Below are 72,089 nucleotides of genomic sequence, written 5' to 3' on the forward strand. Positions count from 1 at the left end.
AGAAACCATAGACATCCCACCCCTCGCCGAAAAGAAAAAAGAAGCCTTATCTGGTTGACTGCAAGAGCAACATTCTTAGATTAATCTCAAAAAGGCATTTAATGAATAAGAGGAATGCATTACGTCAAAGCAAAAGATCCCATTTATTGACCTATTTTTTCCCAAACCAGTGTCTACATGTGTTGACAATAAACAACAGCAGTCTGTGACCACAGTGTGTTGTTTAGGGCAATTTTCTGTGACATGTGATGTGAAAGGGAAATGTGATTTTCCTCTACTTATATGATACTAATATAGGTTTCGTGGAGCACAAGTGTTGAAGCCAGGTTTGATACACATCTGTGTTGCTTCGTTGATTTTGAGTTCCACTGGGAGATTTTCCTGTGGCTAGGGAATTCCTAATTAATTTTTTCCTTTGAGGAATCTCTGCCATTAAATAGGTGTGAACAGCCTTTCCCTTTGTTAAGATGCTTACATTGGTTAAGGTCTTACCCTGAAACTCTGTAGTTTTGGTTGGAAGGTATCTCTTGAGATTATCCCTACACAAAATATGGCTTTGAAGTCATATCGAGCTGTGAAGTACGGTGAAGTTGCCTGGAATTGTGCTCATCTGAGTTCAGAACACCTCCAAAAGAGATTCCACAGCCTCTCTGGGATCTGGACTGGTTTTTGATCACTTGTTTTGATCACTTGATCACTTGAGGGGATGTTTTAGATTTTTACTTAATATGACATTTATCATTTGCTTCTTGACTTTTCAGTCTGAGAACAGCTTGACTGTCTTCTCTATAACCATGCAACACATTGTGGAAGATAGCAATAATGTCTACCTTTAGCCTTTTCCTCTTAAGACTCAGCAAACCCATTTGTATCCTTCTTGTTTGCACTTTGTGTGCTCCAGCCCCCTGGCTAGTTTTCTGGCCACTGCTGAGCTCACTCTGGTATGTCCATGGGTCTCTTTCACTGTGGATCCCCATAACAGGCACAGTAATTCAGATGTGGGTTTACAAGTGCCAAACTGGGAAGAAGGATCTTCCCTGAACTGCTAGCTACAAATTCCCTGTTAGCCATTGTCCCTCTTGGACAAAAGACCATACTGCTGACTTGTGTTCAACTTCTTGTCCACAAGGAGGATACAGGTAGGTAGACATAGCTGGTAAATACATGTATTAAACATTCCATATTCCATATTATATCTTTGTGTCTATATATCCTAAACTTTATCCTCCCCACTGGAAAAAGTGTGCTTTAAAATGTTCTGTTGCAACCCTATCTACAGCAGAAAAAATGGGCTATCTGCTAACTACATTATGGTGGACATCAGAAGTCACTATGGGAGTTCTTGACTTCAGAAACAGAGACTGGCTGCACACCAGACACAGAGCAGAAGTGGAGGCAGGGTGAAGAAGCAGCTGAGCTTAGCATCAGACTTTCCAGCATGTGCTGGCTTTTCAGTATCAATCTTTGCAGGCTACACTTTTCTACTTTAAATTCTTTTTGTTGCAGTTATTTGGTTTTTTAATGGAAAAAAAAAGTAATTTAATTTTTTAAATAAATCATCTTCTCCCTGTAATATCGACTAGTTTGCATGCCTTGCTAAACATTAAACCAGATGAAATGGGGCTTGGTTACATGCAGTTAAGTGGCATGCTTTTTGTGAACAGTAAGTGAGATAACTATTTGTTATTTTTTAAAAAATGTTCACCCGTAGAAAGAAACATCTCTGTTAGACAGAAAAAATGACTTCACAAAGGTGCATTATGTGGCAGCCAAAAATTGAAACGGGTGGCAGATTATTTCCAAAGTTAAAAGTTTATGGCAAAACCACGATATAAATTAACTGCTAGCAGCCACTGAGTCTATTCCTCGGATCATTTATCTGTATGAGTGTTATATGTTTGATGCCTGGTATGTATGATAGTTTTGGGGTGGACTAGAGTGTTTCTGAGTGATTTAGCACACGAAATCAACTCCAGGTTTCTAACAAAATAATCATGATGATGGGAGAGAGAAGTCAATACATGTACTTTGATTTCTTGTTGCCATTAAAGTGTGTCTATCTACTTCATGGCCTTCAGCACCATTAGAGTTATTGTATTATTTCCAGGTCTTGAATTAATTTTATTAGACAAATCTGGGAAGTTAATTAATGAGGAAATGAGGTGACCGAATCATGCAGCGGATCCAAAGCTGGCCTAGGAACTGAACCTAAATCCAGAACGTGAGCTGTTGAAGTAGATCCTGTCTCTGAAATGGGTAATATGTTGTAAGGGTAATAGACATGGGTTATATGTTAAAAAAGCAGAAAGATAGTCATGTTCAGTGGAAAACTTAAGAAGGAAGATGTAGAAGTTGAGATCACACATGTATACACATGGCCACAAAGAAATTGCTCAGCTACTGGAAAAGAGATTGCATGGAGGTGAGGGTTGGTCTCTTCTCCCTAGTAACAAGCAGCAGGTCAAGAAGAAATGACATCAAGTTGTGCTAAGAGAGGTTTAGATTAGGTGTTAGAAGAAAATTCTCACTGAAAGGGTACTTAAACACTGGAATAGGCTTCGCAGGGAGGTGATTGAAACACCATCCTTGAAGGTGTTTAAAAGACAAATAAATGTGGTGCTTAGGAACATGGTCTAAACACAGGGCTAGGCAGAGAGAGGCTTGGTTTGTAGAGTAAGGTTATGAATTGGACTTGATGATGTTAAATGTCTTTTCCAATCAGAACAATATTGTTACTCTGTGAAATCACAAGGCTGTTATCCCAGTAGTAAAACACTTTTTTAAAAAAGTGTTAAAAGTAAAACTTACTTTTAAAAACAAAAGTGTGCTTCTAAAAGGACTGGAAATTTTCAGTTCAAATCTTTTGGAGGAGGAACTGGCCCATGGTGAATGAGATGAACCATACCATTTCACAAAATTACTCATCAAATTCATCAGATTGTTTCAGCTAAAAGGAGAACAAAATTAAGTTAAACGGCCTCACACCTAAAAAAAATATCACTTTTTAATTTTTTTCTTAAACACAAATTGAAGCTTTAGACGATGAGCTTGGTGGAACAGCATTGGTGAAGCTGCTGAATTAATGGGACCTGAGTGGTAAGAGTTACATCAGCTGAATGCTGACAGGCATTGGGAGGACTTGGCTGGCTTAATGTGCTGAAACGAAGGGGATGACCTAAGGATTACGTATTAGCTTAAGGCTTTAAACTTTACAGTGGTGTACATTGTATATGTGTGTGTGTTTGCATGGATGTGTGCACATATAGACAGATGTGTCTGAGAGAGAGAGAGGAGGTGGGGTTTATATTGTTGTAATGCATTTGACTTCATAACTTAGAGTCTAAGGGCTATGCGTGAGGGATGTGTATTCCTTCAAATTTGTCTGGTTTTCTGTTCTGCAATGTGAAAATTGAATACTTTTGCATAACTTTCTGTAGTGCTTGTAAGTAGCTGTAAGCCTGTCATTACCACAGATTAAAAAAAAGGCTTTTTAAAGAAACATGTATAATAACAAGCAAGAAAGAGCATTATGGAGAGACTATGTGCCAACAATGTGAAATGTCTGAAGTGTCACTCAACAAAAAGGTAGTGGGTGTTTCTGACACCATTTTTATTATTGTTTCTTTGAGAACATTCAAAAGTAGTAATCCTGAAATAAGCTATCACAAATGATAAACTTCAGAGACAGTGATATCACCTCTTCACTTTTCTCTCTTTCTTGCAGCATCATATGAATGTGTGTGTAAAGTGTGAGGCAGTGAGAATGTACCTGTGAAATGGGGATTTTTTTTGTGAAATGCAGCAGCTTGATTTGGTTGCCTCAGCAATCTAAGAGCATCTTCTTACTGGCTTTGTATCTTAATGGACTTTCAGCCTAGCCACTGATTAAAAACTTATAAGTGTTAAAGGTTTTAGTAGGAAAAGAAATAAATGGCATTTCAGAGTCACTGGTGAGTGTTGTGTGGGGATGTTTAAGAGACTGGTGACAAAACAGGGTATGTGTATATATACTGAACCTTCCACACGAAACCTCCCAGTGGAGCTATTTGCCAGTGCTTTTAGAGCAATAGTAGAGTTGAATACAAGGGCATCCATAAAACACATCCTCCCAAAAATAGTTCTGAATAAAAAAAAACTATCAAGATTTTTCAAAATAAAGTCCCGTAATCATGGTAAATACTCCTGCAAGATAATGAGTAGATGTATGTTCACTTTTTTCCTCTACTTGACAACAGCATTGGAATATATCTTAACTGTGCCAGAGGTAGTGCTAGCAGGAGAAATGTGTGGGGTTAGAACTGTATATTATAGACGAGCTATTTTCTTTCCACCCTTAGCTAAAGCTGTACACAAACCAAAGCAGAATCATCTTTTGATACTTTAACTCTGTAAGTATAACCAGGTTTTCCAGAAGCCCAGCAGTCCCCAGTCTCTTTCAGTGTAACTTGCATAAAGTAATTACAGAAGTGACAGTCAGCACCCAGTTGCAGGTCTGTTACTTTTCCTCATACATCTCCTTGACTGAGACCATCTTTACTCACCAGTCTGGTTTCTTCTAAGTACCTAGCCATGCTATTGTAGGGCAGATGCAGTGAGTATTTTCATTCTGTATGCTCTCTTGGCTGCCCATTTGGTTCACTCTTTGCTTCATATCAAGTCTCAGGTCTTCCAGGCATCTACACTATGTATGGTTTTTGGCTACGGTCAGAAACAACCAAAATTTCCCTCTTTGAGGAAACTTGGATGCTGAATAGAGAGATATTCCAAGTTCTGTTTCCTATGGACAATATAATGTTTGAGCTAGTTCATATCACTTCTTCAGAAATAGGAACTTGCCCCTCAAGTCCCAAAGGCAGTATAGATTTTTCCATAAATTCAAGATTGTTTCTAGCATGTCCTCTTGAAATAATTTCCTAAGAAATGAAAACAAGGTTATAACTTGTGGTTGGTCTGCTTAGAGTAAACACCTGGCAAAGTCTTCACAACAGAATCATGGTGTAAGCATCACACATATCCTTTTTTGCTTCTTTACGTTGGTGGTTATACTTCTGCTAAATGTGCTTGATTCTCTCCACAGATGTCCAGATTAGCAGATGACCATTCTTTGGAGATATAATGTTGCTGTTTATTCCTCTAACAGCTACCAAAATCACTGTGTCAGAATATAAGAATAAGAAAGTAAGAACCATAGCATGCTTTTGTGGTCAGTTCCCTCATACTGGGAAAGCATCCAAAGGGGTACTTCTGCCTAAACTGCCATGAATAACACAGGAAAGATGCATAACTGAATGAGATTTAAATTGTTGGAATATTTCAGGGGAAGTTAGGATGCTTGCAAAGTGACTATGGACCAGATGAAGAGTACAGGATATGGTTGTGGGGAATGATAGCATTAGGCACAAAGCATTTGTCCTACATTATTACTTACACATTCTACCTGGTTCTGCAAACTTACACTCATGTAGGTACATACCCATTATTATAGGAGTTATTGGGTGTCAGCACTGGTGAGGCCACACCTCCAGTCCTGTGTCCAGTTCTGGGCCCCTCAGTTTAGGAAGGATATCGAGGTCCTGGAGCAGGTCCAAAGGAGGGCAACCAGGCTGGTGAAGGGACTCGAGCACAGATCCTATGAGGAGAGGCTGAGGGAGCTGGGGCTGTTCAGCCTGGAGAAGAGGAGGCTCAGACGAGACATCATCACTGTCTACAACTACCTGAAAGGAGGTTGGAGTCAAGTGGGGATTGGTCTCTTTTCCCAGGCAACTCTCAGCAAGACAAGAGGGCATGGTCTTAAGTTGTGCCGGGGGAGGTTTAGGTTGGACATTAGAAAGAATTTCTTTACGGACAGGGTGATCAGGTATTGGAATGGGCTGCCCCAGGAAGTAGTGGATTCTTCATCCCTGGAGATATTTAAAAAGAGACTGGATGTGGCACTTAGTGCCATGGTCTGGTAACTGCAGCGGTAGTGGATCAAGGGTTGGACTTGATGATCTCTGAGGTCCCTTCCAACCCAGCCAATTCTATGATTCTATGATTCTATGTTTACATACCCAAATGCATGTTAAGTTCTCAGAAAAAAAGTACTTTAAGGTAGTTAAAGGCAAGTGCAGGCTTCTTTTGCCCATCCCCACTGCAGAGACATTCTCATCACTAAGAGAAGCAGTGAGGTGTTGCTTGTCCAAGAAAAGGTGAAAGAAAAGGTTTCCAACACTAAATGTTAAAGCATGTTTGAAATCCCCTGGACTCATAAATTCTGATGAGCCTGGAACCCCAAAGTATTAAATAGAAATTAAGGAAGATTTCCACTGAAGATGGTTCAGGTTGATACAAGTGAGCATCACAGGCACTACTCCAAAGAATATCAGATAGGTGGCTGGTAATATCCTGGAAACTGTGCAGTTTGCTAGGGGTTTCACATGTATTATGTCTGGTTAAGGATGAAGCTATTTCCTGGAGAAGAACTGTTGTGCTATCTTACTTTTATTAACAGGAGGATTTTTAAAATGTTATTGTTTTAAATGCCTCAAGACATTTTGTGAAGTGTTGTAAAACAAGAAAACTGTTTTTAACCCTGTATTATACATGTTGTTTATGTAAGGGGAAGGAAGAAATCTGGTCTTCAGCACACTTTTTTTTTTTTTTTTAAGATCAATCTAAAGATAGAAGTTGAAGGTAACTAGCAAACTTGCCTTGACACCTTTTTGCCCACAGTTCAGACAGGATTGCTTATCAGGCTATTTGAAATGGAGATAAAAGCTGGATAGACTTAGCCTAGTTTGCTTTGACCACACTATTTCAGTTTCTTGCTATTCAAATGTGCCTTTATCACACCAGTTCAACACTTCTGCCAGTTCTATAACTGAACTAGTGAATAATGGATAAAAGGTTTTATCAGAAATACAGTGATATGTGCCAGTGTAGTGTTCAATGCTGCCAGAACTGTGGTAGCCTGGTGGCAGGAGTTATTCAGATGGGTGGTTGCATTTGAGTTTGGTATCCAGGTCTATGCCTCATGGCTTCAATCAGAATGGTAATACATTTACATGCAGGGAAACCAAAAAAGTTCTCTGTATTTATATGCTATATTAGAATTATGAAGCCAATTGTTCATAAACCATTCACCAAAGAGATCTGTAGAGTGTTAAGTATGTGAACCTCAAGCCATACCACCTCACACAGAGAACCAGAGAGTAACTCAGTTTGGAAGGGAACTCAGGAGATGTCCAGTGCAACCTCCTGCTCAAAGCAGGGGAAACCTTCAACCCAGTCCAGATTGCTGAAGGCTTTGCCATCAGATTTTGCAAACCTCCAACGTGTCCTTTTGTTCTTCAAGGGCTCAGCTCCCCTCTCTGTCCTGGATAGGTAATGAAATGAGGGAAAGGGTGATGAGAAGCATAAGAATATTTACACGTTTTAGTATGGTACCAGAATCAAGGGATTCTTGGCTTTGGCAGACTTCTTCTGTGATACTAGGTAAAATTGGGTAAAAATATATGAAGCAGCTCTGGTTAGTTGTGCACAGGCAACCTTTATTCCAGCATGTCTTGAATTTGTTAGTGATTAATTTTCCTGTCCTAATGTTTTTTCAAAGATATATTTTGTGTAGATTTTTGATAGATAATAACATAGTGCTTGTCCTACAGGATCCCAAAGTACTTCTCAAGTTATACACATAACTGGCCAAAGCCCACTCCTTGCTGACGCCAACAGACATTTTGCCATTGATTTCATTTGGACCAGGGTTTGGCTGTGTAGAAATGGAATAAAAGCAATTCCGTATGTCCACGTGGCCTTTAATAAATTCCCACCTGAGCTATAAATCTGCCAGCAGAAGAGCAGTACAGAATTCAGTGTCACTCACTGAACAACTACATGTTTCAATATAAAATTTGTAAGGTCATGATAGTTGCTATAAAGTGGCAGAGCTGGAGAGGGACGATACCCTGTATGGTGTGTGTGGATGTGGGTATGTGTGGAGAACCTGTGTATATGCAGCAAGTTATACATGTATTTTTAAATCACTTAATAAAAGATCAGCTCTAGTTAGTTGCATAATCTAAAATCCTGGAACATTTTTGCTGTCCTGCATCTGCAAAAGTTTTTCATTTAAGAACACACACATTTCTTGTCAATGTTATTTCTACAATCACTTAGTTGGAGCAGGGCATATTGTTCTCTGAATTTCTTGTAAAAATGTTTCACTTAATTAAACTTTTACAACCAGTTCTGCTCTATGTCTAATACTTGCTGTAAATTATAAAGAAAAAGCCCCTCTGGCATTTATGAGAATTCAGATGATGAAGACTATAGAAAAAAAAAGCCACGACTCAACCCACAAGACCCAGTGTCACTGAGCCCCAGATAAATACTTATTCCCTGTTATCTCACACACAATTCAATCTAATGAAACAGAATATTTCTTATTACATAAACTAGACTGAAAAGGCAAAATAGAACTAGTGGTATTTAAAAATTATATATTGGAAATACTTTTTAAGTGGAGTGAATTGTAGCATATTTTGAATAATTGTGGTTTTGTCTACACTTCCGTAACATATTATATGGAAAAAAAGGGTAAAATTTGCTAGAACCTGAAGGAAAAAAACCAACCAAAACCAATACACAAAGCACAATGAAAAACCTCAGGAAAAGCCATGGAAACTGAATTTGCACCTGGCTGTAAGTGCCTGTGGGATGTACCTCTGCACACATACAAGCATACACAACCCCTTCTTGTGTCAAAACATTGCCAGGGCTTAAAAGGGGTGCTTGAGATGACCTCTCTGGCACGGGAATAAAACAACAGTTAAGTTCCAGCAAGATTTCATTTTTGAGAGCAAAGTTCTGCTTCCAGGCTGTCCCAAAACCAACTGTGAGATGACTGCAGGATGGCTGTCACATCGATTACAGGACTGGGAGCTTTAATCCAATTGGCGGCAATGCTGCTCTGAGACTTGGAAATCTCTTCTAACCTCTAACCGCAGTGTAGTGTGCAAACTATTGTATTTGCTCTAGGGAAGCCTCACTCTTGCCAAAGAGAGCCAGTATTTATTCTATTTGTCATATTTATTATTCAGTTAACCCATTCCTTTTAAGTAAATCCTTTTTTAGAACTTATAACCCTCACAAGAACCACAGATGATGGACAGAAATAAATAGCCATGAGGGAGAAATCAAAAGAAAAACTTTAAATCTCTCCCCTCTCATAACTTTTATAATTTCTTCTATTGTCCTTTGTTTCATAGGACTATTTGTCATGATGAAGGGAAACAAGAATCAGTGTCTGAGAAATCTGGTTGTGCTTAAACATTTGTGAAATTCAGGGAAACGGGTTGTGCAATCCGACATCAAATAAAGATCAGATGGACCATAGGCTTCAGTTTCCTTGTGAATGAAGGTGAAAGAGCTCTGCAGCCAACATCTTTATTTACTGGGATACTCAGTAGGACATACAAAGAGGGATTGTTATGCCTCTGGTTCCCCCTAGCAGGGTGATATATGCAGATTGGTTCTATTCAGAATGAAAACTCATTTACAGTTCACAGGGGACTCTCCATCTCTTTATCTGAGAATTATTACTGCATTTGTGGTGGCTGAAAGCTCTAAAGAGGAAATGGATTTGCCTTACTTTCTAAGAGATACCCATCCTCTGATGACTGGTAGAGAGGTGTGTGCTTATCAGATTCTGATTTTGGAGTTCAGGTAGCTCATCTGAGAAAAGTCATTACTGGTAAACTTTCTTTGGTAGTATTTTTCTCTACTTGCTCTGAGATCTTACTAGGTTGGTGCGGACCAGCTGTGGAGGTGGGAGCGTTATTGCTGCATAAACTCAACATGGGCAGTGAACTCTCCCATCTCCAAGATCTGAGCTAGAATCTTTGTGTGGTGCTGCTCTGTAGCTGTTAAATATGCATCTGCTTCCTCAAAACTTATTCATGTATTTGTAAACTGGTGCTCCATATATGTAATCAATCACACCATGGATGAAACCAGGCTCTAAAAGGTCACGGCTGCAAACAAACAGAGGAAGAGAATCTCTGCCTTGCTATTAATGAATAAACAACAACCATACTACAGAGTGAACTGATTGTATCAAAACAGACGTCTACACAAAATTTCTAGTGTCATTAATCTTAAAGAGTTTATTCTCAAAGAGGTAACAATATTTCATCCTGAGCATTCCTTACTCAAGGACTATCTATATAGTATTCCAACAGCTGAAAATAAACCGTAACAGGTCCACATATTTTCCACTCAGAAGTAATCCTATTTTGTGAGTGAATTCTTCAACATTCTTTAGATTCACCTTTAAATTGAGAATTCATATAAATGAGGTCTAGGCTTCAGCCAAGGGGACTGAGGGGAATACTTTTTGACTCCCATTATACTCAGTGATGTTAGCAAAATTTTGACAGTTAACTAAATTCATGCTAATAAAAATTAGATAACTTGATGTGAAACCAGAAATCTCAGGGGAAAACAGGTAAGAAAACCCTGTTTTTCTGAATCACAAATTAGCCAGTGGAAAGAAAACCCATCTAAAATTCTTGGCATAGTTTTCTGAAAACTGATACTAAGAATATTGGTATCTGCATTTTTACAGAAGTTACATATGTATATTTTTATATTTCTATATTATTTTTCACCTTTTTATATTTTTTCAAGCTTTTTTGTTGTGGGTTTTTTGGGGGTTTTTTTTTTGGTTTTTTTTTTTCCGTTTTTTTTTTTTCTACATGCTCTTTTCCTCTTCTTTTCCTCCCAAACTTATCTATAAAGTTATCCTTATGCCAGGAAATAGATGTATTTCTAAGTCATTCTTCAACTGGCTTGTGAATGTGACCTTTATCTAAAAACCTCTTTATATATTCCATAGCTTTTGTGACTGTTTAAAATATGCAATGCACATTATTGCCTTGATCCAACATACAGCGAAATCAAAACAAAAACTTGCCATTGACCTAGATAATTGTTGAATTAAGTCCTATGATCCAAGCAGAAGTAGCTGTAATGAATGACACAAAAACATAGTAAAGAACTCATTTATTGGCTTATTAAGCTTATTAAAATAACCTAGTGTAGATTATTCAGTTTTCATTTATGAATTCAGAGTCAAACAGTATCTATCTGATGCTCCAGTGTGTTGATTGCTGTTATGTTTAAATACACTGTGGTACAAACTTGATTCTTCTCCTTTTCTGGTGTCTGTTCAACTCTTCATGCGCTGCTGTATATTTTCCATAATCTGCTGAAGACTCAGTTGCTCAGTGGCAAGCTGTTCATCAATGAATCTTTGCATTTCTTCCCATTTCCTGGAGCCTTGCTCAATTCCTTGCTGGACCAATGTGCGTGTTAGTTCCACTTTTTTTCTGAGTGCCTCTCTGCCTCTCCCAGGCATTTCATAAATGGTCTGCAAGTCAAATGGCTTGGGCACATCTATCCTAAGCTCTCCCTGACGAACAGCTATATAGGGCTTTATGGTCTCAGCTGTTACTTGCTCAAACCAACGAAGAAGCTCTGAGATATATTGCAGGAATGCAGAGTAATTTTCTACAGTTATATCAATTAACCTTTTGGCCTCACTGATTAGTTTTTCTTGGGAATGACTGAGCTGCCCATACATCTCCTGGAGTTTTTCCTTGAGTTGCTTATTATGCTCATCGATTTTCCTCTTAGCAGCTGCAGCCCAGTATCGGATTTTTTCCTGAGCAGCAGATGAGAGCTCCATGATCTTCTGTTTTCCTTTTCCTTCAATATCAGTTATAAGGTCATAATATTCCTGGCTGTATTTTTCCACCAGTTCCCTTACTTGGTCTGTCAGGCGTGTGACTGAGGCAGCAATGTACTCGTTGTGCCAGTTCACCAGAGTTTCTATGAGACTCTTCAGGTATTGTACTACCTTGTCTTCCACCTCATAGTATTTCACTGACCACCCAAGCATAGTTGGATCAAAATACTCCTCCTTCAGTGTCTTTACATAGAGGAGCAGCTCCTCTAGTTTTTCTGAAAGGTACCGGAATGTCTTCTGGCTAAAATATTTAAACTGAGAAATGTATTTTTTAATGTTTTCTGCCAAAGATCTCAGTTTCTGTGTGTATTCTGAGGCCATTGCATCTTTGTACAGCTGTCGCATTTGGATCTTAATGTCTTCAAAATTTTTGGATTGCAAGCTTCTAATCAGTTCTTCTACCTTCTGAAAAACTTGTTGGACTACTTGTTTCAGTTCCTTAAGCTTTCCTGCAAAGTCAGCTGCCCGGAGGGTAGCAAATGTCTGTCTAATTTTTTCCTGTAACTGTTTCAGCATTTCTTTAATTTGATCAAGTACCTGGCGACCTCTAAGAATTGTTTCAGAAGCAGGAACTCTGACTTCCAGTTCATTGATAGCTGCAATCAAGGCATCAAAGTACTCCTGGAATTTTGAAAGGCAGAAATCAGCAGCTTTTGCTACCTTCTCTGTAGTTGTAAGGTATATGTATTCACCAGTGTACTTTTCAGAGAGCCCAGGGACATGGAATTTCGTGGTCTTCAGGAATTCAATGGCTGAGTCAATTAGGTGCTTTATTCTCTTGTGATACTCTTCTATTAAGTCAATTGTAGCATCCAAAAGCTCTGATTTTATTCTTTGATAGTCAAACTGTTCAGCTTGATCTGCTGCCATTTCATATACCTGTTTAGCTTTGACCTTCATCTCCTGATACTTGCCAGAGGCATCATTGGCAGCTGTGCGAAGCTTACCATCTATTTGATCTAATTGTTTTACAGCAAATGTGTATGCTTTGTCAGCTTTATTCTGCATTATATTCTTCATCTTTAAGGTGGCTGCACTAATTTCCAGTCCCATATGCTCCTTATGATACCGATTAACATACCTATAGATTGCATTTGTCATTTTAGGTACTTTTTCTTTCAGCCCAAACAGCAAGTCTTTGGCAGCATCCTCTTTCCAGTTGAATTTCATTTGAATTAGGTCAGATTTCTTGAAGGATATCTCCCCTCTTACTATGTCAATGTCCTTCTGAGGAGCAGACTGAAAATATAGAACAGGATATGAAAAAGGTAGGTTGCATATAAAACAAATCCAGTATTATTTATAAGTGTATTTTAACATTCTCATTTTGCATCTTTAATTTTATTACATACTAGGAAAAATATTATTTTTATCCAGTGCATGTTTGCTCTCATCTTAAAAGGTCATCTTGGAAAAAATTATTTTGTATCAAGCTACTTTGTGCCTCTTCAAATAGCCTGGCCTTTTAAAATTTTGACTGGAAACAAGATTTTTCCTTCCTCTGCATAAATGCTTCTAATATCTCACAAAGGATGTGAATTAATCGGGAAAATGAGCATTCAATTAATTTTTGAAATAATGTACAGTGAACTAAAAAAGCACTGTATTCATATTAAAATATTAAAAAAAATATTTTGTAATAATTTAAATCAATGAGACAATTTTAAAAATTACTCAGACTAATTCAAGATCCCTGAATAAAAATCAATTTACATAGAAAAATGTTCTAGTTTTCAGTAGCAAATAGTGAACTGTCAGTTGCCTGTAATTCCTAAATTATTACTCAGTCTAGGAAGGTAAGATTTTACATTTGAAGTTATTGTAGCATATCAACAATAATAGCATGTTTTGCTAGCTAATCTAGTAAGGTTTTTAATTCTCATAATGTATTATGATATGTTAATAAAAACAAAAAAACTCTAAGGATGGTCTGACCAGGGGCCTGATTCTGGTAATGGCCACTCTTGTAGTAATTATAAGCAGGTTGATGAGTATATATTAAACCTATCTAAATCTGTCTTTGTAATTTCTTCACTTTCACAGAATGTGCTTTCTTGATCATAGGAGAGGGGAAAATTAGCTATGTGGAGGAGCTGAAATAGCCTCTTTACACAGATACTACTTTTATTATTGGAAAAGCCAGTAAAGGAAACAAGAACATTAGTTACTGATAATACACCTTTTCTTTGGTCAGAGGGTTGTTACTTTTCACCTTAACATAAACACACACGAACTTTACAAGGGAACTCTTCCTCTGGCCACACCCAACATTTTTGCTCTTTGTTGTTCATATTGAGCTTACCCGAGTTCGGTAGAAAAGTTTGGCTGTGAGGATGTCAGTGTCAATTTCAATGAGATAGCCCAAGGTCCCAGCAGAGGGTGAAGATACTGAACCAGACACACTCCTGTCACTCCCTTGGTAACGTAGATGGATGTCTGTAAAAGCTGGGCTGATGATGTCAAGTGATGCAGTGTCTGTGACTCTACAAGAACAGTGAATACACAGCTATGAAGGAACGCACAAAGCACAAGCCAAATGCAGAAGGTTTAAGCACAATCCCACCTCTAGTTTTATATCTACATATGTAAGAAATGCCTTTGTCATCAAAAGAAAATATAGGGGTTTACTCTACATGTTTCTTAGGATTTAGGGTAACATGTTCAATACTTCATGTCACACTAATTTCCCTGTTTTAGATAAAGCTATATTGAACTCTGTTGAGAAATTTCATTAAATGAGGGATGCAAAATAAAACTTGTAGCTGCCAGCTTTCTACAGACTCCTACAAGCTGCAGCTTTTTCCACTGAACCAAGCAGAGAGAGTACGTTTTTCTGCTTTGTACTTGACTTTAGAAACTTCTGTCCATTAGATATATCAATACAACACTTTCAGATCAAAGCAGGTATTTAGAAATTCAACTATGTAATCCCTGGTACTGGTATTAAAAAAACAACCTACTCTTTAATGGCTTGTCGTGACAGAGGGATCCAATGGATAAAAATCCAAAACAAGCTATTTGGATGGTTAGATATAGAACTGCTTTGATTATAAAATCCTGTGTCTGTATCTCAGAAGTTTTCTGAAATAGGGCAGTTCTAGAAATGCTGAGAGAGCTATTTCCAGCTATTTTGAGAGGAAAAAGGGCACAGCCCAGAATGACAGAGGAGCTGCATAGATTCTTATTAATTGCAGAAAGCAGACTGGGACATTAGAGATCAAAGCAGCAACACATCATTAGCAATCTGGGCTACTATAAATTATATTATTAGTACTAATCTTTACCTAATGCCTGAAACAGTAAGATCTTCCTTGTAGGTTGCACTCATGTCACGATGTGAAAAGCTGCCAGTTGTCTTCATAACAAACATGCCTTCTTCATACTTGTAGTTTGAAACAACTGTGAAAAAGATTTCAAATGTGTTTATTTCCAGAAATAACCAGCAAACAAGAGAAAATACATATCCATTTCTATATTAGACAGCCAGGTTGTGTTTCAGCAGTATGTGAAATTATGCATCAAGAACTGCATGCCTGTAATGCCCCAAATAAATATGAAAACCTTGGTTTAACTGAAACAAATTAAAATTAAATTCTCCTCTATTTAGAACATAGATATAACATTCTGCATTCATGCAAATCATAAATGGGGATTCTAACTCTCTGAGAGTTTAGACTTTCATTTCGAATTATATTGTTAGTATTATAACCAACTCTAGAATGTTATATGGGACTCCAGAGTTTTTTAAATAGAAATAATTTTAAAAATCAAATATACTTAGTTCCTAGAGAAAAAGGTATTTCTTTAGTGGAACTGAGTCAGATAAAAATCCAGCCTCTCTTCTTTCCTTTACAGGTATTATCTTACATAATGAGGGAATGTTGTATTGTTCGCAATTTAAAGTAAGAAACTGCTGCACAGAAATGGGATATTTTGCAGGGTTTTTTTGTTTGGTTGGTTATTTTTTTCTCAGTATGCCATACATATATCTAGTCATTAACCCTCAGTGTGGCTGACTGAGACTCTGACAAAAAGTTATGAAAAAATAAACAGCAACACCTTTGTTTGCAAAGTCCTTGAAAAAACATCTTAAATAAAACCCAGCATCCAGCATTCTCCCCAAAATGAGACAAATAGAATTTAATGTCTTACCATTCAAGTCATATTCCAGGAACTGCAAAGTTGAACTGCAGGTAGAGTCAATGGATTGTTCAAAAGAGTCCTTTTTGTTTGTTAAGTCTGCTCTCCAGGTGGCATTGTACAGAGGGGAAGCAACTTTGAAAGATCCAGTCAAGGCACCAAATGACGGGATGTAAATTCCAGCAGGCATGGATATTTTGAGAGGGGGGATGTCAATTTTCTGTTCAGGAATTGTAATTGTAGGCAGCTCAATATTTGCAATCTTATTAGCTACTCCATTCAGATCTACATGGAAACTGTCAAGAGTGAATGGATACACAGTTATTTGGTATTCAGGTATTGTCAGTTCAAAGTACGGTATTTTATATTCTTCTAGTGTGATATAATTGGCTCCTACATTCACATTGGGGAATCTTATTTTTGGCAGTTTGGGTAAATCGACATCAAATGGCATTAAATTGATTGTCTGTGGAATTTTCATGTTGCGCAAGTCGATGACGTATGATGGGACCTGAAGAGTGGTGAAAGGAACTCTGAACTCTGGAGTGCTGAAAACAGGGCTGGGAGCCTTTAGATTTAACTCAGGAATACTGAAAGTGAAGCCATCACTCAGCTCAATTACAGGTAAGGGGAAAAAGTAACCATCTTCACTCTTTGTGTACACAAGGGATGCTGATCCATTTAAGTACTGTTTCTTGTCATCACTGGTAGTGACATCCAACTTCAAGACATCCCATAAGCTCTTGTCAGCAACAGGAAACTTGATGTTTCTGAGGAAGCCCATGTATCCTTCCAAAGATCCAGCAATATCAAACTTTGCCTTTGATTTTTCATTTGATAACTGCATATCATGACTGAGAGATAACGACTGAATTTGGCCTTCACCTTTCCAGCCAACTTTCTGGCTTGCAGTACTGAATTTCACTACAACAACTTGATTAACTGATGCTGTGTCCAGGAAGGAGTTTGGCTGAGAGGCTTGAATCTGAAGATCTGCCGATATACTCCAAGGAATTAGCTCTAAAGTTGCTTTGCTTCTCTGAGCTCCCGTTGTTGTGAAAAGAGGAGTATATTGTGCATAGTTTTTCCCATTGTGCTCCCAGACTGCATAAACACGACGGAGAGATGCTTCAACTGCAAGTGTTTCTTTCATTTCATTGTTCCAGAGTCCATCAGCTTTGGAGTGAGCCTCAAACTTGAGAGATGACCGAGCTCCATTAGCATTCAGATAAGTGTGTGCCTCATGGTCTAGACTTCCAGAAAATGCATTTCCAGTGTAAAATACTCCATCAATATCCCCGTTTGTAGAAGTTTCCACTGATATGTAAGATGTAAGGCTCTCTAAAGCAAGTTTGTGAGCAAATTCACCCTTAGCACTGGTGCTGTATTTAGGAGCATTAAAATCATACATTAATTTTAGCCCTGAGGAAAGAGTGGGTTTGGATTTAGTATTTCCGGAAAGTTCTTGGCTGAAATTCATTTTTAAAACCGGTGTGTTGATTTCTGCATTTGTTTCCATTAAACCTTCCACGTTCCTCCTTGTGAGACTAATAGTGCTGTCATGATTTCCTCCTAGAAATTTGTTATTACTCAGGGACAATGCTGTGGCCAGTTTCAACCCCCTTTTTCTTGTTAAACTTGTTGAACCATCCAGCTTAAATTTCAGTGCATCAATGACAGAAGAGGATGAGACACTGAGCTGCCCAACAATATCTGACTGATTGAACAGCCCAGCATTTGCAGTTAATATGATCACAGAGGATTTAAATGTGAAGTCGTAAGTCATGTTACCCATGGCAGGAATTAAGATATGGTTTGAAGGGTTGATTCTGAATCTAGGAAGCTTTAGAGTGCGTAGATCCTGTGGGACATGAAGGACTGGAAGCTCTAGAGAAGGTAAGACTAATGTGTAAGATGGTACTGAAAAGCCAATAAAGGGGATGGTGAATCCTGTTGTGCTTATTTCTTTTGGGAGCATGTAACCAAAGGCTGGCATCTCAGCAGTAAAAGGAGAAACCTCAATATTCACAATTGGAATTGTGTATCCTGGAATCCTGAAGGTCCGTGGTAGTTTGTTCAGTGATGTCTGTATTTTGTATTTGTCAAATTTCATTTTGGCTTCATTATATGACTTTGTGAGAAAATCTAAAGCGGCATTTCTTCCTCTCTCAAAATGCTTGTTGAAGAAAACGATGTATTTATTCAGTGCTTCATGCACTGTTGCTAAAGGAAGTGGGATTACATGCATGTCTTTGTTTTTGTCATACTGAGCATTCAAATTTAAATCAAAAGATTGTCTTGTTGTCTTTAGTAAATCCTTCAGGCCCATCTGTTCCCACAGTGAATAATCTGTTAGCTGAGGAGTTTTGATTCCAGTGTAGGGAACCTGAAGCTCAGGAATTGTTAGAGGAATATTTAGGAAGTCTAGGTTAGCATCTCCATTCATTTTGACATGAGCTTCAATTCTGTCATCATTGTTGCCAGCAGATATATTATGGAAATATTTGTACTGATTGAACCTGCCGGTAGCTTGCCAGGTGACCTGCTGAACAGAGCAACTGAGTGCAAAGCCATAGTTATTCAGGAAGTCAACTTTGCCAGTCAGTTTCATTGGGAAGCTGATTTTCATATTTCCATCATTGTTTGTTGATAGATGAATTTCAAAAGGCTGTGCCAGGAAGGAAAACTCATTATTTACAGTTCCAGTAATCCGTCCATTGAGCCGAGCATTGTGAGAGCCGCTTAATTCTACTTTCATTCCTCCAAGCTGCCCTGCACCTTTAACATTCAGAATGCTACGTCCCACACGCTGTGACTCAATTTCAGACTGAATCTGAAGGGTTGCATAATTTAGGAAACCACATTCATATCTCATAGCTTGGTTGACTTTAAGATATTTATCATTTATTCTGTTGTTGGCAGAAAACGTAATAATGGGGCCCTCAATCCTGAAAGAGGCATGTGAATCATGAGTGCCTTCATCAGAAAAATTAGGAGAAGCCAATTTCCAGTTTCCTTTACTGGTGGAGGCAAATGATATATGTCCTGCTTCTACATCTGTTGTCATATTATTGACAAGATCAGCCTGGCTGGAGAAGTCAGCTTGTGGAATATTCAGTCTGTGGGAATATGCTGTTCCACTCTGTATCCAAATTTTTCTTTGAAGCTTGACCATTAAATTATTCTGTAGTTCTACTGAATTTTTTGCTATATATAAATTTGCTTTAGTTTCAGCTTCACCTTCTACTGAAGTCCCTAAAAATACCACTTCATTGTTGTGATCAACTTTAAGGAACCTGTGGTTGACTTTCATGGAATTTTTAAGGTTCAGCTGCTTCATCTCAGGGGCCAGGAGACGTGAATCCCCAATAACACTAAAAACTAGGAAGTCTAATTTGGACATTGTTTGAGCTGAAAGGGAGGTCACAAATTCTGGACTGTTTGCAGATGTTGTAGTATTATGAACCTCAACTTGTGTAGACAGTGTCAAGAAAGGAGAGGTGACTTTGAAAACACCAGACAGTTTTCCGAACGTTGGGACCGTCACAGTATGTGGAATACGTGGAAGCTGGAACTCCGGTATCTTCAGGTCAGTAATCAGCAGATCATTTAGATTTAGCTTTGGGAGCAACAATTCTGGTATTTGAAACTGAGGAATCTCTATTTCTGGGAGAGAAATGTCAGAAAAAGGCATGTCTCTCATCTTCAGATCTTTAAAATGCAAATCAATTGCTGGCAACTGAAATTCACCAGACATGACTTTGTCAATTGCTCTCACAATCTGAAGTTTAATCTCATTCAAATCAATTGTATAGGAAGGAACTTTAAAGGTATTTAGAACTGTAAATTCTGGGGTAGTAAATTTCATTGGGATTTTCATGTCCTTTAGTCTCTTTATGTTTATCTCATAGGAGGGGATGTGCAGGTCAGTCAGTGGAACAATGAAGTCTGGCGTTCGAAATGTTGCTTCCCGAAGGCTTCGTAGACTAACCTCAAAAGCAGGTATAGTGATTATAACAGTTCTGATTTCAGGGACTTTAAATCCAGTTTCAACAAATTGCTTTAACTTTTCAGCCCAATTTTTTAGATCATATTCTTCAGCCAAAACAGCAATTTTCTTAAAAGCTGTGTTCCACTGGTCAGAAAGAAACATGACAACTGAATTGTAGAATTGGCTTATCTTCTGCAGATACCACTGGAATTCCTGGGAAATATCCAGTGTAGAAATCCTCTCTCGAAGATCTTCCAGATGTTCATTCACCTTGGCTTTCAGATCAGCAAATGTTGTTGAGTTTATGAGCTCCTTGAGCCAGTTAATTATTGCAGCAATCTTGGTGTCCCTTAGTTTTTCCACGTATTTTGACATCACAGCTCTGAAATCTCTCAGATACTGTTTCAGTGCTTCTGCTTTTTGTGGAAGTTCTAGATTTCTGAGTTCTATATTTATTTTCTGGGTCACTTCTTGGATTTTCTTATTTATGTCATCAACAAACTGGTTATAGTCAAAAGACTTGAGTTTTTTAATGACCATGTCAAGGAACTTGTTGACTTCCTTTATCATCCTTTCATAATCAAAGGCTTGCACCTTCTTGACAGCATCATCAATAAATGAAACAACCATATCAAAGAATAACTTCACATCAATATTTTTCAGGTAGACGGTCACTTTCTGGATAGTTTCTTTTATTCTATACTGGTTAAACAGTTCTATCATTCTGTCCATTAAAAAATATACCTGCTTATCAATTTCATATTTTACAATCAACTTCTGCATATGACCTCGGAAGGCACTGATCTTCTCAGACACTTCATATTCCTCCATCCAACTTAGAATGATGTCTTTGATTTGCTGAAGAATTTCAGTAATTTTTTCAATTGGTAATGCACTCTTCAATTTCTCTAGAATTTCTTTAGCATCAAACTTTTTAATCTGCTGCTTCAAATTTTCTGCAATGCGTCTGAAATCAATATTCTGAATCTGAATCTTGAGTTTTTCTAGATTTTCCTGTACTCTAGCTGTAATCTTGTACTCCTCGTCTACTTTTTTAATCCAAGCCAAAGTGCTGCTTCCGATTTTGCTGGGATAATACTGGCGAAAAAAAAAATGCAGTTTCTGAATAGCATCAACAATAGATGTTCTTATCTTATATTTGTTATCTAGAGCAGTAATTGTTTCAACTACTTGGTCAAGAAGTTGTATGATAAGTGCTTTAATGTCATACTGCTCATAATGATCTTTGATGAACTGCTCAATTTGCATCAGATAGACCTGCAGCTGAGACAGTATTTCTTTAAGATTGTCAAAGGCTTTTTCCAGCATAAGAAGGAGATCAGAAGCTGATATTCCATAGTCCTTTGTGAAAGCAATCAAATTATTTTTCATGCTGTTGACTCCACCTTTCATATCTAATTTGTCCATGTAATCATTAATATGCTGTGGGAGTTTATCCAAAGTGTCCTTGTATTTCCTCAGATGTTCCATGTTAATGTTCTTCAGGTACCTTTGTATGGCCTGCAATGTGGATAGAATGCTGCTTCTGATTTTTTCAAAGTAAACTGGCAAGTGTTCCAAGAATGGCAGATTAATTACATGCACATCTTGATTTTTGTCATACTTCACAGAGCCGTATATGCTGAATTCTTGAAGCTCTGACACACTGCCCCTAAGGCCCAAGACATCAATTAAATTAACTTCTTCAGATGCAAAGGGCAGTATGAATGATGTATCCATTACAGAGAGATCTGCTAAAGCTCTTCCATTAAGTTCCACACCAGTCTTTTCTGCATCATTGTAAGCACTGAGGTCTTGTGAATATACATTATTGTTCAGCTGACTTTTCAATTTCCAAGCACTTGACTGCTCTGATGGAGTAAAAAGCATATGAACTTTGTTATCAAGCAGCGTCGTGTATCTTCCTCTGGACTTCAAGCTGTGACTGGTAGATCCTCTGTAATCATGGGAGAAAGTGAAAGCAAGAGGCTCTGCTTTAAAGAGGAATTTGCTGTAAAGGTCTCCTGTGTGTTCACCCATAGCAATCAGTTTCCCATTGCCATTGGTGTGTATGTCAGCAGTGACAACAAACGGGGCCATGGTGGAACGCAGAGCGTTGCTGAAACGGAGAGATTTGGAATCCCAGTTTGTATTCATGGTAACTGAGGAAGCAAGTCCTGCCACATTGAGATTAACTCTGTGACTCACTGCTGCACCTTGAACATTTGCAACTGTATCTGTTTTAAGGGTTGCAGTTATTTCAGCATATGTAATGGTGTAGGTATGCCTTATTTCATCTGCTCCATAGGCTCCTCTGATATTGCCACCCAAGTTCAGTTTCAAAGGCTGGAGGAGTAGTTCTGCTTTGTTGGAAACTTCTGTTTTAGTGTATTTAATATTGTTGCTCAGTTTAGCTGTCAGTGAGGTAGGCTGCAGTTGTAGGTCAAAAACATGCCTGTGGAACTTGTCAGAGCTGAAGCTGTTGTCAAGCTTTGAAGAATATGTTAAGGATAAGCCAGGAATATTCAAGTCATTCGTGTACTCCAGCGTAATCTCTTTGAATGAACCTTGAAGGTTATTTGAAAACTTCAGTCCTTCTCTATTAACTCTGAAGTTTAAAACATGTTTGTTGTCCATACCCAGAACTGTACTCTGGTATTCACTTCCCAGTGTTACTTCTGTTAGGCTCACTCTTCCACCTAGATTGAATTTTGCAGTGTTTTTACCATAGCGCCCAGAAGAGGACAGTGACACGGAGCCTCCAGCAGTGTCAAGTTTGGCATTCATTTCACTCTGCATGGTCAAGGGGCTAAACTGCACACTTGTGGTTGCACTGCTGGCTACACCATACCTATTTACATTGAGTGATGCCTTATGTGCAGCTCGATTCCTCTGATCAGTAATGGAGATATCAGTGTTGAAAACAAGATCCTGGGAATTGAGAGAACCTGCAAACAAGGCATAATACTGGACTTGCTTGTAAGTGGCTTGGTTCTCAGATCGAAGTGCTGCCATCTTCTTTGACAAAATTAATTCGAATTTATTGACACCTGCCATATGTCGATACCTTCCATTTGTTTCAGATGTCATTTTCAGCTGGCTGTTTTCATATTTGAGTGAAGCTGTGTTCTTTAATAGTCCACTTTGTACATCAGAAACTGAAGTAATGGAAAGTATACCATCACTGTATCTGCCAGATATCTGATTGGTAGCCTGAAGGTAAGAAGAATCCAACTTCAGATTTGACTTTCCTTCTAAAACCTTCCTCTTCTCATTGTACGAGCTTGACAGAGTGTAAATGCTTCTTGCAGAGACAGAAGCCACTTCCAGCTGCCCTTCCATTTTGATGTTGTTGATATTCACATTATTTGTCTTTTCAGAAACAATATCACCAGAAAATGAAAGCTGAGGACCCAAGGTACTGGATGTTGTAAGTGAGATGGTATAGTTTGAAGTGGGACCAGCTGCATAACCATTTGTCCTGGCCAACTTAAAAACTGATGTTAAGAGACTGTGCTTCAGGTGATTTTCATACGCATAAGTCAATCCATTTCTGTTATATGATGCTTCTCCAGAACCTAAAATAGGATACAGGAGACAAAAGATAAGTGTGATTTGTACCTCTTTCTCTTTAAAGACTTTGTCTGATGCCACTAAGCTTTTATGCTAGTTTGAATTGCAATTAATGCTTTAGTAACATTTTGCGCTAAAGGCCAAAATGTTCTGGTAAATCCTGAGTATTTCTGTTAAAATTGTTAGTATTCTGACATTTGAGGCTCAAGTTTTAAACTATGAATAAATTAAATCTCTACACTCTTCTACTAAATATAATTATGTGAAACAACACAAATTAAATCATTATTAAGAATTAAATTAAGAAAATGGACTCTCAAGAATAACATTTCTAAAATTCAAGGGTTGTAGTATTTTCTTTCTCCTTTTTCATTTATAGTGAGGAGTTTAGAAAAGACTAAATTTTTCTTGTCTTTTTGCAATCTGAGAATTCAAACTACAGCTTGAGAGGAACTAATTAAAAATACTCATCTTAAGACCTACCCAGTCTGAGCCCAGGGAAACTACTATTTAATCATCAGCATAGGGACATATATAAACAATTTTAAAAATTGTGCATCTGCATTTAAAAAACAGAGTAAGAAATGAATTTTGCGCGTACCTACGCAGACATCTGCACAGTTGATTTTGAAAACACTTGACTTGGCAGGTACACAAGTGTTTATAGAATTATTCTCTCAGTTCTGAAGGATTTCTAGGAAATATCTAGGAAAATATGGACCTTAAAAGTTCTAATTGAATTTTTCTTACTTCACCTTTAGTGCCTGAATAAACAGATTCCCATAATATCTTTAAAAATAAAGAGAAAAGGATTTCAGATTATACAGTGCCTTCTTTAAATAAGCAATAGGAAAATTAATGTGCTGTACCTGATACATGGAAAATAAAGTCATTAAAATAGTTTTGCCCACATTGCAGTATAAGCTCACATTCTTACCTTTCACACGGTAGGAAAGCAGCTCAAAAACTGAATCAGCATTCACAGTATAAGTAGTTTTTATGCTGGCTGCTTTCTCTGTGGTGCTGTTAGCCAAAGTGTATGCTCCTGTCCAGTTGTAATAGTTGCTGTACACATTAGCAGAGAGCTCCAGAGTGCCAAGCAAAGGCACAACAACAGGATAGGATTCTGGAACAGTAAATGTTGGGATTTTGTATTCCTGAGATGGCACACTTATCCCCATTGACTCCATTACCAGAGGAGGTGTTTTAATGGTCTGTGGCATCCTAATGTCACGGGATGTTCTTCCACCAAATGGCAATGGGATATCAATGAGAAAGCTGTTTTTATTGAAGCGGTATCTGATCCGGCCTTCACTAGAAAATAGAAGGGATGCCATTAGAAATTCTAAGTCCATGCTCCACATACAGAAATTTCCATGATTCCTACTATTCCCATGATCCTTAGTTTAATTATATGCTCATATTGAAGCCTTTAGGTTTATGGATAGAAACCATCATCTTCTATTATTGCCAGTATTTTTTTAAACACCCATCAATCAGAATTTACTGAAAGCATTTTCAGTATCAGTGAATTCTGCCAATGTTTTATCCCCTTATTTCAGAATCAGGAAGACTGATAGGTGAAGTAGTCCAGAAACACATTCCTTCTATAAGACCTTGCATTAGAATGCAAGGTTCCTGATTCTTTGTTCAGAGCTTAATTAATTTTAGCTCACAGGTGGAGAGTGTCATTCAAGGGGCTGAATACATGACTGTTATGATTACTGCATGTGACTGAGGGTCCAAATCCGCTTTATAAACATTCATGAAAAGATGGATTGGCATGAAAATGATCCTCAAAATAATTAGAAAGAAAATAGCTGACATATAGGAAAAAATAATTTCTTCAAAACTGGTCCTGCAATGTGTCATGCTGAGTACTAGAAAAAGCATTCATATTTTTCTTTAAAAAAATGAGTTATTCTTATAATGCTTTAAAAGTCTCAATAACCTAACTATCAAGAATTTATCTTTCTGATTATAAGTGTTTCAAAAGCTTCTTCCAAATATTCAGCAGTTATTTTATTCTGAATAAAAATAAATACAAACCTAACTATTTGAGTAGGAACTAGGACTGAAAAAATGGATTGCCAGCTGAAAAGTTTGTGGGGAAAAGTTGCAATTATGAAAGGGTAAAAGAGGAGGAGATTGCCTTTATTTGAGCACGAACAATAAGATGGCAAAGATGCTTTTCTTGTTTGACTGACTGGTCTTTTGTATTACCAGATCTTTTTACACTTGGAGCTACATCCCAGGTGCAAATTAAGGAAACACTTGAAAAATTTGTTCTTTTACAAGAAATAGTTACAAAGCAATAACACAGAGCAGTAGAAATTCCCATTATTATTCTTTTTTCTAATGGGCACTGCTGATAAGAACATAGGAAGAAAAAAAGTTTTTGCTTGGTTATAGTTAGCTTAGAAAGACAATGAAAGCAACAGATGTGTGACATTAGTGTAGTTTCATACTCCCACAGTAAAAGATAGTACATGGAAAATAGCTCTAAGAGACAAGAAATGCAAGACTGTTGTCCATCTGTTTGTGATATCCAGTCTTACACAAGCTTCTGTTGTCCTTTACATGCACTTCAGCCATCAATACTTCCCTAACTCATGGGAAAACTATATAGACATGTTACTACTTGCCACTGTGGTAGCTGTGGGTGTATTCAGAAGATCTGACCAAGGAACACTGTTACTTGAATCCTTCAAAGGCAGAGAAAACAATGTGATATAAACACTAACTGGCAAGAACAATATGTGCTAGGAAATGTAATGAGAGAAAATCCTGGCAGGTGTATGAGCATTTTAAAGTCTAGACCCACTTTGGCTGACTTCTAGTCTAATTTCCTAGAAATGGAAGAAATATACTATTTATCTGCCTTCCAGTCTCTCTTTTTGTTTGTCAAACCATAATTTGTAGAAATATTTAACATATTGCATGGACTCTACCAACTTTGACGGAGAGCTAAAAATCTGAAGGGTAATACATTTATTCTAGTTATGTGAAACTCTATTAGGTGGAGGAGATGTGCCCAGAGCAGTGGGAGCATTCAATCCATATGTGTACAACCCTGGCACGTGTTGCCTCTGAGCAAGTGAAAGATGGAGTCAGCCATGGGAATCAGTCAGGTTAATATATTGGTGGAGGTCAAGCTGTGTGTGCAGGGGAATGGGAAGGACTGACCAGTGGGACTGAACAGGAAAAAGTAATGAAACTAGAGCTATGGCCAAAGGCAGAAGGTCTACAAGGATGCAGGACACAAATCTTTGGGAAACCTGGCTTAATTAGTTCTGTGGCTCAAAGACTATTAAACACTGTATTTTTGTTCAGTTTTCATTACTGTATAACACAATACTTTAGGATATATTAATATACTGCAGGAGTGGCTGCTGGAGGAAAAGATCTATATTAGACATGCATTATTTCCACCATATAATTTCCTCTCTCTGGTCTTACAGTTCTTTGTTATCATTCCAATTTTATGCTATTGTTTACAGCAATTCCACACTGTTTTATAAAACAGAGTAAAATAACAGAACACAAAAATGTGAACAAATAGCTGTTTTCAGTTTCTGTTTGACTATCCTTATTTGTCTCCCCACCTCTTCAGGAAAAGTTCCTCAGGAATGGTGATTACAGGCAGGTTAATTTTGTCAAAGTTCAGTTCCTGCAGTGCACTTAGTTTGTCGTGCAGAGTCTGGGCATAGGGGACATCGTTGGATGCCTTTTGCAGCCAGGTGTTTGTTGCCTGCAACAAGGAGACACATTTTTCGAAGTAAATAATAAGTTTTAGGACCTGCCAGTAAGTTATCTGAAAGCCATTGTGACTACCTACATACAGAGATCTGTGCATCTGATAAAGTCAGTGACATGATTAATATGTGAGTGACACTGGAAACACTCATTTTATTCAATCTCATAACTACTTTTACAAGTAGTTCCCATTTTGGCTTCCATGGGAGTGGCAAGAATTGACCTGGGCTATGTGGTCAAGTTCTAATGCATATTATAAGCTGAAACATACCAGGATGAATTGTGACACAATGTGTCGCAGTGTCATGTCAGTGAGAGCCACTTTCCGGTCCAGCAGGTCACTGGCACGCTTCTCTAAAGCTTTTGGATACTCTGAAAAGTCAACTGGGAAGCTAGAAAGCACTTTTTTCACAGCAGCACTGGTGCCTGAATTCCACTCCAGCTCAACCTTTTCAGAATCTGGAAATTATTAATTTAAAAGAAAAACATAAGATTAGAAATGTTCAGTTTAGGAATATACTACAAACTACTGAAGCAAGATGTTTAAATTTAGAAGTTACACATGTGGATCATGTTTTTGCCCCTACCATATCGGAGAAGAACTCTTTCTGAAATTGAATTTCCATAAGTTGTTGCAGTTGAGCTCAGCTGAAGATATGCTTTGGTTGGTGAATAATTAACCATTGCTTCAGACTTAAGTTCAGTTTGCAGGCGAGGAACAGAAATGATGCCTCTTAACATTGCCTCTTCCATTCCAGCATATCTGTGAAAATAAAAAGTAAATGTGAATATAATACATTTCACTCTAATTTTCCACTTATGTTTCAGGAGGAATTTCAGCCTCCTGAAATTTAAATCCATAGTAAAGGCATAATAGTTCTTATAAAAAAAGGATTGACTTGAACTTGTAAACTCTGTTCCAGTTCTATAAAGATTTTCAGCTTCTGTTAGTTACTCTGGGAAACCTATGTTAAATTATTATAATACTGACATAATGACATAAAAATGAAATGGATGGAACCATGTACCTGTCTTGGTAATGTTGTACCTGAACTAAATTCTGAAATCCTTACCTAAGCTGAATTTGATCCTAAAGGATACATGACTGTGGTCATGAATTGCATAGAAACAAAACACTTGACAAAATATATTATGCCACTGGGCTTCATTTTCCTTTATTTACATTTGTCTTATTTCTCTCTAACTTTGTTGACTTGAGCAAACTTCTAATATTATTTTAGTGCAAATGAAAGGGAATTGAGGTCCCTGACATCTGTCCAAAGCTCCCACTGATATCAGAGGCAATTCTGCATGAACTGCAAAGACAAATACTCTCCAGGGCATCATCAAGATCACAGAATTCCATGGAAGATTGAGGTTTATTAAAGAATGTGATCAGCTCATTTCACCATGGGTTTGTGAGGCAGACAACTTGAGAAACCCTGGCAAGCTGAACATTTTTTTTAGCTCCCCTGTAGGTGTTCCCGGAAATATTCTCTTCGTGAAGCGTGGGAATTTTTACAGGAAGCTCTCAGTTATTTTTGGTTCTGTTGATTATTGAGTGCCATTAGATTTCTTCATGGGGAGATGTAATAACTTTTTTTAGAACTGAACATACCCAGCAAAAAGATAATGCCTCTCTGAACAAACCTTGCCTTGTTTATACCCTTGGATTATCACACCTGCAATAACACTAGCACAATGTCATTCTTGTAGTCATGTGTGCAGACATGGAAGTACTAGCTCAAGGAACTTCTACTACAAATTATATATATATACATATAGAAGGAAAGATCATGTGGTGTATTAGATGTATTTATTTGACATATATGTGATGGACTACAAATAAAATACTACAAGGATTTGAAAAGATGGTTTGAATGTCAGGTTTACATGTCTCTGTATATATAGGCAATTTATCAAAATTAGGATATTTTGTACCTTCAAAAAACCCTTCAGCTAATTTATTCAAAGATATCAGTAAAAGTCTAAGTGGTTTTCTCTGTTACCTTATCTGGCCAGTAAGAGTAACTTCAGAAATCTTCTTGTTGTTGAAGTCTAAGACAAAGGTATAGGCTTTCTTCCCAGAAATGGACTCATCAGTAATTCTGAAGTTTGTACCAAAGTCAACATCAACATCTGGAATGTGGACATCACTGGTCAAAATCTTTCTGTCTCTGTTGAACCTGAAGGTCAATGTGGCCTCATGCTGTTTTACCCCTGGAAAATATAATGTACTTTGGTTATTCCCAACAACAGAATCTGTTTGTATGTTTTTTAAAAGAAAAATCGAAAAGGATCAACTGGAAATTTTACCAGCCTGAAGATCTAACACAACATTTGATGAGTCTGAATCAGAAACTGGGTCATTTTTATTCTCCTTTTATTCATCTTCTAAATCCACTATGGAGTGATAAACTAATCCCTTCACTAATTATGTTACAAAAGATTGCCACTTCACAGAATGTTCCTTTGAAACATTTACTGTTTATACAGTTCCTCTCAATTCATATGCTTTACTACCATACTTAATCAGAAATGCTATTTTTCTCTTGCTTATATAGAAAAAAATTCACTTGGGGTCTTCTGTCCATCAACATCACATTTTCATTTAAGCCATGGAAAAGTTTTTTTTTTGGGATAAAATAATCAGCCTCTTATGAAAATCTTGCACTGGGATTGTATAAAAATTAAATGTGAGTTAAAGCATTGGCTTGTTTAGGTGTGAAGATTGCACTCTATTTTATATTGTAAAGAATTTTATTATGATTTATTCATGCATATATTTTTGTCTTTAAATGACACAATTCAAAACTGAGCTAAACAATATTGCTTTTTCAGACCTTTACCTTCTGCCTGGACAGCAAACTTCAGGGTGTCAATCAGGTCATTTCCCTCTCTCTGCAGATCATAGTTTGCACTTGCAGAATATTCCCTTACTTCTCCTGTGGACACTATTTCAACTTCAAATCTAAAGAAGGAGTAAAGCAATGTCTTGTAAATAAGTACTTGTTCCATGACCACAAATAGTAGTTATCACAAGTTCTCTTTCTGAGCTTCTTTTGCTAGTCTGTTTTTAAAGATTTTTAAAGGTTAGCTTTATGTGAGGCGGTATGATAGATAAGAGGGCTAAGGGGGAAGAGGAGTAAATGCAAAATAAACATGATTAAGATTGGTATGACTTACCTGGATTCTCCAGTCAAGGGGTAATATGGAGCTGCCTCTGTGTCACTGGCATTAGAGTACAATATTTTGGTGCAGAAATTTAGACCAGCAATGAAAGCTTTGCAGGAACTTCGGGTTTCTCGATTCTCAATTAGAGGTGAAATCTCTTCAGTTTTGGCTGGAGACACCAAATGCAGTGCATTGCTGGAACAGAAAAGCAATCCATTTATTCCCAGGACAGGTGTTCAGATATTGTACTATTAACAAGGTACTTTATGAATAAAAATAGCTTATTAGGGTAGGGGCTTTCTGAAATAACATTAAGGTGGTTAAATGATCAAGCTTATTATTACTATAACTTATTATTGCTAATTATTAATCTGTGTATTGAGACATCTACCCCTCTCTAATATTCATATAAGTAGTTTGTTTAAATTCAGTATAGTAATAGGCATAATAATCCTATATGAAAGAAAACAAAATAATAGAAATAGTAAGTGTTCTGTTCAAGATTTTAGAATTTGTAAGCCTTGACTCCAAGTCACCTCTTAGCTGGGCTATTTGCTTTACCTTAGAGATGAGGCTATCCCAGTTTCACAACATCTGGGATTATTTTGAAGTGAAAATTTTTCCATGCTTGCCCTACCCTCCCAAGAAGGGGAAGAAGAACAAAGCCACTGAGGTTCTTATTACCTGATACTGAGGAGCTTTATTGGAGCCTTTGGAGCAGGAATACTGAATTTCAGATGTCCAGCTTTCATACTAACGTATGCTTCAATTCCAGATTCATGGAATATATTAGAATTGACCTCCACACCACTTTTAGTAAATTCAGGCATGTTTATTCCCAGGTATGTCACAAACTCAATTGCTACTGAGGGCTTAGCAATGAGTTCAGCTTGCATCTATTTAATAAAAACAAAACAGTGTATTTATTTGCCCAATGCACTTATCAGTGATTTTTTAAAACAAAAGCAATATTCTTGACAACCTAGAGGCAGACTTTGCATAAGTCTTTTTGCTATTCAAATATTTGATTCCTAAGTCACATAAGCAGAGGGATCAGATAAGTGGTAACGGTAAGGTAAAAAATACATGAAGATGATCACACAAAGAAACCTTGCCTGTACTGTAAAAATACCCATGTTTCAGAAAAAAAAAAATACATGCAGCTAATGGCATGTATTTTTAAATCTGAAGACAAGAACCAGTTTTTCATTGTAAAATAAGAAAAGAAAAAAAAAGCTATTTTCAAAAACAATGAGTAACCTATTTGACAAAAAAGAAATGCATCCAAGATGTGAATGTCTCTAAGCAGAAAACAGCTGATTTCAAGCTTTTGGTTTGGCAGTTACAGAAAGAAGGGACAGAATACAAAATTCTGGAAAGTATTCCAAAAGTATAAAAAAGGCAACTAGTACTAAATTTGAAGACTTCTTTTTAATTTTTACTCACAGTTTAGGAGAACTGAATTTATAAAAAATTTTGACTTAGTTAGAGGAAAGCAGCTATTAAACTGGAAAAAATGGAAATATTTGATTTTAACTGAATAATTACTTTTTGTCACATGCTCTTTAATAGCTACAATTGCAAAATTTTTCTCTTCAGATAAAAAAAAAAGTTTAATTTAACTTAATTTTCAATATTTCTCTTAACTGAAAGTCGTAATTTTTACTCTTAATTGGCCACATCAAAATATTTTAATTTTATTAACTGGTTTGAACAGCAAATTCATGTGCTGCAGCTTTTTCAGTTTCCCATTTGAGGTCAGGGAGAGAGAAATAAACAGATATTAAGTGGATTGTTTTTTGAAGGGTGATTAAAATGCTTTTAATTAATAATTTTTATTTTGTCTCATATTTAATATTACTTCTTCCTTTAATGTATATATTATCCACAAATTAACAGGAGTCCTTTTTTAAGTAAGTTTCTCTTTTCATTTCAAGAGTATTTTGCAGTCTTTAAAATTCTGGTGTTACGGTTTTATCCCTAAATGAGACTGTAGGTTTTTAGGAGGCCAAATAAAGACAGTTGTTGAGACTTACACTTTTTTGCTGAAGCTTCACAGCTACTTTGGCCCCGGGTGTTGCTACTCCAGACAAGGTAAATTTCAGCTGCAAACCTGCTCCAGTTGGGAGTTCAAACTCATTGTCCATGAACATGTAGTGGACAAATAAATCCCTGTCAACACCTTTTGAGATGGTTTGTGCAATCTGTGAATCAAACAAGGAAATGAACACTCACAATTCTGCACTTTGGAATATTACATTTTGTACCTTAAAAGTTGATCATGGAATGATTGTAATGGTAAAATAAAAAAAATTAATTTCATATAGGGTACTGAAAATAATTTCTACAGATTCCTTGCTTCAAAAATGTACTATAGAGTGTTTATCAAAATCTCAGCTTTAAATGATATCTAGATTTTATCACCTGCCTTGATACACACAGATCATTTGGTGAATTTGTTTAAATAACATGTAACATTTTGGCTTCCCCAAAGTCAGGCAAAGAGTTTTTTCACCTCAATTAGAGAAGGGTTTTACCAAATATTTCTTCCTTCCAACCCAAAAGATTTTATGATTCTATGACTGCCTGATTAATACTAATATATATGCCCATAAGTAGAAATTTAATAGCACAACATAATGGCCAACACTAAGATTTTGGGCACTGTTCTGGTAGATATCTCAATCCTACGAGGTGGTCTTAGGTGATCTTACATGTGTTTTCCAACTGTGATAATTCTGTGATACATAAAGACTGGGCTTTCCCTTTTCCCTTATCCTCACCCATCTTGCAGGAGGACTCCATTTGGTTGCTGATGAGTCTTCATGGGTTTCTCAGAGCCCTTCAGACTAAACTGGAAATTTTGTTTTAAAGAATTTTATTTTCATGCTGGTATCAACTACCTGTTCTTTAGCTAATAGAAAAATACAACCTAAATCTTAAAAATGTCCTGTAGGAAAAAACCAAACCAAAAGAAATTCATGATACACATTGGTGCATCAGAAACATACCACTTCAGGAACAGTTTGAAGAGTTTTAATGCTCTTTAAAATCATGCTTCCCAGCAATTTGAAGTCATTGAGTTTCATGTACCCAAGTTCTTCTCCTAGGATTTGAAGATATGCTCTTCCTTCAGGAGACTCTTTGTTGCCCAGTTCTTTCAGCACTTTTTCAAGGTTAAGCATTATTCCTTTCATGATATCCTGAAAATTCAGTCAGAAATTAGTAACACCAATTTATGACAAATCTGTAATATCATATATGTAAACCAGTTACTTAGTGAATGTCAAATAACCTACACATGCACTTCTTACAGATTTGTCCCCGGACAAAGGCCTGTCCCATATACATAAGAAAAACCATTGCTGCCTAGATTTCTATTTTATCTGACCAGAAGAGGAGAAGGTTTACATACAATAGAGTAGGAACTGTTGTAATTATTGTGAAAAGATAGGAATGTTCTGCTGTGTAAAAAATGATTCTTTAGATACCTGATCCTGCTTGCCATCCCGAGAGTAACCAAAATAGTCAAAAAGTGCCTTGGAAACCTTCTCTGGCACTCTGCCATCAACCCAGTACAAGGCCTTGCTTGCTGTGTCTGGGAAAAATCCCTTCTCCCCAAACAAAGCTTCCAATGTTGGTTCAAACCCCTTTCCATCCAAGCCGAGCTGAAACGAACAGGACAATGCAGTGATTGAGACAGTTTCCCCACTTATTTGGAGCTCTACAATAAACAGACTTCTCCAATGCATTTTCAGTGTATTCCACAAGTCTGATCTCAAGGGAAGATACAGAATACCAGGTCTTTGAATAAATTTTATCTGTGGTGAGGTCCAACAAAAAACCTACACATAGGCTGTATCTTACTTAAAATCTACCATGAGTACTTCAGTGTGCCAGTAATGATTCATTAGCATGAAGTCAATTTGTTACAGATGGGTTCATTTACCCTAGCTGAGGCCTTTAATAATTCCAGCAGGGTCGTCCATCCAGCCAGTGGCAAGTGACATCACGTAACGGATGGTTTGCTCTAAAGCTCATTGAGATCAAATGAAAGTCCCCTTGTAATCACAGTGATCTTTAACTTTCTCTCAAAGCTTACAAAAACAATACATTATTCAGAGAAAGTTGTTATAAGCAAACAGAAATGAGAAAGAAAACAGTTCAATACTAGCAAAAGTTTTTGATAATTGTTGTACCTCAAAGATGTCACCTGGGTGAAATCCATACACATCCAGGGTGGTTTTTAGCATGGTCTCTTTAGGAACATAGCTTTTTGGATCAAATACCACATTTCCCTCTACTTTGGCAGAGATAGGATCAACTCCAGGGACAGAAACTCTTTTTGAAATTTGATAATTTCGTGAGAATTTTCTGAAATCTTTGGCTGTTGGAACCTGGCTTCCTTTCAAAGCTTCTTCAACTCGGCCTTTTAGACTAGGAAAGAGGATAAAATGCAAATATAATTAGTATAAATTCCAAAACCACATTTAGTCTCAGTTGAGGCATTTCTTGAGTCACTTACAGACATCCATAAAACAGAGGTCATGGTAAATGGCTAATTCTCTGCACAAAATAATAGCAAACATAAAGTTAGGGGAAAGAAGATGCTGCTGCTCTGACCCAGCCATGTATATTCTCAGCTGGTGTGCTTGTTCAAGCAAAGAAAACAAACAAACAAAAACAAACTAACAAACAAAACAAAACAAAAAACAAAAAACAAAAAAACCCAAGCAAAAAATGCACTCCTAAATAACTACTGCTGCAACTTTGGTCAGAATTTTGTTCTTCCTAGAATATCAGTATATAACTATTACTTACTCTTCAATACCCACTTCTTCAGAGTCCAGGATGTTTGCAATGTGTGAGGCAACAAAGCTTTTCACTTGCTCATTCTTCTCCTTTGTAAGGATTTTCAAAATCTTTGTGAGGTCACTTGGGGAAGGATTTTTCATGAGTATGAGATAGGCTGCTAGACGTTTGTCTGTAGGTGCATCACCTTCTTGGAATGTTTTCAGAAGTGTTGAACGGTCCTATATGGGTAGAGGAAGGTTTGCACTGATGAGCTGGCTGGTAGATGATATTGCTTAACTCTTTTGGGAATATATAGGGTGAAATAATTTTCAGGATGCATTTTTTTCAGGACTGTATAGCTATTTTTGTACCTTATATTCTGTACCTGGCCAAAAATATTTAATTGAAGCTAGTTTGGTAGTTTCTTTTAGCAGAAAATGTGACTGAAACTATATATTTACTAAAACTGATTTTCCCATTCTGTATCTGGCAAGGTTTTTTTTTTTTGTATTTTTTTTTGTTGAGAAAGTATTCCAAACAAATAGTTTTGATTTTTGATTGCTAGGTATCAGAAGTGTTCTGGTCTGCAGACAGATTCTCAAATTTTAGAAAAAATAATCATTCAGTATAGGAAAAGATCAAAATCATCTGCTGAAAAAACAAAACATGGTTTGAAAATAAGTGATAGTAAAAGCTTTTAATACTTGTAGATAAACTTAAACTGAGAATGTGAGCTCTGGGTGTTTCCAGGTGTTTCTTGGTAAGCTTTGGAAGCAAGAGCATTTCTCTTCACATTGAAAATATTTCATTATATAATGAAAAACTGCTCTGTATAATGATGCCCATTCTGTAGAAGGTGTTTTAATTTCGTGATGTTAGGGACCTGTTTCTCTTAGTTATATTCATTACGATCTTGAGTAATTTGTTTGTTAAAATCACCTTTAAGTAAGCAGAATTCCATTTAAGACACAGGTCCAAAGTTCCCTGAGACTGTATGTAGAAAGCAAGTGCATCTCAAAGGAGCAATACCCTCTAAGTCTGAAATCTGCAGAACTTCTCGGGGATGTGTAGGGAAATTAAAGTAACTAAAGGAGTTATTTAGCTGGAGACAGCTAAAAAGGAGACAGCAAAACTATCAAATACTGCATATTCAGTTAATTCTGTTAATAGTTAAGGTAAACTGAAGACATTTTATGCTGGTTCTTGTGGCCCAATTTACCTCTTCAGTAATAGTCATTTTCCGGAATGCCTGGATGGCTGCTTTCTGGACTGAAATTGATGCAGCTTCATTTCTGATACAAGTCTTGAGAGAAGATTTCAGGTTGGGTTTAGCTTCCTCCATTACTGCACCCATATTTCCAATAGCCTGTCATTGATAAGAACACAGAAAAGTGTTTTTCTTCCGCATTAAGAGAAACAGAGTGATGCATGTGTTATAGTCTTAACAGTCTTAAGTTGTGCCAGGGGAGGTTTAGGTTAGATATTAGAAAGAATTTCTTCACGGAGAGGGTGATTAGGCTATGGAATGGACTGCCCGGTGAGGTGGTAGATTCTCCGTCCCTGGAGACATTTAAAAAAAGACTGGATGTGGCACTCAGTGCCATGGTCTAGCAACTGCTCCGGTGGGTCAAGGGTTGGACTAGATGATCTCTGAGGTCCCTTCCAACCCGGCTAATTCTATGATTCTATGATTCTATGATTCTATGATTCTATGATTCTATGATAGTTTTAATGTAGTACAATAACAGCCTGTGCAAGGAAAGAAGGAAATAAAAATACCCGAAGTGTGAGGTAGGTGAGTTCATCTTCCCCAGAACAATCAGTGCCAAGCAGAGACATCATGAAGTCTGCAGCATCTGCTATTTCTTCTGTCACAATCTTCTTCTCATTGAAGAACCTGAGGAAACAGAGAAACACATTAGAAACAAAAGGATAAAATAGGAAATATCCATTTTTTATTCCCAAAGGGCAAATTAATGAGAACAAAAAGTCCTCAAAAAGTGGCTACTCTGAGAGTTTACTCTAAGCATTGTAAGGCTTTTGTGAGATTAACTGGTGCAATTACATGCTAGCATTACTTACTTAGTGACAGAATGGCTCAAAGCATAAAAAGAAGCTCTGCTTGGCTGATACTGGGCCATGTTAAGAATCTCCCGTATTCTTTTTGGAGTTGGAGAAGGCAATAGTCCCAGGGTGTATGTGACCAGGTCTACCACAAGTGGATTGACATCTCCAGTTCTCAGTATTTGAAGGACAGCACCATAGCACTCTGGAGTTCCACACTGTACCAGGGCCTGGACTGTAATGGAACTGGAAGGAAAACAGATGGCTTTGATCATTTAATTCCCTGTTTCCAGTTATTCCTGCATGTTGCATGTTTGAAATTAACATCTGACAGGTTGATTAAGGTGTTTTAATGTAAATGACACATGCTTATGTATGTCTGGAAGCAAATCACACAATTGCTTATCCAAAAGAATCTTCTTAGTTTTACAAGTTACACTGATAATATGATTAATTATGAACAACAATAAAGTATTGACAATACTATAATTACATAGAAGAAATTTTTTTCCTCCACAACAGAGCTTTTCACAACTCTAAGTATTATAATATTTTGAACTAGATTTAGGTTCTAGTCACTCTACAGACTGAGGACATAAAGTATGTGTGAAGTGACCCAAGTTCAGCTAGGACAAAAAAGTAATGGTGAGGAGTGGAGGGCAGAGTCAGAACAAAAAGACTCGTGCCTTCCCATGTCTCCAAAAATCTCACTTTCAAAACCGTGTTCTTTGCTATTAGTCAGACTTGGGCATTTGGAATTACAGTCATTGTCCTTGAGCAAAATGTATGAAAGATATTTGGCTCTAATAAAGTGTCCACAGAATGCATCTGGCATACATGTTTGGAATGGTGGTGAGGAGAAAAGCCCTGTAGTGGGATGTGTTTTACTTTATAGTTTGGCTTCTCCAATAAATTTGGTGGAATAATCAAATCAGTATTAGTTCTCCATAGAAGGCAAGAACTTTTAGACATATTTGAATCCCTACACTGTTCTCATATATTTAATATTCAATACTGTATTTAATACCAAACAGTATTCCTGATGGAAAAAATGTGACATGACCACGTTTTAGTCTCTCTAGATAATCATCTTTCTGAGACACTCTTTACATCTAATTAACATCTAATTGAAAACCACTTGCAGCAAATCATCAGCTTTAGAAAACATTTGCTATGACACTGAACTGTGGTGCACTTGCACAATGAGCTGTTGTAACACACCTTGAAGTTTCCATCATCTTTGGTACAAGGGGGCCAAGAGTACTGTTATTTAAACTTCTGAGCCCAGAAACGAATTTGTAGAAGAGTCTTGCTCTCTGCTGGTTCTGCTGGGAGGCTGAAAGTTTCTGCAGTTCCTGAAGTGTTTTCAGAACAGCATCCCCCTGCCTGGGAAATTTGGCTTCTGTACTTTCCAGTGCAAGTCCCTTCTCTTCCAGTCCATCTAGCAATTAAAGAAATTGCATTTTTTTATGTCTTTATGAACAAGCTGTTTTAATTTTCAACTTCTGTCATACATTTAGTATAAACTCTGTACATTATTTTATATCATAACTGTTGAAGCTTAACAGCTGAACAATTTCTAAAAATAATGGAACTGAATTTAAATATAATTCATCAGAAGTTGATTATTTGCAAAAATTCTTTTAAATTTTCATGAAGAGGATTCCTTAACACCTTGTATATCAACACAGTTTCCTCTTCCAAATTTTAATGAATATGTCTCAGAAGAAATAAGCTATGACTAGGAATAACAACCATGTATCAAAAAAGTGTGTTTCAGAACCATATTTATATTAATCACAGACAGTTTACACTTGTTAGCTGAAGCTGAAACTTGTGTAAGAAATTATTATTCACTAAAAAGGGTTAAACTAATTTACAATAAGATTAAAATTACTTCCTATGCTAAATATATATTTTTAATTATCAAGAATAATTTCAAAATTAATATTAAAAAGACTATTTAAAATTATAGAATCTTTTTAAACTTCTCAGGTTTTCCCCAACTTTTCTTGACTAAATTTTTCAAATTTCATTAAAAATTTTGAATTTTTTTGGTCCCCCAACTGCAACTTTTATTAAATTCAAAGTTTAAAACCAAAAAGTCGTGCATTTAACCCGTATTTGTATTTTGTCCCCATATTTGTATTATTGAGAATTGCAGCTATACCTCCATCAAAATTCCTGTTGTTCATCTTTGGAGTATCTTCAAGCTTCAGTGTCTGGTTGACTTCTGTCATCACACCATACTGGTTTCTAGCAGAAAAAAAGAAAAATTCAGAGTTTTAGTTGACTCTAATTACTTTTGAGAGATCTTGCCATTCATCCTGCCTTCCTGAGAACAGAATCCATAGCTGTGAATGAAGTCAGGGCAGGATGTGAAATGTCACCATTTAAAATGAATATTTATAAATGAAAGGTAATAAATTGTGAGCAACCTACTTGTAAGAGGAAGGCAGAAACAGGTGTTTTTCACTGCAGACAACATCTCTTATATGCCTTTTCTTTGCATCAATATTATAATGACAGAACTGAGTGCTGCTGAGAAGGGTAGACAATGGGATGTTCTGTAAAACAAACAGATTTTACTGAATTGTATAGGAAGAAAACCAGCATGTTAAAGGCTGTCACAGTTTTCCCTTAATATTAACAGTTTCAGCATATTGGAAACAAAGGTGCATAACTGGAATCATTCTCAATTAGACAAAATTGTGCCAGCACCAATCTTCAGTCTTAAGTCTCTTCACAGGGAAAATTTCAGTGGGAATTTTCCCTCAGGCCTTACTAAGGTGTTTGGCTTTGTAGTTATTTCCTGACTGATCCCCTGCTGTCTACAAAGGACTCCTTCATAGAAACCAGTTTTTAAAGTAGCTCAGGCCCTTCATATCAGCTGATGCTCTTTTAAATTTTACTCATACTATACCCATTTTAAAGATAGATACAACAGCCTGTAAAAAAAGCAGAAGTTATGAAGTGTTCTGTTTTTTTTTACCATGATATTAAATCCTTTTTTTTTTTTTTTTTTTTTTGAGGGTAAACACTCAGAAGAGCAGATGCCATGATATCAGGAAGAAATCTTCCAATATTCATGCAAGACATTGCACTTAATCAGTGCGGGTATACAAGTAGCCTGAAAAGAATGCCAAACCACATACTTTGGGGCATTTAGAACCCTCTTCTCCTGCATATCACATACACATCAGGTTTTTGGTGATGCTTTATATGACACAGGAATGTTGAAAATTTTAACCAACATTAAAAATCTGGACGTGATCTAATATGTTATCATGGAGTCAATGGCACCAACTCCATCTATGAAAAGCTCTCCTTTAAAAATTCATGAGAAGAAAATGAAGGTAGGTAATTATGCCCTGCATCTGTTTTTCTCTACTGACTGCCAATAAAACCACAGTCTGATCAAACGTAAGGGTGCAGAAAACCTAAGTAAGCTTTGAGAAGATAAATACCAAATCTACTTGTAGTAGTTTGTGAATTTAAGTGATGCAGCTTTTTTATGGTGTACTTACTAGTCCCTTTACAATGGCAACAGGGCTGACATAATTTCTGATGGGACTGAAGTTGTCACAGGCTTTCAGGTCTCTGTTAATTGAAATATCTTCTGCAACATTTCCTTTTCTAGATTTGAATTCAACTTCACTGTCACATGTTCCATATACAGTATCCTGAAAAGAAGAAAGAAATCAGTGTCTTTGTTCATACTGTCAGTCATTTTCTGATCTAGCTGAGAGGCACCTTTTCTCATCTAAATTTCTGGGTCTTTTGCAAATTATGTTCAGGATTAACTCTCATAGGTGATGTTTATTCCATTTATTAAGGAAAACAGGTGAATGCTTTTCAAAATACCTACCATGGAAATTGTTTTTATGTTTTCCACTGTTTCTGTTGGCACAAGCAGAGCTGAGATGATCCCTCTCTTGAGATTCAGTACATTCAGAGGTTCATCCTTCTCTGGATACAGCTTGACTTTTGTTCCATCCTGAACACTGAATTTTAGCTCATGTCTGTCCAGAAAATATCTCAATATTACTATGCAATAATTTTAAAGCCACCCAGTAAATAACGTTATCAAAACACTGCTGGACTACAACTAAAGCATCCTGTTTATCTTGGTGTATTATAATTTACTGTTACAGAGTATTAGTATTAAAGCAGCAAAATTCTAACCAAGGACATTCTGATATCACCAGACTACGTCATCTAAGGGCAAACAAACATCAAGAGCAATGTCTGGAAATTGGAATTGCACAAAATCAGAGAGAAGATAAGTAAATTTTGAGAGTGAGGTAATTATTAACTACTGCAGCAGGCTACAAAATTATGGAAATTATTCTCTAGTAGTTGCCGTCTTTAAATAAAATCCTGATTGCTTTCTGAAAAACATATTTTAACACTGTCTAAAGCTGTTCTGAGATCTATGCCTTGTGAAAAAAGAGTGAATACTGAGGCACTGAAACAAGCAAAGTAGAACACACACTGACAAACACGTTTGGTGACTGGAGTAGTAGCAATGAGTTACGCAAGCAGGTAAGTTAGGAAAAGGTAAGTTGCAGAGGTCATTAAAGATGATGATAGGAAACCTGGACTTCAGTCTCAATGCCCTTCTATTGCAGTCTTGGTACCATGTCAGCAAAAGGAAAATTATCTTAAACCAGCTGCAGACAACCATTTTAGGATTTGCTTACAAGGAGCAGTGCACTTTCAAGGGACTACCCAGCAATTTCCTGATGTAGATAGCATAAATGACAAAGACATTCCCTCTGAAAATTCTGGATAGAGAAAAACAAACCTTCCCTACCAGAAACTGAGAACTGTAGAGAAATAAGATAAATCAGGTGCCTCGAATTGCCAGTGAGTGGGTGTGAGTCCACCTGTGCCTGATTAGGACAGGCCCCTATTGGGCATGAGCAAGGCCAGGGGGCCAATAAAGGTGGAACACACACCCACAGAGAAAAGCTCAGCTCACTCTGGTGTGAGGCATGGAGAGGCCAGCAGCTCGTCGAGCCTCTGGAGCAAGAAAGGCTCTTCCTGCTACACTTCTACCCTGGAAGCGCTGTGTGGTGGCTGGAGTCCTGGAAGAGACCAGCAGCTCATCGAGCTTCAGGAGCAAGAATGGCTCCTCCCGCTACAGAGAACTGTGCAAATTTAGCCCTAAATTATATCAGGGAGAGCTTTGCTGTAGAATCAGCTTATGAAGCTGTCATGTTACCATGAAATGTATCTAAGCCTGGAAAAAACACTTTCAAACTGTAACGTGTTAAGCCTTAATGTTAAGGCTGCAGGAAGTGATGAATTGATATTGCTTACTTGGACATGGCATTTGCAAAGTCCTCTGAGTTCTTTGACTTTTTCAACATGGGCTTTCCCTCAGTGTCAACACCAAATGTCTCCCTCAGGGAGCAATGCATTGTCCTCAGGATGAAGTGGCACAGCTGTGGTACCTCCAGTTCAACCTGAAAACACAAATACAACATATTTACCATTTTTCTTTACAGTGCTTCCAGAATCATCCAGTTACAGTTTTGAAAATATGGTCTTCCTTGGAATTGGTTGAATGTCAGAATCACTCTGTAAGCAGCTGTTGGGAAAGATTCCAAAGAACTCTAAGTAGGTTAAGGTAACCTGAGGGAGAAGATATGAAAGCAGTTATTTGCTTGGCTAATGGCATGAAGTATAGAGTACACATGGAAATCAAGTAGCTTACGTTCTGAAAATGTATAGCACAATAAGAACTGTATGAAAACCTGAATTATCACACTAATCCATGTGTAGACTCTGTCAGAATAGTGTGTAGATACATAGATAAAATAATTTCCCCGATTACTCCATTTCAGAAAAAAAAAAAATTGTGCTGGGAACATTTTGTGAGAGGTGGAGGCATACTGAATAGTTTAATGGTCCATGGGACCTTTTGTTCCTAGAGTCCTGATCATGGCTTGGTTTTCCATCAAGGAGCTATCAAGTGGTCTTTATGGCATCATTGAGCTTTTTCAGTTCAACTCTAGAACTGCTTGGTGGATGTGGGTAAACTCAGCCTGGGAGTCAAGGAAAACTGAACTATTAGATGGTACTTCCACATCTACAAGTATAGCCACATCCAGAAAGGCATTGGCACATTTGTATGAAAGGCTTCCAAAATCTTCAGTGCTTTCTGTCTAGGACAGGGAAGGCCTCGTCTGCATGACTTTCAAAAGATCTTGTTTGAAAACCACAGAAGGATGCTGCCCAGTTGATATCTCCCAGGTTATTCAGCATACTACATACAAGGTTGTATTTACTCCTCTTCCCCTACCTTGCAAGTGATCTTTGACCCACTTCGAGCATCTGATGTTCCTGTGATCCCGTTTGATGTTTCTGCTTCATATGAGTAAACATATTTTCTGAGGTGTTTAAATCTCGTTGCATCTTCTGCAATTAGGAAAACACAAGCACTTTTATGATTTCATAGAAAATAATACATAGAAACTCACAATATACATTCAATTTTGTGTAACTGAGTGCCACATATAAAGGAAACATGAGGACTTTCCCACCATTTCCTTGCATGTTCACTACAGAAGAACTTTCAGTCAAAGAATTAATGCCTCCATGTCAGCTGGATACTTTCTGAAGCATATATTCAGAGAAAACTTCTTAGGGAAAGGATAAGCTTTTGGGTTCACTGCTGTTTGATGAGACCTGATAATACAATCCTACCTTCAAATCACAGCCCATTAAAGTTAATGACCTATTAACTAATTGTGACCTATTAATTAACCTATTTCATCTAAATTAAGCCAATCAAATGGTAGGTTTCAATTTTTTTGTAATAAAATTTTTCATTTCAGTTCACTTTTCTTAGTAAAATTCAAACGCAAGGAGCTGCTTTATCTTATTCCCATGAATGAGAATGAAAGCATTTAAACACGGAAAAATACAGAACATCAAAACAAGAACTCCTCAAAACCATCTCCTTTGAATTTACAGAGTATCTTTCTTCCTCAGACTCTGTCTTAATTCACTTATTATATCAGCAAATTTTACTAAAGTAGACCCTTTTTAATGGAGATAAATGTTAGGTATATGAAGACCATCCAGACCATGGCAAAAGCACTAAGCTATGTGTAAGAATAAGCCAGAGAAAAGTGTTTGCAGAGCTCTTTCCCTTTTTCTTAAAGGAAGATTCAAAACTTAATGAGCTTCCTCAAAGGAATGAATTTCACCTGTGTTCAATATGTCCCTGTTGCTTACAGAAGCAATTCATCTGTAATTTTAAACCCTACAAGCAGGCATGAATATGGTAACAGATATAAAGAAAAGAATATCTTGGCTCAGTGTCAAATAAAGGGATGTAAAATCTTATGGTATCTGGAATGCATGATGTAGGCCAAACAATATTCTCAGTTACAATTCATTCCTAACTGTAGGCCTCATTTTAAACTATGCCCATGATAGAGCACTTTAAGTGATATTTTACGTCTATCCAAACCACAAGTTACTGTTCCCTCTGTTTAGACTGAGCATCACTGGGACTGGGATGCCGTTGTGATGCTGAATAAAAAGCAATTTCCTAAATTGGTTCTCTGTAGTTATTTGTGACTGCCTGAACATATTAGAATCCTGATCCAATCTTATAGAAAAAAAAAAAAAAAAGAAAGAAAGAAAAAAAGACCTAAACCCTCACACCCACAATAAAATTTGTTTGATTTTCCTTGGCTATGCATGCCATCAATGTAGCTTACACTTTCTCTTCCATAAAATATTCATCATTTCAGAGGCCAATGGCAACATTACCTTGCCATTTATGTCACAGAATTGCATATTCAGACAGAAGAGTATTGCTATAAATCTCCTATTTCCTCTTTGACCATCACTTTTAGAAGTTTTACATACTTCAGTAGTGTTTTATTGAGATTAATTTCATGTAATTGCTAAACAGAATTAATATAATTAATAGTAACTATCATACAGTAATCAACATCTTACAAACATTAGAAAACTGAATTAAGTAATTAACTTTTAAACAGAAATTTTTGTAATGCCAGTATCTACTTTGCTAAGCCAAATGGTTAATTATTGCTTAATTCCCTGCTTTTGAGAAGACACAAATGGAAAAGGAATAGGGAAGTGGCAAGAGTAGAAATTCAAATACCATATAATTAATTGTGGCAAAAATACACAAGCTATTGGCAATAAAGCCCAGAAGTCAGGCAGATGACATGAACCCATCTTCCTGGAGATGGTGCTGAAGCATCCAGTAAGAGAAAATTAAAAAACAAAACAAAACCAAACCCCAAAATACCCGGAAGACCCGAAGGGACAAAGAACAAAACAACTCATTTGGTACTTTGACCCTATGGTGGAACATTATGTATCTAACCAAGCAGTCAGGGACAGTCAGAGTTCATTGCAAAGACAGAGCATGAAGTCAGCATTTCCTGAGTCTCCTCTTGCTTTAAGCAACTGCTGTTCTTGCTGACAAGAGTTGATGATTTATTCTACAGGTATTTAGTTAAATAGTCAAGGGCAATCCCATGGGTTCAGCAGCCACTGTGAAGGGTAAATGAGAAGTGAGATGCAGCCCACAGTAAAGTGTAATGTATATAAACTCACTGATAAACATCTGATAAACAGGGATTTCTAGATTAAGGGATTTGCACCTAACAAGGAATCAGTGGAACAATGGGAAGTAGTTTCTTAATGGGACCATTTTAAAAGTTTAGAAAGCTATGTTTGCTTCCCCAGTCTTAGGAAACTTTCAAAATTCTTTGAGCCAATTATGCATAACTAAAATAAAGACCTCACAATACTGTGGTCATTTCTGTTTCAGTTTTTTCAGATGAAGTTTTAAAGAATAGGAAATGTAAAGCTTTGAAAGATGTATGCAGATAATATGGTGACATAAGATAACAAAAGTAGATGTAAGAAATCAATTACTTGAACATCCTGGATTTCCACTTTCAGGAGTTTCTTCTTCTGTAAAGAATAAAAACAAGAATTAAAAGCTGGAAAAGCAGTTTATGGCTATAAAACATGGGCTATAGGAATATAAACAGAAATACTACATTTTCATCGTAAGATCTTTTTAATTTATCCCAACTTCTGATGTAGTCCGGTACACTGATGTAACTAACAAAGCTACTATTAAAACTGACAGTACAGAGTCAAATCTAGAGAGTTACAGCAGTTGCCATATTGTGAACCAAAACTTCAGAACTGGATTAAGCTCACTGAATTAAATTACTTTGATTTAAAGTGAGAAGGATCAGCTTCTAGATAAAGCAACTGTACTTAAAAGCCCTATGTTATGTGAAATAAAGTTTATAAAAGGTGTAGACAAAATGCAGAGGTAGACAGATGATACCTATAACACAATTTACATTAAAACTTTAGTCTATTTGAGCACACAAAAATACTGTAATGGATGAATGGTTATATTTTGCTTTTTGTACTTCTAAAAAAAAGATAACTTTCATGATTAATATTACAATTCGCTGCCACTAAATCTATTCTGAATATTGAGAGGTCACTCTTCAGAGGAAAAGAACACTGATTTTCAAGTTAAGAAGAATCATTTGCTCCAATCTGTCTCAGGTATGCCCCATTTTACTCTATTTAATACAAAATAAAATATAATCTAGTATATTTGATGCATTAATTTTTAATTTTTTTGGAATATCACACATGAATTCCAGCTCTATAGTATTCTCTGCAGACTTTCTACATTCTCATTCTGGGAATTCTAAGGTTGACCACTCTCTAGAAATAGATTTTAACATTAACTCCAGTAATAGCAATAGAAACAGTAATACTCCTGTTACTATCCCTATTACTGTTGTAATAGTAATAACACTATAGATAACCATGAGAAAGTTGCACATCCTTTAAAATTGTATAACATCAGTCAACAACAGAATGTTAGGTCAACAGAATTGTACTTATGATGATGAATTTGGTCTGCATATAAACCAAGACCTGCATAATTTGCCTGAGACCCACTTCCTCTTTAAGGTTACTCAGGTCTTAAGTAACACTACAGTCTCATATTCTAAAAAGCCCCTTCTTGGGAAGAAAAGGTAGCTCACACCCACAGCACCATACTGATCTAGGCTGTCATTTCTGATCTTAGGAAAAATAAAACCCAGCCCTCTACTGGCCTACTTCTTTTACTACTGCTATTGTTCACTGTTCCTTCAACACAAAATTGTATTTCAAATGTCATATTGCCTGCCAAATACATTTTGATTTATTGCTGTCCATCTTCACATTTGCTGCAAAATAGGTTATCAACAGGGGGAATAAGCCTGTATGGTATCTCCAGATACAGTATGTCCATGGGGGTTTAAAAAGACAGCATTACAGAAAAACAATCAGATCAAAAATCAATTTTGAGAATTTCTTACAAGTTGCAAAATACATTAACTGTGACCAAAAGACTTTGGCCAACATTTATGACTTTTTCTACACTGGGATGCTCCTACAATGGTGCAGTCCTACAGAACCCTACAGAAAGAAATTACAAATTTCCAATTTTTCTCCAATTTTATAAGCCATTGCGGTGCTGATTTTTCCATTATTGTTTTAAGGGGCTCACAAACAAAGCAGCAAGAAGCACTAACATAAAAGACAGTACTTACGTGTGAGAACACTACTGACAAACAGCAGGAGCAGCAAGAGCTGCACAGGGCCCATGGTGAGCCCTGAACACTCTTGCTGCTTTTTCTCAGTTTTTCCTTCTTCTTCACCTCTTTTCTACCACCTCAGAGGGAGAATGAGCCTTCTGACTTGGACCTCCATTTATATAGTCTGTAGCAAGCAGCTGAGGCAAACGGTTTAGAAAGCTCAGAGCAAATTGCCAAAGGTCCAAAGGTGAGAGCCCCAGATCCTCACTGGACTCCAGACAATGTTCTGCTTTGGTTGCTGGGAGTCTCTGAACGGAGGACACCGAGCATATACTGGGAATAAGTCACTCTGCCAGTTCATTGTTGCTTTGCTTTGCTTTGGTTTTCTTTAATAGAGTTTAAAAAATAAAATCCCTCAGCTACAGACTCTAGCAATGTATTCAAATAAATCTCTCTACATAGGAACAACTACAACTCATAAATTATAGCTGGAAGCAATGATCAGTGCAGCAGACTTTCAGAATGCATGTTGAGGGGCTGAGGGGGGATGTGTCCCAGTCAAAATCAGAGTATTGTGCAACTTGGATGTCTTTCCTTTACAGGCAGAAGAATAGAAGTTTAAGATTTTTTCCTATGCAGTAATAAAATTTTCATATACATTTCTAAAAATTTACTTGGAATATTCTGGTAAATCATGCCGTGTTCAGGTTGAAAGTAAGCTCTGTTCAATTATTTTGTGCCCTTATTTTTAGATTAAATTTCTTTAGTTTGCTAATAATAGCAAAAAGATGATGAAATGATACAATAAGATGATAAATATAAACCTAATCAAAATAAAAGCAAACAAAAAACCTTTTAATTAATATGTATATTGGTAAAAAAGACTGATTTTATGTCATAAGAAATTCTAGTAGTTTGAATTCTCTTTCGTACCTACTATAGCTAATTGCAGTAAAATTGCAGTAAAAAAATGACTGTGGAAATAGTTAAGAACGTTTTGTTTGGTATATTTAATTTTCATGTATCTGATCAACTTGAACTGTTTTGATGGTTCCAAATAAAAATATTTCAGGTTAGTTTGTCAAATCAAAAAATCAAATTTTGGCTTGAAATGTAACCATGTTACAATGCATCGTGGCAGTTATCTTTAAAGTCTCTTATTTCTTCACTCTCTCTCCTGGACTTCATATTTTGGTTACATTTCCCAGGATGCACTATGATCATTTAACACTTAACATCAGTTCAACCAAATGATAAGCACTGATGTATGAGACAGGTATACTTTTGAATAAGGCAGACATTTTCTTTGTAATTAGGATTTTATCTGATGACTGGAACAAGAGAATGCTATTTCAGAGATTTCTTGCAGAAATCTCTTTCCTGGATTCATCAGCATTGGAGACATCAGAAAGAAATATTTATTGTATTTTCTAGTTTGGTTTCTGTCCTTGGGTTATAACAATCATAGATACAATACAATAACTTATGGATGATTATTCTATGATTATATTTTTATATAATTCCACGATTGTATTATATTTACTTCCAAAAAAAGCAATGAGGTTTTTTGTTTATTTTTCTGTCCACAGCTTCCTCAATGTGTTGTGATATATTACTCTTTTATTTTCTAGTATGATTCTATCAAAGAGACTGTAAAAAAATATCATATTTTTTGCCTATAGTATTTGATCCCTTTCTGCATTCAAAGATTGCCTAGCATTCAGAAGTTTTTTAGCTATTTCTCTGTTCTGCCTGTCTCCCCACTGCCTTCAGGTGGTTATTTGGGCTCAAGCTGAGGTTGACTGATGATATGATTTTTCATGGAGTTCCACGGATTACAGGAGTTCTGACTCAGCCCAGAAGGGATACAGGTAACATGGGTGACAGGTTTATATTGCTGTGTTGAGTAGTCAAGGGACAGTAATTTTTTCACAACCGGTGCCAAAAAATGCCACACACTACTTTTATCTATTTGGTCATTAAGAAATCCCCATGCTTTTAGCTTATTGGGAGATGTCAATATTCACATGCCTTAGACAATATAAAAATTCTTATTTCAGCTATTTCTGTGAAATCATGGGCTTTGACCTCAGAACACAGCTTATCTTCCAGACCAATCTATTTTAAACCATACTATCTCCATTCATTCTTTGTGTTTCTCAATTACTTTTGGCACATTCCCACTCTCTGAGTGTATCTGTTGGAAGTGAAATTAAAACTCTGGAGAAAGAACCATTCTGATACCTTCTGATACCCAATTACAGGTCTTATATCTTTGCATCTTCTTCATTCTTTATCACAGAATCATAGCATGGAATGGTTTGGGTTGGAAGAAACCTTAAAAATCCTCTATTTCCAACCCCCCTGCCATGGGCAGGGACACCTAACACTGCATCAGGTTTTTCCAAGCCCTATCCAACCTGGCCTAGAACAATTCCAAGGAGGGGGCAGCCACAGCCTCCCAGGGCAAACTATGCCAGTGTCTCACCAGTAAATAATTTCTTCCTAATGTCTAACCTAAATGTCTATCCTCTTCCAGTTTAAAACTATTAACCTTTGACCTGTTCACTACATGCCCTTGAGAAATAGACAACCAAGTTTCTGGCTTTGCCATCATGAGAGCATGTCTGATCCTATGTCTGTGTTGTATGTATAAAGCTGCATGTAATTCTGGTTGGGAGGAGCCTTTCTGATGAACCTGGGCTAGTATGAAGCCATGATTAAGGATAACAAAAATCCATCCTTCCTCCTTCTCTCCCTCCCTTCCTCCCTTCCTCCCTTTCTCCCTTCCTCCCTTCCTTCCTCCCTCCCTCCCTCCCTCCCTCCCTCCCTCCCTCCCTCCCTCCCTCCCTCCCTCCCTCCCTCCCTCCCTCTCCCTCCCTCCCTCCCTCCCTCCCTCCCTCCCCCCCTTCCTCCCTCCTTTTCCTCCCTTCCTTTCTCTTTCTTCTTGCTTTTTTTTTTGACCTATGAAACAGACCCACTACACAATATTCACTTTTTTTTTGTTGTTATTACTCATTCAGGTCGAGGCCCAGCACTTCTGGTTCTTTGGGAGCTCCTTGGAAACATTGGTCTTAGACTTCTACTGTGTTTCCCAGATCACAGTATCATCTGCTTTGGTCTTAGCACATCCCTCATTAGAGAAAAATGGTTGTATTTTCTGGCGAGAAACCTATGGTGCTAACTTTAACCCAATGGCAACTGGAGGAAACCTTGTCTCCCAAAGGACGTGGCTGGAGGTGCATAAACATACACTCTGTTTGTCTAAGAACCACTGCCAGAAGCCTGCTGAGGCATCAAGAGTAGAAAAATATTTGCCATAAGCCATCTCCTCCAAAATTTCTATCCTTGTAGGTAGTGGAAAATGTTTCCTTTTTACATATTTATTTAGTTCTTTTGAGTATAATCCTGCACAAAGGGTCTCTCTTCTTTTTGCACTAACAAGAAAATGTATTGATTCTGTTGAACCTTTAATTCACTCTCCTTTCACAGTATTACCCTTCTCAGTTCCATCATTTTGTTTTGTCTGTCCTTAGGCAAAGAATTGTACTTTCCAACTGTGGCAAGCTGGGAACTCTTAATTCAGTTTTGAATTCTGCTGAAGGAAAACCTTTCCTTTAACTTCTCACTAAGAAGGTGACATGGTGAACTACTAAATGTATCTCTAAACCAGCACCTTCTACATGCTTTTTGCTTTTCTTTCAAGTTCTTATTTATCCATTCTTTCCATTCAAATGCTTCCTTTTAAGCTTGCTTATGGAAAATTGATCTTCTACTGTCTCTTTCACGCATCTGCAAAAAAGGTAAGACCAAGAAATAACCCATTTATTTCACAATGACAATCCAGGGATTTCCTGTAGAAAGATTACATGCTGCTGTTGCAGTGACTTCCACTGAAACACTGGCACTTTTTAAAAAATCTCTTTTATCCAGGTTGTAATGTTCCAGTATTGCCAGCCCTACAAAAATACCATATTTTAACAGAGTGCTCTGACATAAGTGGTTCAGTGAACCATGGCTTTTGAGAATTCCAACTTGAAAATCTGTGCACCTTTTTGCTTCATGTCTCCCATGGTTTCAACCTTCCATTATCTTCATATTGCCAGAGCTCATGCTGTCTCCACAGTCTTTAATGTACACAGGATGCCATCTCTGCCTGCAAAATTTCAACAGCTTTACCAAAATTAATTCACACCACCACTGTGCTTTCTATTGTGCTTTTCTTCATTGCTGCATCTGGTCATTTCTCAGGGACTCAATTTATTTTCCAGACCTACAAGTTCAGTTTTGCATTAAAGAAACAGTTTATTTCTTTTTTTTATTCTTTCTATTCAAACATTTATCTGCCACATGTTAATTTTCTACAGAACACCATATTCCTCAAACAGGCTCACTACAATTACACATCAATTAAATGGAAACCTTGAATGTAAGAATTATCATTTACAGAACTATTGCCTTGCTGGTTTTCTTTTTACTGGCTTCTGCTGCTCACAAATGCACTGAGCAGCAGTGTTTAAAACTTCCAGTTGTTTTGGGAGCTAGTTTTTCCATCTACCGGATGGGAAACTCTGAGTAGATTCAGACTTTCAGCTTTTGAGAGCTGTTCAATGATCACTCAAAGTCAAAGAGTCTGACATGTCACCATCACTCAGTGTCTAAGTGATCCATCAATTTGATAGTTTTAACTGATTTGTATTGTGCAACACAGATTTCTACACAATACTACATGGAATTTTACTGTATTATTCCTGAGCCTGTTCAAGGCACTGTTCTCTTTAGAGAAAAAATGTCTTCATATTAGTAAGAGGTGACAGAACCACAAAGGGATTAAAATGCCTTATAGGGCATAGGAGGTCCTCACTACTAGCTTTATCCTAATATTAGACAATGAATACTGCAGAAGATGCCCCCTGTGACATCAGGAAGGCTTTGTGGACTAAGACTGCACATGATACATGGAAATAGTTAGGCTTATCCAGTGTCTCATCCTAGGAAGAGAAAGATTTTGTGTTTTTTATTTTACCAAGGCAATGATGTTATTCAAGAAAGAAAAAAAAAAATGAGTCAATACTTTCTGCATAATGTCAGAATGATAAAAAAAATGTATGAAGCCACAGGAGTGATATCAGATATGGCTGTCAGGTGGGGACTGAACTTTAATTTATATATGGGCCAGGTAATTTCATTACTGGATGATAAACTGCATTCGATAGGCTTGAGGCTCTGAAAAGTTAGAAAGGAAAGGGACATGTCATTCAGCTTATTGGTACTGACATCAAAGGCTTTTCACTTTCTGGACACCTTCATAAGTAGAGCCTTAACAAGCAGTGGGTTCAGTTTCCTTCCCAGGGTAAACATATTTTCAGAATTAGAAACATTATTGTAGTAGCTGTGATTTTAAATTCTAGGACTGGCCACAAGTCATAGAGATTTGTGAGAAAATTATCACTAAAATGGCTTTTTATTTTATCACTGAAATATCTTCAGCTTATCCATACACCTGCGTATTTTGCTGATCAAAGAGCACAGTTCTACTGATGATAACCAAAATTCCTGAATTTTAGAAAAGTGTCTGAGAAGAAGGTTCCTCCAACCCTCTGTCTGGGCTCCTTTCTCAACTCAATATAGCAGCCTAGAAGAAGGAGTGGAGGAAGGAGGGACAACAGAAGTAAAAAAGTGGGAAGGCAATTTTTTTTCATGTCTACTTGTGTTCCAGGTCTGGGGTGGGTCAGTGAAACATGTATACCTAAATCCACCCTTGCATGTGGCCCATAATAAAAGATGAATTAATTGTTCTGAGCAAAATGAGTTCAACAGCTTGCACTGAGTTTGAATTAAAAAAGAAAAAAGTAACAGCTTCTCACTAGGATGAGAGTTTTTTTGTCCTTATTGTATTGCTGAAGAAGAACACGTCTTCAAAAATCCACAATGGTAAGTCATATATTTGCACATGAAATTCAGTTTTGATGGAGTATGATGGAATATCATCAACATGAGAGAAGTGTATTTATTCAGAATACCAACTTGTCCCTATTATTTCACAAGTAAATAGGCTGTGAACATGTTGCATATGCAAGTTATTTCCTTACTTTATAAACACTTCCATGTATTGGTTATTACAGCCTTCTCTGAAAGCCAAGGGGCTTCATGATCTGAAGTTTTAGTCAGAATTTATTTCCAATTATAGTACAATTTTATCAGTAAAATCATGTTATTTTCATTAACTTCACCATATAGTCAGAAAGAATGGCAATAATATGCTACTCCTTATCAAGGTTGCCTACACATCTGGTGATGTCCCAGGGGCCAGAGTGACATCCTACCATGACTCTAGTTTTAATTATCAAATTATATGGTCAGATTCTCAGATTGGGCACCGATTTCCTTCTGTACACAGCTTCTGTTTTGGAGCCTGAGGGTTTAAAAACCAGTCCATGGCACCTTTGAAAAATGTGTCTCTTTGGGAAATAATGGGTTGTGAAGAGTTGCCACTGTAGCTCCAACTGCTTTATAAGGGGTTCAGTGAAGATAGAGCATTTTGCTTTTTGTTTCTTTATGACTGTTGGTTGTCTCTGCTATCAACAATTTAGTGATTCATTAGGCTGATCACTCAAATGAAACCAAACCTCATTTAATACTAAGATAAGGGATAAACTGAAAAAATAGGTTAAAGTTCATCTTTCAAGACCAGCTGGGGCTCAGAAAAGAAAGGGAACATCCTGTTGTTCAGATGTTATTTAATACAGAATGAAAACTTACAGAAGTTATTTTTTAAAAAATTCTTTGAAAACATGCTTAATCAAGTTAAATAAAATATCTATTTATTTAATTGGCAAGAATTCAGATTTCTGAAAAGTACTTTTTGGCGTAAAACCCCAACATATCAACATGCCAATTATGACACAGTTTAATGAAAAAGGGCAGGTTTTCCAGTGAAGTGTAACACTAAGTGTCACTTTTTCTGCAGGAATTAATTAGTTGACAGTGATGGAGTCATGTTACTCTGTGTAAGGATTTAGACAGTTCTAAAGCTACCTAATTGTTCTTATTTTATGCTTCCAAAAGCTACTTTTCTGCTGACTGCTCTACCATTTGCCTTTCTTATCCTTGACCTTTCACTATCTTTCCCCTTGTATCTGGTACCTCTGTTAAGTTTTTCACTGCTGCAGCTATACTTGAAGAATTTTATTTTCTAGTGCTATTCTTTCCTTCCTTCCTTCCTCTTTTCTCAGTTTCAGCACATCATCTGCACCCCACACTATCCCAATCTTATCTTTACTTCTTCTTCCTTGTAGTTAGCATTTTGCTAAGTCTTGCTTTGGTGTTAGGCTGACGAAATATTCTCTTTATCTTCGTGTTGCCTAAACCCTTGCAAACCACAATCCTATCCAGAGCTCTTCTGAGACAACAACCAAGTGCACTCTCATTACACACTCCTTTAGTTCCTTAAAATGCTCACTTCTGTTGCCTTAAACCACACATAACCTCAGAGTGCTTTCCTGTGTGGCTTCCTGAAGCAACCCTCTGCCCATTTCCTAGGTTCATGATGCAATGTTTGGGCACTGTTCCCTGGTCTAGTGTAGACTTCAGGTCTATAATGTATGGAAAGTTTAGGTAAGATGCACTGCCTTGCAATAGTAAGGATTTGGTGGGCAGAGAATGTGGACCTAGATGTGAGCAATTCAGTGTTCCATGGGTAGAGGTGGGCAAAAAAACAAAGTAGTAACAAAACAAAAGAAGATAATGGAGAAAAGACTGAAAATACCACAGCTGTATTACAGTAATACAAACTGTGCAATGTTCTCAACAGAAACCACAATAATAATAGAAGTAAACAGAGTTATTATTTAGTCAGTACCTGTGGTTCCAGTTCCATGAACATAGAGTGGAAACTGAGAAGGATCAGAGATAGGCAGCCCAGAGACCTAGAAGAGATACCAGTTTGAGAGAGATTGAAGACACTCTGGTTGTTTGCTTTGAAGAGGAGATAAGAAGAGACAAGATTAAGGCACACAAAACAATTACAAATATAGAGAAAGATGAAAAGTACTAAGTTTCTCCTTTCCTTGCAGTACACAAAGGCATTTGGGGGGATGCCTGTGTAGAACTCAGTTGCTGAAACATAGCCATCCAATTCTATTTTCAAATCTTCAGGTGTCTAGGACATGTGTATGGGGTTGGAGGCAAGACAGATCTTACAGGAGATTTGTACCCTTCTCAGTTAGCAGCTGAAGGTCAGAGAAGATAATCCACTGAATAAAAACTATTAGATCTTTTCCATGAATTTGAAAGTTTGCAATAAATCCGAATGTGAAACCTAAACTAAGTAAATAAAAACATGTATTAAACACAATCCATAGGTAGCTTTAAAGACCTCTCTTTTGAATCTCTTTTTTGGCATATCTCCTCCACATCATATTCTAGCTGGTCTGGGACCTTATCACAATAGTGCTTTACAAAACCAAAAAAGAATACTTCCCTTGACTGACCTGCTGATCTAAATACAAACAAAACAGACTGAAATGGGCAGATACAATAATACAAGGATACAGAAGGGATGTAACCGATGCCAAAACTTGGATATTGTAAGTCATCTCACATGCATCTTGCCTAGTTTTCAGCTGCCTTTTCAAAAGGGTAAGAACTTGTAGGTACTGTATATAACTCACATTATGTCAGTAATATAAGGTACCTCATACAGCAACAGACATTCTTGATTGGGCCTCAGATTAAAAAGGAAGATCTCCAGTGACAGAAACTTAGACATCTACATAATACCTGCAGACACCTACATCAGAGACAATATAGTTTTGAAATTATGCAAATTTTCATGCTTAAGAGTGAGCTAATTTTCCTTCAGATTAAGGGACTTCTACAACTCCTCCTGATAACTTCTAGAATTTCTTTGTGAATCACCTGACATTGCTGGGGAAACAGTAATGGTGTTTCTGTATATCTACTTTATATTCTATACAATTCCATCTTTTAGTCTGAATACTAACTCATGTTCTAGTGGGGCTAGAAAATAAATTCAAAAAATTCAATTAAGTTTCCACATAAAATTTGCTCTCCAAAGACTTATACAGACATTTTTTTTCCTGTTTCTTTAGTGAATTAATTCATAATTCTCTCAGGTGAGAGTGTAGAGTGCAGATAAAGGAAGAGTGTGGATGAATAATCAAGTTCCTTAGTGATGGATGGTAGAGTTTGAAACTGGTAAAACTGAGAATACAAATCTCCAATTCTTTGAAATGGCTGTTAGAAATTCACATGTTAACATTATTATTATTCAGTTTCATTGGATTAATATCAAACCTAATGCTGAATTTCAGTTATCTGAGATTTATTTTGGCAAAGTATTTGAAATTTTCCCATGACTTTATACTTTGGTAAAACATTATTCTGAAATGAATATAAAACATGGCCTTAACATTTCCATTTCAGCTGTTACCTGAGTCTGTGCTAGGAGCTTTCTGTGCTTTTTAAGCACTGTGGATGGACATCTAACTCAGCCATAGCACAGAAGTAGGATTAGATTGAAACACCAAATGGTCAGCAGTCACATAGACCACAAACAGGGTACTCTGGATGGCAATTTTTCCCTATTTCTTCAAAGCTAGGGTCAAGAGAGAGAAAATTATGATGGTTACAAGCAAGTAGGTCCAGAAAACTAAAATGTATATTATCTTTTGATGGGGATCAGCCTAAAGTTATGTATTTAAAAAATAGAATATAAGGGGGAAAAGTCTGAGTGGAAAGGTGGTGTTAAAATAGGGATGGAACAGAGAAGTTAAGAGATTGGATCACTTGCACACCTCAAGATGCCAAGAAATGTAGATAATAGCTTTCATGAAAATAAATTAAGGTGGCTCTTACTACAGAAAGACTGATTTGACAAACAGATTTGGCATAGTGGAAAAAAAGAGAAACACAAACAGAAAATATCTGGCAAAGAACAGAAATGAAACTAAGTACAGGGGGAAAGGTTGAAGAGGACAATCATGTTTATTTGTACTAAAAAAATTAAATGAAACAAGGATCACTTTCTGGCTCCTAGGCTCAAGCTCATGGTACAGTCCATATCCATCAAGTTAAATTCCCTTAGGTTACCAAACAAGGTGCTCACATGTAATATGTGTACTGGGAATAGTTTTTGACTCCAGATAAGTCTGAAAAAGTGCCTGGCATTATTTGGGAAAGTGCTTGTCAAGCTGGGGTAAAAATGTTCTGTTGACTGTGCTATTTAGCTGTAAGAAAAACTAAGGCCCAATATCCGTAACTCCATTTAGTTTACTAGTGTAGGTGTAGCCTGGGAGATTAGAGTCCAAGGAGACACGAAGTTAATAAAGAACTGCAGGATTAAATAGAAAGCTGTGATCTGAGGACCAAAGAAAACAGGGAGGAAAAATGCTGCGATTGCTCTCAAATGCAGGATAAGTCAGGTCTAAAAGCCTGGAGTGCATCTTGCCAAGAAATGTTTAATAAGGTATCAAATCCATTATATTTTGTCATCAAAGTGTATCCAGTGAGCTAAAGTATCCAATGTTTGCCAAAAGTAAGGATATGAGAAATCAATCTGAAGCAACATGAAATAATCTCTCTACTCATTTTCACTGCTGGAAAGCAATGATTCTCCTGGTTTCATTCAAGCAGATTTCATGCTGGTACAGGTATAGATTATGCCAGTTTAAAGACACCATTTAAGCAAGTTATGTTATTTTGGTTGATCCTTTGAGTGGAATTTCAAAGATTTTTTCTTCAAAAGGAGGAGGATAAAGATTTGATAAGGGAAGGAAAATAGGTAGATTATTGATTACCATTCCTAGGAAACTGAGAAATGTCCAGCTACTGACAAGCATTTACGAAAAGAGAACTGTTCTCAGGGAAAAAAATCAAATGAAGAGCATGATATTTCAGTATGTGGAAGAGGCATATAACTTCCTTACTGCAATACCACTTTGGAATTTTCATATTAAACAAGGAAAACTTGAAAAGAAGAACTTCAAGTCTAACTGACTAAAAAACCATGCCAGAAAATACTATTAAAATAAGCAGAACATAAGCAATGAACAAGAAAAAGGAGCAGACCAGCAAAACTAGTTAGACATTGGAAAGGTTAAGGGGGACCTGCCAAAGATCCAGAGGGAAAGCGTGACTGCTGTTAGAAAAAAAAAAAAAAAAGAAAGCATAGAAAGGACAGGAAGAAAGGTGTTAACAGAAAGATGCTCTTAAGCTTGGTCTGAAAATTAAATTCATATTGACCTCAGTTTCCACTATCAAAGCTTGGCGCACATGCAAGAAGGGAAATGCTATGGAACTTCCTCGTGCTACAGAGAGGTACTTAGCAATGACAATGCCATCAGAGATTGGCAGCTGCTCAACAAAACCAGCAAACCTAAACGTTTTTCTGAATCCTTCTGTACCTCTCTATGGATCCAGCCTGCAGTCACCCAGGCTGAGTTACACAGAAGAGATTGGAACATTACTCAGTAAGGACTGTATGATTTTAAGAACTAGAACAAAATGAATAGCATGAATTTCAGTAGTGCAAAGGGAAAGGTCATTCATTTAACAAAGATAAAAGAAACTTCTGCTTTAAACTAGAAATGTATATATTGGGGGGAAAAAAGGGAGGAAGGAAAGGATTTGATAGATACTGTTTATGGGCAGGATAACTGTGAATACTGAGATGTGGGATAAGTAGAGAGCAGCTGTCATCTCTTAGTCTCTATCAGTTAAACTATTTGTACTAGTGATAGGATGACTTATTACTTGTTAGAATAGAGCAGTAGTTACTGATTATTCTCCCTGGTACTGCTGAGACCTCATGCAGAACACTCTAAACACTGCTGTTACCCATATTCAGTAAACACGAATTCAAACCAGATAGGTATGGAAGGACTATTTTAATCAATACAGATACAAAAAGTGTTTTTGCAAGAGGGGAAGAAGCAACCTGATACTTCCATCTTACAAAAGTCTGCGAGGGCTATGAATGATCTCTGTAAATCCACAGGAAAAGAGAAGAGCCATACAAGTTTAAGGATGATGTTTCTACAGATCCAAAATAAAGTAGTCTAAAGTATATCAAGGATGATGATGCATCAGTCTATGAGCCTTTGAAGAGGAATGGTGACATATATAGGGCCAAAACAAAACATTCCTAGAGCCTAGTTGTAACTAGCATGAGAAAACAGTTGCTGGGTTGTACGCTGGTTGTAAGGATTTCAACAGTCTTTCGCAGTTTTTTGCTTGAGAAATACTGTGTAGCTTTTACTAAGCAGAAATAAATTAGGAAAAATATGAAAATACACACTGGTTACTTCTTTGACGACATCAGTAGACTAAATCTATGGAATTCTAGCAGAAAAAGTTTTCTGTTTGAGTACATTTACACCTGAAGTTAAACATTACCCTGGACATGAACCCCCTCATTGCAACATCAGATGGTATTTTTCCTCAAGCACTAATGGGCTTTTAAAAAGCAAAAAGACAAAAAATCCCACTAAAAACCTACACCAAAGACTTCAGAAATGTTGTTCCTAAAATAAGAGCTGTGTCTATTGTCAATGGCTGACAACTCTGCAGAAAAGCACAGTTTATTAAACTGTTACGACATTGAAATACTCTGGCCTTGTACTTATATTTTCTTACTAAATGAATGATTATGTCAGGAAACACACAAAAAGAGATGAAGACAAAAATAAAAATTTTCAAAGGTGCCAGGAAGATTTTACAAATAGAAATTAGGTGCATAGGGGGTATTACCACTTTGCATCTTGACTCCACAATCTCTGCAGCTAACTATGTACAGAGGACTACCCGTGTATGCAATCATAATATTAAAACTGAGAGTTCTGTTAGAGCAACTGCTCCCCAGATCGATACATTCTTCTTTTTTCTTCAAAAATCTTTAGTCAGTTTTTGTCTTCATTAAAGAAGTCTGCCTCACCTGACAAAAATCCATGCATTTACAATGCAAAAGAATAGTGAAAGACATCTATTTTTCCACTATGACTGGAACTTGTAGAAAATATCAGTTTTCAAGGAAGTATTTAGTTTAGTGTGATAACATCATTCTTCTAAACTATCTGATAATGCCAACTTAGTCAGCCAAGACCTCTGCCTATATAAAACACTGCATTTTATAAAGCACTTCATAGTTTAATTGATGTGAAGGAATGGGATTTGAATTAATTTCAGCTAAACTCTGAAAGTTTGAAGTGGTGGACAGGATTTAAGGAGAGCCATTCACACATGCATAGATTTCAGCACTGTAAGAAGAATCCTCTTGTGGATCATTCCAAATTTCTTCAGCAGGAGATGAAGCCATCTCTGCTGACAGGCACACCCTGCCAGGCCCCATTCTGACCTCAATGGCTTTTTTCCCAATGCATTTAAGACAAACCTTTTTTCTACAGTAGGGCTTCTTATTGAGAAAACTAACCTATTAGATTGCTGTTGATTAGATTAGACTTGATACTTTCTACCATTCTGCAGTAAGAAAAAAATTATGAGGAGCAGAGGGTATTTCAATGAACTTCTGAATGACAGTAAAATTCAAGCTCTCTTTGAACTTTAATTTGTGTTTCTGTTGCAATTCAGGCAATGTGATGGCTGAGCAATGAACTTCATAAAGCACTTGATGTCATAAATTAATGTTGACACTTTACTGGTAGAAAGTAGTGACTATTCTCATTTTTGCAGGGAAAATCTATTAATCTCCTATGGTGTCATCAGCCATGATATTCCTTATTAATATTTTAAATATTACTTTCAATTGGCTTATGGTTAGCTGTTTATATCAGCCAAGGAATAATTTCCAAGTGATGTGAGAGGACAACATGTACACTGTGTTTCATTAGCAGAGGCATAAATTCACTAGTGAGAAATTCATGATGTCATGAACATAGTTTATAGACATTCTTAACATATATTTATTGGTGTTTGATGTAGACTCATAACAGTTCATGATAGGCAAGATCTGACTCAAGATTTTAAAAAAGGGTGATAATTAAAATGAGCTGCTAACTGTGCTAAATATGAATGCATTTTTAGCCAAATAAAATAAACCATGGAGATTTCTTCAGAATGAAGTAGCTTCCATTAAAGTTTAAAAAGTACATTAAAAAGCTAGTTTCAATGAAAATCAGACTACTTAGTTTTCAATACTAAATACAGACTTTGGATCCTAACTTTCTGAAAGCATTTGGCCATTTTAAACTAACAACTTAATGCCTTTAAGTTACCATTAATGGTACCTTAATGGTGCCTTAATGGTACCTTTCATTTTTTTGTTTGTTTGTTTGTTTGCTTTAGTTTGGTTGGAGTTTTTTCTGTTTTTGTTTTGGTTTGGCTTGGTTTTTGGAGGATTTTTAAAGGCACTAGCGAGACAGGATCTATTCACTAATTTACTAATTCATTTGGAAATTTTTTTTGTTTTTAAAGGTAAAATAGAGGAAAGGGTAATTTTAAATTTCTATCAGCTATGATAAAAAAAATTGATAGCAGCAAAACCCACCTCAGATTGGGCAGTGAAGTTGCACTGAGTTGTGCCCTGCTCTGGCTCTGGTTGAGAGCACAATGAGTTACCAAGTTCAAGACCATCTCCCTTCCTACACAGTTATATGCCAGCCTGAGCTCAGTCTAACTAAGGAAGGAGTCAAGGAGCAAAGTGCATGGGATTAAAAAAAAAAAAAAAGATCAAAGTAAAGAAACTCAGCATGAACTTATTAACCTAACAAAGACGTTATAAAAGAAGAAACTAAATAAATAATATTTTTGTATTATTGCCATGATATGGCTGATTGACTAAAGCTCTTTTACTAAATAAAAAAGAGCCAGACCTGATGGAAAGAACTTCAACAAATGGCTCCATTGCAGCTGATATGTGTCATTATCCTCACAGGACAGCACTAGTTTGCTCCGCGGAAGAGCACAAGGACGCTTTGTGTCTGGGTATCTAAATGCCTTATGGTTTTTCTGATACCAATTTTTGTCAGATGTGCTGCAAGCATTAATGAAGTCTCCAGACACTGTTTGCCTTCTGAACACCAGACTGTCATTTAACAAAAGCATAACCTGAGGACATGAACAAATCAAAGCCACCAAATGTGACTATTGCTTCCCTGTCGATCCTTCCTTCAGTAGCTCAGGGGAAGCCAGCAGATGATGTTCCCGGAGCTGAGGAGTCACTTAAGGAAATGATGTTCAGCATCTTGAAAAATCAGGACAGCATGTGAAAATGCACAGAGGATTAAAGCCTGTTTTTGTGAAGTATGTGTGAATAGGATGTCTGCACTGAGCCCATAGTGATTTGTCCTAATGTGGAGCGACAGTATTCTTTATTATTCAGTTCAGTCAACTCTTTACAAGATTTCCATATTATACCTCTTCTATCAGAACAAAGTTTGCAAGCCATGTTATGGCAAAATTTTAATTATCTTTACTTTCTTTTTTTATAATTTCTGATTTAAAGTATCTATTTCCTCAGTTTCCTCAGTGCCAGGAGTCCGATGGTCTTCTGCTTAGGGTCAAAAATAGATCTCCTTCAGGTTCCAAATACAGCTAGAGTTCATCCACAGATAACCTGTTACTGGCACACCAGTCCCATTACATACATTATGGCTAGAGAAAATGTTTAATTATCAGACCTTTATATAGAAGGAACAAAATGAAGATTCCCAGTTTTATAAATGATGCTCTAATTGCAGGGTTAAAAGTAGAAAAATGGGTAAAGCAAAGCACAGAAAAAACTTTGTGGGAAACTACTGATTTACTCACCTCACTTCAAAAAACATTTACATAGGTGTACACTAGATACTAAATTTTGTCTCTTATGGAATCTACTCCTGTTTAAGTAGACAGGGTATTTTTCTATTGAAGTGTGGGTATTTTACTTTCAACTATTTGAAACTTTCCAGGCTTGTAGAAGGATACCCTATACCAGGAGATTCCACATCATAGCATGATGCTTTATGTTAAAACACCTCCTGTTCGCTGTTGGTTTTTCTTCTCTTGATTTATATCCTCAGGCAACATACCTAATGGGAGAAGAAGAGACCTCTAGGCAGAAGACACCTCCTCCTAAAGTTACATCTACAAATATGACTCATGCTAACCATGCTTACTGCTTTCAACTGAATATAAAAGTATATTGGACACCTGGTTTGGATTTTGATGCTAATATAAGTGTATAACTAATTATACACTAAATAATTATAAGATGAACTCTCCTAAATTCCAAAGTACAAAAGATTTTAAATAATCTCAGAAGGTGCTTATTTTCTCACTTTGCTGTTTAAGAGTTTTTAAAATACATCCCACAGGAGTCTTATGTCTTGTTGAAATTAAAGGAGATTATAAATACCTTAACCACCTCAGAATGAATTAATCCAAATTTGTGCTTCTAACTTTGAGAAAGAAAGTCTAACTTTGAGAAAGAGTTTAAAATAGATGGTTAATTAATATGTGTTTACAAATACATAAGATAAGCTTAATCTCTGTGTGTTCTTACAAGGTCTTAACTTTTATTATGCTTCCTCCTTATAAGAAAAGCTGTGGAACATGAGATTAAGTTACTGGTCTGTAGATATCTAAGTTGTTTTTCTATATGCACCCTATGTTTATGTAACCATTTCCAGTTCTTTCTAAACCAGTAATAAAATATTTACTATTTGTGAGACTGAATAAAACATACATTGCCTTTTATAGTGTGAAAAGGGATCTTTACCCCCTACACAAGAAAGCAGTGTAAGGGAAATCACATTGTTTGTATCAATTGCTTGCAATGAATCCACTGTAAACAACTATTCAGTTTATGTGTTAAGTTCCCACCTCTCACCATGAATTATAAAAGAGAAGATGTCAGTATATGCTCGTTTGATGTCTAGAGTACAGAAATGAGCACTGCTCCAACCTCAGTACCACAAGGAGATGTGTGAATTTCAAGCAGTTTTATAGATATGTATGATATGTCTTCTTATGATTGCACAGACTGGGAAAAACAGTTTTCTTAAACTAAAAATCATGATGAGCAATGAGTACAAAGAACTTTTTTCAGTGGGTACCTCCCTTCCTGACTTGCAAATGCTTTCAGTATAAGATATGGCAGTGGAAATGATTAGACAAAAGCTGATTACTTCACAGGCTTATCAGACCTCTGTTAAAAGGTTGTTGCTGCAACCTGTGGTTAGGGTCACCAGTCCTCCAAAGATAGGATTGAAAAGTCTAGAAAAAACAACTTACATAAAAGACCTCTCTCTCAAGGCATGAAGCATCTTTTCTATGGCCATTATAGACAGTAAGAATGATTTAAAGACTCCTCTTTGATAAAAGACACTGAAAAGTAGCATGCATGGTCAGCTATTATATAAGACAATTTTCTCATTTGCATCAAGATAATTAGCAGAGGTGTTCCTTTGCAGCACAGGGAAAATGAACAGATCACTGCACTCACTGTAACACTGCATACAGGAAACATGTCCCCATTATAAATCAAATCTATAAAACAAATATTTCTTGCAGTCAACAATGGGATATTCATCTCTAACTCAAACACAAATACAAATACCAACTAATTTGTAGAGACAGCTATAAAATGTATAGTAAGTTAATTAAAACCATCTTTCATGTTTTAAAGTCACAATTTTGAAATTTTGTGACACTTTCATATGCAGTCTGCTAACTCCAGTTGTTATTTTTCACTTTCTGCTGGAGAAAGGTGGAATAAGGACTGAACAAAAAGAATCCAGCCCTCACTTACTTAAACATTAAAAAATAGCTCATAATCACTATGAAGTCCTGTGCCATTACCTATATTGCACCACTCTGCCACTTTTTCTTTATTAATTATTTCCTTTTGAACAGCAATCAGTGGATCCAGATGTCTGAACGTGAGAGATCTTAGCTGTGGCACCTGGATCCTTCACAGATTCCAAAAGTAAGTCTGCTATTGGCAATTAAACTGAATCACATTCTGTCTAAGTATTTATACTGCTTTTGGCTTGCTGTGTTATTGTGCACTTATTAATAAGCCCGTGTGCTTACATTTTGACTCGGGACTACTCTGTGCACTTTGGAAGAAATCCTATCCCCATTGAAGTCAAACGGGAGATTTGCCATCAGCTAGAAGAGAGCCAGTATTTCATCCTTTGAGTTTTTGTTCTGAGAGGAATAGAGCTTGCCTTAGCAGGCTCTTCAAAAAACTTTGAGCCCTGTACACCTTCATTACTTATCCATTAAAAAATCTGCTAAGGAAAGAGGTTAAGCTAAAAAATCCCAGTTGCTCAGTCTTTATATCATCAGCACACTCACAGATCTCCACACTGGACAAGGTTTGGCTCAGAACACGCTCAGATTGAGACTTACAAACCACTCACAGAATGGCTGACAGCAGCTAAAGGTTACTGGAATATAAAGATTTTGACCCAAAGCTACAGGCAGGGCATAGTGGGTTCACAGTTTCTACTAGATCCTTCTTGCTAAAAGCAGTCATGTGCTGTGCTGCCATGAACCCTTCCAGAAGTGGATTTTACACTTTTGCTCCCTTACAACACTATGTGGAAACCACTGAACTCATACTGTTAAAGCTGACATTCAGCATGGATTTTGTGAGCTTTTAAAAGCCTTTTAAAGACAGAAAAGTTTTTTCCTAGAAAACCCTCCACAGATTTAAGAATAATATCTCATGAACAAATCTGAATAGGAAGCAAAGTATTTGAAAATAGAGTTCATTTTCTTTAATTTTAAACCATTTTTCATCCTTTTTTGGGAAAAACAGTGCTGGGAAAAGCTTCTGTGTACTTTTCAGAATCCTAGTTATTTTGCCAAATAAATCTAGGGCAAATTTATTTTAGTTAAACATTTATTTGGTGGCCACTGTTTCTACAAAGATTATTTTGCTATCCTCACCATTAACCATTTGTTTCTCTGAATGTCAGTAATGCCACACTATTCATGTGTAAGGAAGTAGTGTTTATTAAAGATATATTTTATAACCAGTTTTCATGGTTCAAAATCTTGGGTATTGCAACTTAGTATAATTTAGGTCAGGAACCATTTCCACTGCTCTACAATGAATTATAAACCATATCAGTCTCCATTACACCAAAGAAAAAGAATAATATGCAAGGTACATGGCTGTATTTTTTTCATATGATGAAACACCCACTAGAAACAGAAGGAAGGTTTAGTCAAGCAGCCAACTTACCACAGGAATTCTCCATGTGCTCACTCCTACCTTGCAGCAAATTAAACCTTGGTTAAGTTCACATCTCCTTAGGCTTAAGCATATGTATGTCAACAGATCAGTTTAGCTGACATGAAATAACTTCTGTAGCCATAATAGATTGATCTAATATATGAGTTGAAAGCTAATATTAGTTTTTATTCTAAAAAACATAGCAGTTTGGTCATGGATTTCCGAAATGAACCAGCTTGTAACTACAAATCTTATGATTTGACTGCACTTCACATCTACCGCTCCTCAAAGCTGTAAAAGTTTTAAGCTTTTTGGACAACTGGTATAGTCAAAGCTCTGTCTGTCTGGTGCATTTTAGCTTTCTTTTTCTAAGTTACAGGGTATTCTGACTACAGACACATGCCTGTGTTGAATATTTTAAATTGACATTGAAAATTGCCTATCTTATCAGGTCTCTCTGACATCATTTCAAGCATCTCTTCCAGAACTTGCTTTTCTCTACTTTGCCCACTTTTAGCAGTTATCTAACTCTGTTCTTCTTTCTTGTCATACAAGGTTATTATCTTTAATTGGCATATTTTTTCCATTTTTGCATTCTCTTTTGCACATCTTGTCTTCTGCTCAACCTTCTTCTGGGGATTCACATGAAAACTGTGGGAGAGCTCAAAATTGTTTATTTATTGCTCTCTCCACTGAGCCAGGAAGAATGGATTCAGAAGAAACAAGAGAAGAGGTAATAAATGGTCCACACATTCTTACCAGGAAATATTTTATCTAAGTGCACAAGGAAACAAATTTATATTCATTTTCAAATAATTCCTAGCTATGGTATTCTCTTGGAACTGAATTTTGGCTTTGTCACACATTGAAAATAAGTATCCAGAGGAGGGCCACAAAGATTATCAGACATCTGGAGCTTCTGTCCCATAAAGACAAAGTTGAGGTTGTTCATCCTGGAGAAGGCTTTGAGGAGATCTTATAGCAGACTTCCAGTACCTGAAGGGGCTAGAGGGGAAGCTGGGGATGGACTTTTTACAAGGGCCTGTAGTGACAGCATGAGGGAGAATGGTTTTAAGCTGTATAAGAGTAGATTTAGATATAAGAAAAAAATTATATACTGTGAGGATTGCACAAGACACTGGCCAGCTGTGGATGCCCCCTCCCTGGAACTGTTCAAGGTCAGGTTGGACCAGGCTTGGAGCAACCTGGTTTAGTGGGAGGTGTCCCTGCCCACGCAGAGGGGTTGGAACCAGACGATCTTTAGAATTCCTTCCAACCCGAACCATTCTATGATCCTATAATGAGCTAGAGGTTTACGTATTGGCTAATCACTGCTTCAGTCATCTGTTCTCAGCCACTGACTTGGCAAATCTTTCTAATGTCACCTACCATCAGTACAAAGATATATTTTCTCTACTTTGTTTCTGGGTCTAAATCATGCTATAACTTTATCATCAAGTACTGCAGACCAAAAGGAGTGGACACACAGCACAAAGCTGTTTGTGCTGAGGACCTTGCAGCCATAGTATGTGCTTTTTGTGGACTTCAGATTTATTTTGATCGGGTCCCACAGAAAATACAAGTTAGGGCTGGAGAATTTAAGGTACACCTGATTTAATCCCATTTGGAAAGAATCCAGTTTGTGCACTGCAAGACAGCACCATAATGTGAGTCAAAGCTGAGTTAGTAGCAGGTTTGCTTTAGAAGCACATGCTGGACCCAGATTAGTAAGTGAATGTAACTGCACTACAGATGATCTGAAGTTATTCACTCCTTTTTTGAGCATGTACCTGCATCACCACCTACTTCTCATTCCCCTGGCTCTTCCTCATAGTAGATATAGCTAGAATAATAGACTAAAGGATTGACTGCTGTCTCCTGCCCCTGCAGACTGTCAGCTGTCACTGAGGAAGTTCAGTTGTTTCTCTACTTTCTTGACTGATGATTTGTTGCTTCTTTTTTCATGATTTTTGATTGCTTCCTTTTATTAAATTTTTTTTTTACATTTCTTTTGTGTATTTTGGAAGCAAAAGGTTTACAATGCCTCTTCCACTAAAGAACATCAGAAAGTAAGCATCACATCTAAGTAAAAATAAAATATTTTTCAAATTAACTTACTGTATTATCTAGTAAGAGGAGTGTGACTGGTTTGCATTGCATTTTTCTCTACCAGCTGAAGTAGTTAGGTAGTTTTCTGAGCAAAGTCAGGTAGAACATTTATGGACTGAGTAAAGTCTGGAATGCCTGACTTGTGTTAGCTGGACACAAATCTGATGGCTCCTCCAGCTGTACTTTTGGATGAAACTATCTGTGCCTGCTGTACTTATATGACTCTAATGAACACAGTTACATACATTTCTAACTGTATTCAAATTAATTTGTCCAAAGGTCTATTTTTGACTTGCCCCTTGAAATTCAGGCCTTGTGTTAGTCCAATGCACTTCCATGCTCAGTATTTTACACTATCAACCTGTAAAATCATGTATGTTAAAAATAACCAGATAACTTTAAACACTTGGAATTAACAAAATATGAATTATTTCTGAAATGCACACCTGGATTTTTTTTCAACTAAAAAGAATAGCCATCTACTAATAGCTTGCATCCCTTTTACCAATCTAAACAAATTAATGGCTAGAGGCACCTTTCCAAAGGTATTTAAGAATATTGTGATACAGAAAGGAACTCAAGGAGAATAAAAGTTTGTTTTCCATTTATGCCACTGCTTCAAGAAATCCCATATCACTTGTATTTTGTGGCCTGGTGTTTTAAGAAAATCTCTTCTAGGACCAGTTCCCTTGAGAATTCCAACTCTAACATTACAACTGTAGGCCTCTTTATTTGACTTACAAATGCAAGGGGGAAATTTTATGACAATATCACATTTATTTCCTTTGTTTTTTCCGGAAGGACAAAAAAATAAGTTTAGGTGAAAACAAATACACTAACATTTGAGTTATTTTATCTGGCTTTAGTTTCCAAAAAAGTTAATCAATGTACATCTGGCATTACAGCTGGCACATTGTTTTTTCTAACCAAAAGGTATTTTAATGTTTGTTTGTTTATATCTGACTTCCACATCTGAGTAAATTCAAATATTCCTAGAAATCCATGATTAATAACTATACTGACAGACAAATATTTTTTTCCTTTATTAAGGCGATTTCTTTATTCATATACATTAGAGCATACATTTGCTGCAAAGCACTGGTTCCTTCTGCATTTAGGAGAATTTTTACATGACTAACTGCAAACCATTTCTTAGTTTTCCTGTTACTAGCCCAATGAGCTCACTGTCACACAGCAGACTTATTTATTGTGCTGTGCAAAGGTTGCAGCCAACTTAGATTTGTTATGTGCAAAGTCCAGGTATCTGGGATCTTAGTGACTAAAGCATGGTATTTCTTGTTGCTCCCTTATAATCCAAATAGGTTCAGGTAGAACACCTTCTTTATAACTTCTCTGATAAGAACTGGGGTAAACAGGAGGTACAGGCAGACACTGGTTTCGGGCTCGAGTTCATTCACTCACTGACACCAGTTTTAACCTACATGCAAAATACTGATAAACAGTGGAAGAGTCAGCACTCCTGATAAGACTCCTGCTCCCTGTACAAATACTGCACAGGTCTAGCAAATGGATGTTGACAAAGTTGGTTTTGGCTAAGAACCTACTATATTGTACTTGCTTCTTCAGAACCCAACCTATCTACATTCCTTCAAGTCCACAGAGTAGACAAATATAAGGAGATAGTGTTGTATTCCTTTAAGTAAAACTGAATCCAAACCATTATCTTTAGGACAGTTTCCTAGTTCTATTGTTAAATAGATGAGAAAAATATGAAGAGGAAAAAAATCACAGACGGAGTTATAAAATACAGAAGAAAAATGAGATTAGCAAGTATACACTCATCAATTAGTCTTTTAATACCCATGCTCCTGACAAAGACAGTACAAACAACTGCTTATGTTTGGCTCCCAGATAATGGTCTTAGTATTACCAGGAAAAAGTAAAAAAATATTAAAATCTCATAATAATTGTGTCCATTTTTCAGTTTTCAGAGCTGCCACTGCGGTGCTTGCTAATTACCTGCAAGACTGCCATACACTGTATGCAATTGGTACTGAAGTCTTTCTACTTCCAAAGAATAGGTTCCCTTTAATTTCTTCTACCAGGTGGTGATACAGCAGCTCTTCTGCCCAGTACTTTTTCATGACTCAGAGATCTGCTAATGTGTAAGAGTATGATAAGGCTTAAATGGATTGCAGTTTCATTTCTGCTCCCCTACCCTTTTTCTAGCATTACACACAGGCTCATCAAGTATTCATTTCTCCCATCCCCAGGTGAGAAGGCACTAAACAGTAAAAACAGAGTAACAAAAACCTGGCCCCACCCCACCAAAGGATCAGGAAATAGATTGCTACTGGAAAGGGCAAAAAGCAAACTACCTCCTCTTTAAGAACCCAGTCCTATGACAAGCAGTTATTTATCATTTCTACGTGGAACTGGCAGTTAGAAACAATTGATACCCAAAACATTAAAGTCAGCAAAGATGCACTATAAATATGTTACATTGGATACTCCAGTTAAAGAGCACCAAAATGAATGACAATACTGTTAGCAATGATGCAGTTAGTGATACTTGAGGTGAAAAGATAGTTTCAAGACTGAAATAAATCCTTTTGTCCTGAAAGGCAATATTTTAAAAAAGTATTTCAGAATACAAAGGCATTTCTATGACATTACAGGTAGTTTAAGCATCCAATTGAGACAGATGACGAATGTTTTCAAGAGCTGCAACTTTCAAATTTGGACTACTTAAATTCAAGATGTCTCTTTTTTACATTATGGCAAAATGGTATGTAAATTGGTGCCATTAAATTTATTTCCTTCAGCCTTACACAGTTCATCTCCATGAAGTGTTTGTTTCCATTTTCTCAAAGATCCACTATAAGGTGCAGCAAAAAGCTGACCTTATGGCTCTGTTTT

The 72,089-nt window shown here is 36.8% G+C and overlaps 1 protein-coding gene across 2 annotated transcripts; it reads right to left on the bottom strand.

The window, feature by feature from the left end:
* Positions 1-10,719: 10,719 nt before the first annotated feature.
* On the bottom strand, positions 10,720-48,053 carry APOB (apolipoprotein B). Of its 2 annotated transcripts, none has more exons than XM_008490729.2 (29): positions 47,912-48,053; positions 46,212-46,250; positions 43,588-43,703; positions 42,603-42,748; positions 41,146-41,299; positions 40,805-40,960; positions 39,720-39,844; positions 39,448-39,533; positions 38,499-38,718; positions 37,296-37,523; positions 36,993-37,110; positions 36,433-36,579; positions 35,241-35,452; positions 34,619-34,856; positions 33,911-34,087; positions 33,431-33,622; positions 32,456-32,623; positions 31,104-31,315; positions 30,432-30,614; positions 30,095-30,216; positions 29,255-29,465; positions 27,833-28,008; positions 27,517-27,704; positions 27,095-27,240; positions 24,427-24,803; positions 15,938-23,494; positions 15,070-15,184; positions 14,088-14,268; positions 10,720-13,024 (listed from the first exon to the last, which is right to left on the bottom strand). In XM_008490729.2, exons 1-29 carry the CDS (start codon positions 47,964-47,966, stop codon positions 11,207-11,209), a joined length of 13,863 nt encoding a protein of 4,620 aa, XP_008488951.2. In that variant the 5' UTR covers positions 47,967-48,053; the 3' UTR covers positions 10,720-11,206. The 2 variants fall into 2 exon arrangements, with proteins under 2 accessions (XP_008488951.2, XP_030302864.1); XM_030447004.1 differs by having other exon boundaries at positions 30,089-30,216.
* Between the last annotated feature and the right edge of the window lie 24,036 nt (positions 48,054-72,089).

This window comes from Calypte anna, chromosome 3 (assembly GCF_003957555.1).
Source record: "Calypte anna isolate BGI_N300 chromosome 3, bCalAnn1_v1.p, whole genome shotgun sequence".
Taxonomy (NCBI): domain Eukaryota; kingdom Metazoa; phylum Chordata; class Aves; order Apodiformes; family Trochilidae; genus Calypte; species Calypte anna.

Bases quoted from the DNA above. Each gene is read 5' to 3' on its own strand.
- APOB (XM_030447004.1), bottom strand. From the start codon at position 47,966: ATGGGCCCTGTGCAGCTCTTGCTGCTCCTGCTGTTTGTCAGTAGTGTT. The intron at 43,704-46,211 runs GTAATTGATTTC...TCCTAATTGCAG, and splicing joins TGGAAATCCAGGATGTTCAA to AAGATGCAACGAGATTTAAA. The intron at 13,025-14,087 runs GTAAGCTCAATA...CTATATTTTCAG, and splicing joins AACTTTTCTACCGAACTCGG to TCTGCTCCTCAGAAGGACAT.